At 49.3% G+C, this 70,414-nt stretch overlaps 2 protein-coding genes and 1 long non-coding RNA gene across 4 annotated transcripts in view; all 3 read left to right on the top strand.

Annotated features, from left to right (window-relative positions):
* The window catches only part of OSTN (osteocrin), a 19,558-nt gene extending 16,647 nt beyond the window's left edge, over positions 1 to 2,911 (top strand). Inside the window, exon 5 of the mRNA XM_081911429.1 lies at positions 376 to 2,911. Within this exon, the coding sequence (XP_081767555.1) occupies positions 376 to 488 (113 nt within the window). The 3' untranslated portion in view covers positions 489 to 2,911. The remainder of the gene's footprint in view (positions 1 to 375) is intronic.
* Positions 2,912 to 12,888: 9,977 nt separating this feature from the next.
* CCDC50 (coiled-coil domain containing 50) lies at positions 12,889 to 59,651 on the top strand. 2 transcript variants are annotated; one of them, XM_081911087.1, is made up of 12 exons: positions 12,889 to 13,406; positions 38,752 to 38,814; positions 39,096 to 39,225; positions 39,628 to 39,718; positions 41,555 to 41,672; positions 46,159 to 46,941; positions 50,929 to 51,047; positions 52,202 to 52,246; positions 54,668 to 54,772; positions 56,006 to 56,085; positions 57,980 to 58,080; positions 59,078 to 59,651. In XM_081911087.1, the coding sequence occupies exons 1-12, from the start codon at positions 13,358 to 13,360 to the stop codon at positions 59,095 to 59,097; spliced, it is 1,704 nt and encodes a 567-aa protein (XP_081767213.1). In that variant the 5' UTR covers positions 12,889 to 13,357; the 3' UTR covers positions 59,098 to 59,651. The 2 variants fall into 2 exon arrangements, with proteins under 2 accessions (XP_081767213.1, XP_081767214.1); XM_081911088.1 differs by lacking the exon at positions 46,159 to 46,941 and having other exon boundaries at positions 12,907 to 13,406.
* Positions 59,652 to 59,808: 157 nt separating this feature from the next.
* LOC309369987 lies at positions 59,809 to 66,219 on the top strand. The gene is made up of 2 exons (XR_014168314.1): positions 59,809 to 60,102; positions 60,206 to 66,219. It is a non-coding gene; the product is annotated as an uncharacterized lncRNA (long non-coding RNA).
* The last annotated feature ends 4,195 nt before the right edge of the window (positions 66,220 to 70,414 follow it).

The raw sequence follows: 70,414 nt of genomic DNA, 5'->3' as shown, positions 1-70,414 counted from the left end.
AAACATCCTTAATCCAGCTTGAAAAGCTCTAACTGGGAGGAGGCTCTGCTAATGTCCAGTTGGGGGCTTTACAATGGGGACATCTTGGTTGACCCCCATGAGAACAGAATGGTGGATCAGATGTGCCTTGGGCCTGATGAGAGCATCCAAAGAGCCTGGCTGGATCAGGCCCAAGGTCCATGCAGTCCAGCATCCTGTTCTCAGCAGTGGCCGACCAGGTACCTCTTTGGGGAAACCTTGAAAGAGGACCTAGGCACAAAAGCCCTCTTCTCGCCTCCTGTGGCTTCCAGCAAGAGCTGTTCAAGCTGTTCAGGAGCTCATTGATCCAGCTACAAGGCTCCCCTTATGGGTTTCTTTTCTCCCCCCCCCCCACAGGTTTGCCCGCCCTGGTGGACGCCCTCCGCAGAACCTCTCCCACTGCCAAAGGCACTTCCGCCAGTCCCACCGCCACTCCCAGGGACTTTGCAGTTCAGAAACAGGCCTCCTAAAACAAAAACAGAAGAAACATGCCTCCAGTTCTCGTTATAGCAGGATCTGCCCACTAGACCAGACTTCCTTCCAGCTGACGCTCTGCTCTCCTGAATAAGGGAACAGAAAGTGGTTTTTTTGTCTGTCTGTCTGCTTGTTTGTTTATATGTATATAACAATTTCATTTGCATGCCACTTTTTTTTATAAAAAAAAGACTTTTGGGAGTCTGTCAACCTAAGAAGGGCTATTAGAATGCAGTGCAGCAAAATAGCAAGGTGGTGTTGTTGACTCTGGAGCCGCATTAATAAGCAAAGCTTCTTATTTCCACACACAAACACACACACACACAACCCCTTGTCACCTGGTTACTGGTCCTCCATCTCAGGTCAGCTCAGGACCTCTGCTAAAGTTAGCATCCTTCCCATAGCTGTCAACTTTTCCCTTTTCTTGCGAGGAATCCTATTCGGAATAAGGGAATTTCCCTTTAAAAAAGGGAAACGTTGACAGCTATGATCCTTCCCAATCATTACGATCCAAGCGCAACCTCCTGGCTGGCATTTCCTTCCTAAAGTTCTCCCTGTCTGGGTCCTGGTGGTGGGGATTTTCTCATGTGGAGCCACCCAAAAATGCTTCTGAGCAGCAATTGCAGGTAAGAGGACCCTGCTGGGTCAGGCCAATAGCTCCTTGAGTCCAGCATTGCCTTCTCCCAGGGGCCAACCAGATGTGAACCCAAGAGCCCTTTCTCCTGCGTTTGCAGGAACTGGTACCCAGAAGCATCCCTGCCTCCAACTGTGGAAGCCCAGCCATCAAGACCAGTAAATAAATAATTAAAAAAAAATTATTTATACCCCGCCTTTCCCGGTTCAGAAAACCAGACTCAGGGCAGCTAACAGCAAATTTAAAACACTTAATTGATCCAACAAAAAACAGCATAAAATACAGTATAAAATGTGAATAACGATAAATTCAGAATTCAAAAATCAATTTAGGGGAGGAAATCCATCCAATAAACATTAGATGACCACCAGGGCTAGTTGGCTAAAGTCCTATTTGGGCCAGCGAGGAGACCAGGGGAGAATTAGCTGTGGGATCCCAGAGCAGGGAATCTTCATAAAAAGGGGAGAAGGAGGGAAGGAAGGGGAATAAAAGATCAGGCTAAGTTGAAGTTGAAAGCCAGGCAGAATAGCTCTGTCTTACAGGCCCTGCGGCAGGAGGTTAAATCCTGCAGGGCCCTGGTCTCATGGGACAGAACATTCCACCAGGTCGGAGCCACCACCGAGAAGGCCCTGGCCCTGGTGGAGAATAATCTGACTTCCTATGGGCCTGGGACCTCTAAACTATGGTTATTCATGGAACTTAAGGTCCTCTGCAGGGCAGACCAGGAGAGGCGGTCCCGTAAATACGAGGGCCCTAAGCCACAAAGGGCTTTAAAGGTTAAAACCAGCACCTTGAACCTGACCTTGTACTCCACCGGGAGCCAGTGCAACTGGTAAAGCACTGGGTGAATATGCTCCCATGGCAGAGACCCCGTGAGGAGCCTTGCTGCAGCATTCTGCACCCGCTGGAGTTTCTGGGTCAGCTTCAAGGGCAGCCCTGCATAGAGCGAATTACAGTAGTCAAGCCTGGAGATGACCATCGCATGGATCACTGTGGCCAGGGCGGGGCGGGAAAGGTAAGGAGCTCTCTCCTCCCCCACGAATTTGTCTCATCCTCTTTTAAAGTGATCCAAGTTGGTGACCATATCACTGCTTCATGTGGGGAAGAGAGAGAGAAACTGCCCCCACAGCAAGTCCTGTCTATCTGGTAAGCAGCTTACGACCATGACAGACACCATGTGGAATCTTAGGAATCTGCCTTGCCTTCTTTCGACAGCCTCTCTCTCTCTGGCTCACAGCCCTGTTCTCATTCTCCGCTTCCCCTCTCCTCTCCTTAGAATCATAGAATTGTAGCATTGGGAGGGGGAACCCACCCGGTCATCTAGTCCAACCCCCTGCAGTGCAGGAATTGCACCTCACTCCCTCCTTAAAGCTGCTTTGCGTGGACACAAAGACCACCACTGATTCTTCCAACTCTGAACTGTCTCTTTTGGTTCGATGCTGGAGACTGAAGCTTGGGGCCTTCTGCATGCAGAGCAGGTGTCCTGTGACTCTTCTTTCCAGATGGTGCCAGTTTCCTCAGCTTTGAAGTTTTGCTTCCTGCAACGTCGTATTTTCTCTTGAACTGCCTTCATTATTTTAACCACTGAAATCTTACATGTTACAAATGGGAAAAGAAACTGGGTGTTTGGGGGAACGACCATGCTTTGTCCTTGTTGATTGAGTCTCTCTCTCTCTCTCCAAGAATAGCTCTGTATTTTCCTGACTTTCCAGATGCTCCTTATTCTAGAGCGATGGAAGAGCTGAATAAACTCCATCATGTTGAAATAAAGCATAATGTGTCATATCTGGCTGCCTATCCTTCTTCCTTCTCCATATTAGCTGTGTTTATAACACAACGTCACTTAGGACAGGGGTGCCCATACTTTTTCCAAAGAGGGCCAGATTTGATGAAGTGAACATGCGTGAGGGCCGACCATTTTGCCTGACGTTTGATTGTTCCCCCAGAGTTGTTGACCTTTTTCCTTTTTTTAGGATTGAAGTTCTTGACCATGTTTTAGGCATAGCTGTCAACCGTCCCTTATCCCAGAGCTGTGTCCCGCTGCTGTCCCTTATTGATGATGTCCCTTAAATTTCCCGGGTTTCAAAGGAAGCAGCTCCTCTCCCTCCCTCCCTGCCGGCCAGGGAGGAGGGAGGCTCCAATTGTGTTGCTTGGCTGCGTTGCTCACCCAATAAGGAGTCTAAGAACGACTGGGGGGTGGAGCTTGCATGCCTTGCGCCGATCAAATCAGCTGCGTTGCCTGGGGACTCGCCTTTGCTCAGCGCTTCCCAGCGGAGAGGTGACGCTGGTTTTCCTTGCTGCATCCCCTTTGCCGGGTTCCTGCGCTGTGGGAACCACCGCTTGAGGCTTCGTTTGGCTGCTGGCTGGGCTTTCTGCCTTTGGCTCGGAGGGGCTCAGAAGCTGAACATACCTGTGCTGGGAAAATCCCTTATTTTGGCTGCTGATCCCTTATTTTTGAGGCTGCTGGTCCCTTATTTTCAAATCTGTAAGTTGACAGCTATGGTTTTAGGATTGTTCCCCCAAAGTTGTTGAGGACAATGCAGGGTCTCACAATCCTTAAGAAATGCCTTTTGGAATAGCGGAAACAATGGGTGGGAGTGAGAGGTGAACAACGGGTGGCTCCCGAGGACCAATCACGCAGTGCGACCACCAGAGACGCACCAATCGCAGCCTGCCCTGCCTGCCTCTAACCTTCCTTGGCAGAGTGTTGGCTCCAGGGGAGAGCCAGCAGAACAGCAGGCAGGTGCTCAGGAGCCGCAACAGATTGATTTTTTCCAAATTGCCTGTGAGGCCTGTTTAAACCGGGCGCCGGGCCACAAATGGCCCCAGGGCCGGACTTTGGACATGCCTGACTTAGGACAACAGTCCTGGGAGGGAAGGCAACAATTCAGCCAAGCAAAGGGTCCCACTGTTAGGATTCCTGCTCCGTGTTTGCAGTCATGGGATTGTTGTCTATCACATGACAGTGTATGTTTTCATTCCACAGAGCGGGAAGTGACGGAGAGAGGATGTTTATGTTCCTGTGTTCCGTGAAGTGGGACTATTGTCCTTTATTCTTTCTCTCTTTGCTGTCTGATGAAAAAGAGGAAGGAGCTAAGTCAGAATGCTCCGAGTGTATTATATGTAAATAAAGTAGATTAGCCAAAATGCTGTGCTAATGAGTTCTGTTACGCAAACTGTGAATCCTCTGCAGGGTCCTAAGTGTGCCGGTGTCTGTTGGCATCGGTCGCTGTGATGTTCGGGCTGAAAAACGCTTTTGAAACTCCCGAACAATTGACCAGGAGGGAGAGAATATGCCAGTCGGGCATGCGTCTCTGCCAGGGTCCTACACGAGAGTAGGACGATCCTAACAGCAGCAACCAAGCCTTATGAGGAAGGGTTGAGGGAGTTGGGTATTCACCTGGTGTGCTGCGCAGGCTGCCCCCAGCTCCCTAAGCCACCTGGCTGGCCTCAGGTACGGTGCAGGATGCTGTCCCATCACTTGTGCTGAAGTCAGGTTCAGCTGCCAGCCCGGTCGGCTTTGGCACACAGAATGTTGTTCTGTCTTTTGCTTGCAGAGCAGAATTAATTGATGGGATTTGCTGCCTCAAGGTGAGGCGACGCTTTCGGAGGTTTTAAAACGCAACTCGGCAAATTCACCAAAGAGAAATCCATCCGTGGGCTTTCGCCCCAACCTCTGAATCAAACATATAAATGCCGCGTGCAGGGGAGAAAAAGAAAGGCAGGGGTTTGTTGCCTGCCAAGGAGCCTCCTGGAAGCATCTCACGGGCCCCGTTGGACAGAAGATGCTGAGGCAGATGGATAGGACCCTGCAGGTGTCTTCTTAGTTCTCACATGCTCTTGTAAAGAACATGCTTTGTGTATGTGGAATGTCTGCCAATAAAATGAGAACAGGCATCAGAAGATAAGAAAAGCCCTGATAAATCAGGGTACTTGAGAGTTAAGATTCCTCCATTGCAGGAGCTTGGGGGTCCCTTCCAACTCCATAATAACAATAACAACAACAACAACAACAATAATAAGGAGAGGCTTTTTCTACCTAACTGTTTAGCTTTGGCAGTATTGGTGGAATGGAGAGAGATTTAGGCTTTAATAATAATAATAATAATAATAATAATAATAATAATAATAATAATAAATTAATACCCCGCCCATCTGGCTGTGTTTCCCCAGCCACTCTGGGCGGCTCCCAAACAGATTAAAAACAGAATAAAACATCAAACCTTAAAAACTTCCCTAAACAGGGCTGCCTTCAGATGTCTTTTAAAAGTCAGATAATTGCTTATTTCCTTGACATCTGCTGGAAGGGCGTTCCACAGGGCAGGCGCCACCACCGAGAAGGCCCTCTGCCTGGTTCCCTGTAACCTCACATCTCACAGTGAGGGAACCGCCAGAAGGCCCCCGGAGCTGGACCTCAGTGTCCGGGCTCTATGATTTTGTGGTTCTATCTTGTCGCCATATGCCTGTAGGAAACCAGCAAGCATCTTCTCCCCTCTTGTGGTTTCCAGCCACTGGTACCCAGAAGCATTGCTGCCTCCAAATGTTGAGGCTGAGTGAGCCATTGCGGCCAGGATCCCCTGGTCGCCTTCTTTTCTGTGAATTTGTCCAGTCGTCTTTCACAGCCATACGTTTGCGTGGCTGTCGCTGCCTTTTGCAGAAGCAACTTCCGTAGCTGAACAGTGCTCTGCATCTTGAGAACAGATGTTCCAAGCTCCTTGCGTGTGGAGTGTTTTGCAGGACACCCGCCACTCGCATCATAATATGGCTCCAGGAGTTGTGGTGCAACACAAAAATTTGAAAAAGAAGAATGGGGGGGGGGGGGAGAGAGACACCTGGCATTGCAATCTTTGTTTGGGTTTTATTCTGTCTTCAAGGTGCACCAAGGAAGCAAGTCTCACGGGCTGTCCTGAGAGATTAAAGAAAATGCTCATGGTTCGCCACAAAACCTATGGAGAATATTTGATCTTGGGAACCATCGAGAGGGGATGGGGAGTCTCAGCTGGTTGTCTTCCACAACCACACACATAAAACACAACAAAGGGAGGAGATGGAGCCTTCGCCTCCCGCAGGATCTGTGTCTCTTTCCTCCTGGGTGGCAGCTGGAGGAGGCCTTTGATGGTTCAGCAGAGCCAGGAGCTGCACTCCAAGAGTTATTGCCTAAATAAAACTCAAAGTTCTCTAGGACCAGAGTGGTGCATGCTCTGGTTATCTCCCGCTTGGACTACTGCTATGCACTCTACGTGGGGCTACCTTTGAAGGTGACCTGGAAACTACAACTAATCCATAAAGTGGCAGCTAGACTGGGGACTGGGAGCGGCTACCAAGACCACATAAAGACCTACACTGGCTCCCAGTACGTTTCCGAGCACAATTCCAAGGGTTGGTGTTGACCTTTAAAGCCCTAAACGGCCTCAGTCCAATATATCTAAAGGAGCATCTCCACCCACATTATTATGACCGGACACTGAGGTCCAGCTCTGAGGGCCTTCTGGTGGTTCCCTCATTATGAGAAGCAAAGCTACAGGGAACCAGGCAGAGGGCCTTCTCGGTGATGGCGCCTGCCCTGCGGAACACCCTCCCACCAGATGTCAAAGAGAACAACAACTACCAGGCTTTTAGAAGACATCTGAAGGCAGCCCTGTTTAGGGAAGCTTTTAATGTTTGATGCATTACTGTATTTTAATATTTTATTGGAAGCCGCCCAGAGTGGCTGGGGAAGCCCAGCCAGATGGGCAGAGTATAAATAATAAGTTGTTGTTGTTAGACTCTCTGGAACATGAGAATACCCCTGCTGGATTTGGCCAAAGAGGGCCCATCTGGTCCAGCTTCTTGTTCCTACAGCGGCCAACCAGATGGCCATGATGGGAAACCCGCAAGCAGGATTCAAACACAGGATCAACTCTTCCCTCCTGCGGTTTCCAACAACTGAGATTCAGAAGAGAAGAGACCTCAGATGTTTTGGACGCCAACTTTCTTCCGCCCCAGCTGGGACAGTTCTCATCCAAACCATCTGGGGAGGGGCACAAGGTTGGCAAAGGTTGGCACTAGTCAGATGACAAAGCACTTGATGGATAGGACCGACTGACTGATCTTGTGACAATGTTGCTTAAGTTGATTCTCAATTAAAATAGACCCTGAAGTGTATTTTTAAATATCCTTTATTTGGATGTCTGCGGCCAAAGCAACAACCCTTCAAAATCTCCTTCAAAAACTGATTTAGCTTTTATTCACTCCCCCGTCTCTGGTGGCGCCCAGTTCCACAGGATGCTGGTTTCTCAGTCTCTCAACTTCATTTATTTCGCTTTGCCAGGGGGTGTTCTGCAAGGAAAGGGAGGTATTCCTCTCTTTAGATCTGGCATCGCGGTGCGCAGCTGCTGTACAAACATGCAATCTGAATTGCAGGGCACTTGTGGGCAGCCAATATCTCCCTAACCCTGGTGCCATCCTTGCTAATTTGCTATAGTGATTTTCCCCCAACTTAAAAAAGGAGATGACAATAATCTGCCAAAGGGAATAAAGCAGGCATCTGTCTGAAGCCAGCCAAGAGCCCATTGATTGCTTTTGAAACGTATCACAGCGAAACAAAATACTCTTTATCATTAGAAAGGCTGGAGAGCAACTCTCAAATTACAAAGGCTTGACTGTTCGGAGTGAAAAACGAAAGAAAACAGACAACACTTTGGCCGATGGTAATCTGATTGAGGTGCATTTCAGACATGGTGAACACTGATTAACACCCCTCTTGATGTTACGAGGGGATATTCCCATCATGCTCTTCTGTGTGAACTTCCTGGAATACCTGGCAGAAGCCTTGGCCCCAACCAAGAATGCAAAACTCAGGCATCCCCTCTGAAATTCAGATTCCGATATATTTTGGAAGCTGTGACGTCTCACATCCATAAACTGTCATTTGCACCTTTGATAGCTAGGCTGTTTCTGAGAAATTTCAGGGCCCTCTGTATTGTTCCAGGCCATTCCAACCTCTGTGAGGAGAGAGACCCAGGGGTTCCCGGCATTTACTTGGGGTTCAGTTTTCTAGGAATGAAGGTCCGTGGAGACTGCAGTGTCTTTAGGATATATGGTTTCATTTGCACAGATACACACACAGATTATTGTATTCTTTCGGTATATTCATTCATATTAAAAATGCTTCTGGTTTTTTAACAAAGGTTATTTTTAACATTTTTTTCAATTCATTGTAAATCATTTCCCAGAAACCTTTTATAACCTTACATTGCCGCCACATATGATAAAACGTACCCTCTACTTCTTTACATTTCCAGCACTTGCTTTCTTTTCTTTTATACATTTTTTGCTAATTTAACCGGTGTTAAATACCACCTGTACATCATTTTCATATAATTCTCTTTAAATGCAGTACAGGCCGTAAATTTTATATCTTTCCCCCATAATCTTCCCCAATCTGTCATCTGAATGCTATGTTCCACATCTCCAGCACTTATCTAATTCAGTATTATACATCTTAGCATCCTACTCAGAGTTAAATACCAACTGTGAATCATTTTCAGACAGTTCTCCTTCAAAGAATAACATGCTGTAAATTTCAAGTCACTTTTCCAGAATTTCCTCCAATAGTTAGCTGATTTCTGACTTTGTATAGTTTTGGTTGTATGATTTTATGCACAACTGATTTTTATTTTTTTTAATGAACGGAGGTATATAAATAGATTTGAGTTCTGGACCTTCCTCCCCCACCTTCCTTCAATTCATCAAATTGAATTAAATTAAATTGTGAGATTCCTGCGCTGCAAGGGGTTGGACTAGATGATCCTTGGGGTTGCTCGCAACTCTACAATTCTATCATTCTATGAAATTAGTAAACCTATCCCCTCCCCTGCCTGCAAAAAAAGGCAACTCACGAGTTCATGTGAAATGCAACAGGCAAGGCGTCAACCAAACCTCCCTAGATCTCTTAGTAAGCAAACAGGCAACATGCACGACAATTAATATTATCACTTTGTATGCAGAAAACGGCAAAGATGGATCTATTTTGAGTAAGACGGAGATGTTGAGCCGCAGAAGGCATTCCTGTAAGAGGCAGCAAGTTATAATTAAGATGCATTGGAATTTAGAGACTCAATTTTGCAGTCTTGAGGACGATTAATAAAAATACGGCCAGCATGAGGAATAAACATTGTCCGTCCTTTAATTAAAAAATGATGTTGATGAACTTGACAAGGCATCCTGACTGATAATTAAAGTTCTGTTGTGATAAAAAATTTAGGAAAAATTTAGTGTGGCCCCCAAATTAACTTTTATTACACTTCTGTCAGACCCGACGCTGACGCCTTGTTTATGAAAGAAGGGAGGGAAAAGAAACAAATTTCTTTATTTGCTCATTTCTTTACAATACACTTGTACTTAAGTATGCAACACCACCACACTTAAACTTATAAGTATTGTTTAGGCACCTCCTTAGGAGAAACATCAGTCGTCTCAAAGGTGCCGCTGACTCACCGCGCTGCCGCATAGCAGCTCAATACGATACGGACATAATATTTTGATGTAAGAGTTAATTTCGCATACATGGCGCCGTTGTTGAGTCTGACAATCATCGCCATCATGAATGACAAGCGCCGCCACTAGTGCAGTGCATCTTTGGTAAACGTCCTTTAGTGAAACGGGTGGCGCTGTGGGTTAAACCACAGAGCCCAGGACTTGCTGATCAGAAGGTCGGCGATTCGAATCCCTGCGACGGGGTGAGCTCCCGTTGCACAGTCCCTGCTCCTGCCCACCTAGCAGTTCGAAAGCACGTCAAAGTGCAAGTAGATAAATAGGTACCACTCCGGCGGGAAGGTAAATGGCGTTTCCGTGCGCTGCTCTGGTTCGCCAGAAGCGACTTAGTCATGCTGGCCACATGACCCGGAAGCTGTAGGCCGGCTCCCTCGGCCAGTAAAGCGAGATGAGCGCCGCAACCCCAGAGTCGGTCACGACTGGACCTAATGGTCACGGGTCCCTTTACCTTTACCTAGGTATACATTTCGGTATTGCCTAGATATATATGTATTTTGTTTTTTAGCTTAATCAAAATTATTTATTACTTCATAACAGGTAGATAGTTACAGTGGGGGGGGGGGGGGAGTATTTCCTCCCTTGCTAAATTTGCCCATTTGCCCTCTGATGAAGAAATGACCGGTCCATAATTTTAATGGTAGGTTTATTGTAGCTGTCATAGGACTTAGAAAGGGTGGACAGCAATCCAGCCAAACGTTGGAAGATTCAGGGCCGATCAAAGAAAGGGCGTTTTCCCGAGGGGACACTTATACATATTTGGTGGACCTGTGAAAAAATCAAAAGCTTCTAGAACATAGTATATGACGAGCTTAAAAAAATGTTTAAGTATCACTTTATGAAAATTACAGAAGCTTTTCTGCTAGGGATGACAGACACAGGTATAGCAAGAGAAGATCAGAAGATATTCCTCTATGCCACAGGAGCGGCAAGGATCCTAACTGCTAAAAACTGGAAAAAAGAAACTGTGCCAACAAAATGGGAATGGCAAGACAAACTGTTAGAGTATATTGAACTGGCTAGATTAACAGAGGCAATGAGAGATCACACTAGACAAGAGTTTCGAAAAGCACGGGGAAGATGCAGAGAATACTTTAGTGCCCTAAAATACATACCTGGACTTGTTTCAATTAATGTCTGCAGGAGACTTTGTGGATATCTAAGTCATAATTAGAAAAATCTTAATTATTCATAAAGGAAGCAGCTTATAAGAAGTAAATAAGGAGGCCAGATACAGGATAAAGGAAGTCTTTTATTTGGTTGTTTGTATTGTTGTATTTTATGCTTATTGTATGCTATGTTCATGTTTAATGAGGGTGGAGTTCTGTTTGGAGGGTGGGGGGTTTATTTTATGTTATAAATAAAATTTCCAACAAAAATTAAAAAAAGAAGGAAAAAGACAGAAAGGACATTTTCATAGAGCGCAGAGTTAAACTATGGAACTCCCTCCCACAAGGTGAAATGAAGGCCACCAACCAGGATGGCTTTAAAGGAGGAATAGACAAATTCAGGGAGGAGGAGGCGAGGGCTGTGAGTCAGCCTGGCTCTGCCTCCATAGCTGGAGGCAGCAGCAGTGCTTATGAATCACAGGCACTGGAAACTATGGGAGGGGAGAGTGGTCTTGTGTTCAAATCCTGCTTGCAGGTATCTTTTGGGGGCATCTGGTTGGCCCCTGTGAGAACAGGATGCTGGACTAGGCAGGCCATGGGCCTGATCCGACAGGCTCTTCTCATGTTCTTCACTCCTCTCTTTTGCTGTTTCCTCCTCAGGGGCTGTTCCTCCGGGTTCTCAACCTGTGGTTCCCCAGATGTTGTTGGACTACAACTTCCATCATCCCTGAGCCTGGCCTTCCTAGCTAGGGGTGATGGGAGTTGTAGTCCAACAACATCTGGGGACCCACAGGTGGAGAAAGGCTGCGAGTCGAAGGGCTCCAGGACAGGCAGAAGATGCCTTTCAGCAGGAAGGTGTCAGGTTGTGTGAAACAGCCTCGCATTTTTAGTTCCGTCACAGCCCAGGGCTATTATAAGGCTAGCAAGTTGTGGCCAACGCAGGCCGGCCAACCTGCCATCCCAGCTCCTTAAGAGCAGCCCCAGAAGCCACAAAAATCCTCCTCCTGTCATTTGGCAAACCACCTAATCATGCCCTTGGCTTGGCTTATTACGGGGTTACCAGGAAGGCAGAGGCTGCGATGAAGAAGACTCCTGGACGCAGGGAGATGAGCTCTGTTTCCCAATGCTCTCTTCACATACGGCTCCAAATCTCTTCCCAGGTGGGATTTTGAAGTTGGGGGGGGGACACCTCTGGGAAGGAGGGCATTTCCCCGACTGTGAAACTGTGGAACTCCCTGCCACAGGAGGCAGTGAGGATCGCCAACTTGGAGGGCCTTAATTAAGAGGACAGTCAGAGACAGTGATGCTTTTGAGTCCCAGCTGCTGGAAATCACAGGACCCTTCCTGCGTTCCTCTCTCTCTTTGATAAATGTATTTGCTTTTTCAAATAATTTTTTGCAATCACATATTCAACATACATCATAAAAGCAAGATTCCAAATAAGGATCTCCTGGACTTCACTTTCTGGGCCCTATTGTTGTTAATCATTTCCTCCTGCATTTTTTATAAAAAATATTTTACATTTCCATTATGTCCAAAATTCACCATTAAACTGCGAAGCGTTATTCCAATCATACTAATGATTTTAACTGTTTACAATGATTTTTAAAATAAAATAAATTTTGTGTCACACGACCCCGGACCCTGCAGTGGGGGGGGGGGCTGTGCGCCCACAACAAAAAATTTATGGGTGCTCAGGCACCCAGAGCCCCCTATAGTTGGCGCCCCGACACTGGGGCATCTAGTTGGCCATTGTGGGAATAGGATGCTGGGCTTGGGCATAATGTTGGGGGGGGGGGCAGAACCTCAGTGAGTTATTTTTAATGATTTATTGGATAGCACCCCCCCCCCATAAAAGGATCTCAGGTGATTGTTGCGGGGCAGACCTTCAGAGCTGAAGGAGGTGGGTCACTTTTGATGGGAGATGCAATGGAAAGTCCCTCGTCCCGGGATCAGGTTGCAAATCTTGCGGCGCGCACTGAAGCGGCTGAGAAAGCGCACGGGCGGTTTTTGTGCCAAACCCCCCCCCCCCACAATAATGGAAGCTCTCAAAACTACACTTCCCAGCATTCCGCGGGGGAGGGCTGAGCAGGAGGAGGCGGAGAAAGGGAAAGTGGCGCTGCCCACTTTCGGGTTCAAGCGCTGCTATTTTCTTTCTTTTTTGGCAAGCTTTGCAGCGGAGCCGAGGAAACCCAAAGGCCCGCGGAGGTTGCGCTTTTGCGCTTTTACGCGCGGGCGCACGGGCTGCTCGCTCCCCCGAAGCTCCTGGGTGGAGAGAGGAGGAGGAGAAGGAGGAGGCCACGATCCCCGCCGCTGGGCTTCCTCCGGGCTTACTCGGGAGTAAGCCGCCCCTTCCCGAAGGCGGGCAGGGCGCGAGCGGCGGCGCGCAGGACACCTCCCCGCCCCAGGGAAGGAAAAACAAGCTCCGGCGTCTTGCAGCCGCCGCTGCTCCCGGGGGATCGGGCCCTCCGGCTTGCGCAGCGAGGCGGCGGGGGGCTCGGCCCCTTCCCCGGCGGGGGCGGCGGCCAGAGCAGCTGGCGGGGGGGGGGCGCGCCGGGAAAAGGATCCGCCGCCGCCGCCCGAAGCCAACATGGCTGAGATCAGCATCGACCAGTCCAAGCTGCCGGGAGTCAAGGAAGGTAGGCGGGGAAGAAGGGGCGGGGGGTCGTGGGGGGGGGGAGGGAGACCTCTTTGCAAGACTGGGGGGGGGCGTTGGGGAGAAAGAAGACCCTTTTGCGAGACACCGGGAATTGGGGGGGGGGGTCCGAGAGAAGGAAGGAAACCCCCTTGGAAGACTTGGGGAGGGGGCGGTGGGAGAAGGGAGACCCTTTTACGAGACGGGGGGGGGGGGTGGGAGGGAGACTCTTTTGCAAGCGGACCAGGAGGGGGGCGTCGAGGAAAGGAAGGAGACCCCTTTGAAGACTTGGGGAGGGGGCGGTGGGAGGGAAGGGAGACCCTTTTGCAAGCCTGGGGAAGGAGGCGGCGTTGGGGAGAAGGGAGACCCTTTTGCGACCCTCGAAGATGGGGAGGGAGACCCCTTGGCAAGACTCTGTGGGGTGGGGGCGATGGGGAGGGAGACCCCTTTGCGAGGCTGGGGCGAGGGAAGGGAGACCCCCATGCAGGACCCTGGGCGGGGCGGGAGGGAGGAGACCCCTTTGCGAGACTCTTGGGGGGCGTTTCCTTTTGTGGGGGGGGCATCCGAGAATACCTCTCTCCCCACCCCCGCCGTCGCCTGCGTCGCGAAGGTGCCTTTGGGTGGCCTCCTCTGCGCCCCCTTTTTGGAGTCTGGGGGGGGGGAGTCTAATCCTTTCTCCCTTCTGCGGGGGAGGGACTGGAGGGGGTTTCTACCGCCGGTGGGTCTCTATGCCGGATGCCCCCCCCCGTGGCACTCGTTGATCAGAAGGCCTGGAGGGCCGGATCGGGGGTCTGCCTGGCGCCGCGCCCCGTTGCGATGGGGAACACGGGGAGCCCCTTTCAGACGTGCCACGGATCTCCCGGGCAGTTGGAGACCCGGGAAGCTGTCACCGATTCGGACCCCTCTAGTCCTGCTCTGGCTGGCAGCAGCTGCTCTCTCCGGAGCTTCCCCCACCCCAGCTCTGGCTCCCCAAATAAACCAGATTCTAGTCCTCATGAATCTGGGCGAAGGGTTGATCCATGTAGGAAGCTGTTTTCCCCTGGCTGTCTTGGCTGCCCTTGGGGCGTTGAACCCGGCACCTCCTTCTGCATGCCAAGCAGCTGCTGTAACCGCTGAGCTGCAGTCCAGGGTGTGTCTGGGGCAAAGGGCAAAAGGCCCCCGCTGACCCCTTGCCGCCCCAAGCTGCTACCTTTCTCCGTGCAGGGATTTTTCTGCATTCGTTTCTGCCCATAAGGTCCACTTCCTTTGTGCATCTTGGCAGAAGGGAAGAGACCTTCCCCTCCACTCCAGACAAAAGAATTTTAGAATTAGAAGGGATCTAAAAGGTCCTCTAGTCCACCCCCCTGCAGAGGATGCGTCTTTTAAAACTGGGCTTGGCCTCAGACTCCCCCCCCCCTTGTTTATTGCATTTATATCACAGTCTCTTTCCTCCAAGGAGTTCAGGCTGACATCATAATAATAATAATAATAATAATAATAATAATAATAATAATAATAATAATAATAACAATAATAATAATAATTCTCTCCCGCCTCTTTTAATTGCTCCACAACAACCCTGCAAGGGAGGTCTGGCTGAGAGATGGTGACTGGCCTGAGCTTCATGGCCAAATGGGGATTTGAACCCTGGTCCTGGTCCAACACTCTAACTACTACACCACACCACACTCTGGCTTTTTAAGTACTTGAATTTTTTAGAAAATAAATTTGTGGGAGGGGTGGATCGCCCAAATTAATTGTAGCACATTTTTATTGATAAAAACATAGCTGCCTAACCTTCCAGACCTTGCAGATGTGCTTTTAGCTCCTTTTTGCCTTTTATATTTTATCATTTTATTCTCTTATCCTCTTTTTATTGCGAGCTGCCTCTTCGCTTTGGGTTGGGAAATAGGGTTTAAATGCAGGGTGTGTATTTTGTTTTTTTTAAGGTGTGTGGCTTTTTTCTATCATGGAATCATAAAATAGTAGAGCTGGCAGGGACCCCCAGGGGACATCCATCCCACCCCCTGCAAAACAGGAAATGTTGGAGCCTATCTCCTGGCCCAGTCCTACTTCCGGCATGGGAGCAAAGAAAGGCTTTTCTACTCTTCCAAATACTCTGGGATGGGATGTGTGTTATTCTTTATTTTTATCGTTTATTGAATTCATATACCGCCCTGTACCTGGAGGCAGGGGTCGCTAACACGGTGCTCGTGGGCGCAATGCCTCGGCCCAGTAGACCCGAAGGAGTGTCTCCACCCCCATCGTTCAGCCTGGACACTGAGGTCCAGCTCCGAGAGCCTTTGGCAGTTCCCTCACTGGATCTTAAACAAGGGAGGAAGACCTTTCATTGTCTACAGACGATGTTTGGAGGCGCAGGTCAATTCTGTGTCCAGGGCAGCTGTTTACCAGCTCCATCTGGTATGCAGGATGAGACCCTACCTGCCCACGGACTGTCTCGACAGAGTGGTGCATGCTCTAGTTATCTCTCGCTTGGACTACTGCAATGCGCTCTACGTGGGGCTCCCTTTGAAGGTGACCCGGAAACTACAACTAATCCAGAATGTGGCAGCTAGACTGGGGACTGGGAGCGGCCGCCGAGACCATATAACACCGGTCTTGAAAGACCTACGTTGGCTCCCAGTACGTTTCCGAGCACAATTCAAAGTGTTGGTGCTGACCTTTAAAGCCCTAAACGGCCTCAGTCCAGTAGACCTGAAGGAGTGTCTCCTCCCCCATCATTCTGCCCGGACGCTGAGGTCCAGCGCCGAGGGCCTTCTGGCGGTTCCCTCTCTGCAAGAAGCAAAGCTACAGGGAACCAGGCAGAGGGCCTTCTCGGTGGTGGCACCCGCCCTGTGAAACACCCTCCCATCAAATGTCAAAGAAAATAAACAACTAGCTGACATTTAGAAGACATCTGAAGGCAGCCCTGTTTAGGGAAGCTTTTAATGTGTGACATTTTAATGTATTTTTAATCTTTGTTGGAAGCCGCCCAGAGTGGCTGGGAAAACCCAGCCAGATGGGCGGGGTACAAATGATAAATTATTATTAGTATGCCCCCCTCCCAAGGCCCACAGATCCTTTGACCCACAACTCCCTTTTATACCCTGCTTGGTCAAAAAAGAAGGGTTGTTATTTTTTCTCCCTTGAACAGGAACATAGGACTAAAGGAGGAAGCTGGAAAAACGGCCCCCTTTTCAGGTCCATGTACTTTCCAAGGCGCAGGTTCTGCCTGGATCTCTTGGGAAAGCGAAGCGTTTTTGTTCTCTCTGCGCCTCTTTCTCTGGGTGGGGGAGCTGATCCCGTGAAGGAATTGGGGAAGGATCCAGGGGGGTGGCGCCCGCAGCTGGTGCTCCAAAACCCAGAGGTGCCCACAGCCCACCAAAGTTGGCCATTCCTGTTGCAAAGAAACATATACCCAGGACCCCGTGATGTAAGTTGGCTGCTCTGCTGGGCCGGAGCTTACTGTTAGAAATTAGACTGGCGCCAGGCGTGTTTTGCTACTGGCACGGGTCCACCTGTGACTACGGCGAGATACCTGGGCACCAGGTTGGCGACCACAGTTTAAAAAACCTCTGCCTTCGATCATAGTTAATACCATTTCCATTTCCACTGTGTGTGTCTCCTTCTTGCACGCTGGGACAAGTGAATCGTTGCAAGAGCAAGCTGCAGTTAGGCAATGAGATGGTAGGATCGTGGAATTGCAGAATTTTAGCGTTGGAAAAAGGGTCCCTCCAGGGTCATCTAGTTCAACCCCCTAGCGAACAGATGTTCCGTTGTGGTGACTGTGACTTAGATTTAAGGCTCCATTTGGTACCCAGCTTATATATCTGTGAGTTTCTAACACGGCTCAGAAATGAGCTCTACTGAGTTGCCTTGGCTTTACTCCCAGGTAAACGTGGGAAGGATTGCAGCCTTTACCAAATCAGGCTCAAATCATGATCCGAGAGGTACATTTTCTCTCGCTCTTGCACGCGGCACTATTATTTCAGTTTGTGCGAATCGGTGAAATCAACTGCTTTCTTGGTGATCACTATAGAAATGAATGTGCATTGATGAGTTCCGGCTAATTGCTTTGGAGTTCAAGGCTGGGGCAGAGTGTCTGGCATAAATCATGTTGGGACAGGACAAATGGACTCGACCCTTTTGTGGGTGACGGGGGCCGAATTTGTGGCGGACGTTGCGGAGAGTTTTCAAATGTGAAATGTTCATTTCCTGCCACACAAAGGGGTAGGTCTGAGTTTTCCGTCCGGCAGACACTGCTGACGGCTCAATCCTTGATGCGACTCACTTTCATGTGGCGTGTTTTTCAAATGAGAACATTGCAGGTCCCTGCCGGTTCAGGCCAGTGGCCCAAACATCTGGTCCAGCTCTTGCAGTGGCTGACCAGATGCCCGTAAGGGAAATCCGCAAGCAGGATTCGAACACAACTCTCCAGCACCTGGCATTCAGAAACATAGCTGCCTGCAACCCTGGAGGCAGAGCAGTCCTCTTATAAAGCCTCCCAAGTTAGTGGCTATCACTGCCTCCTGTGGGAGGGAGTTCCACAGATCAACGAAATTTGCCATGTGCATTTTGCACCTGCCTGTGGGCCACTTGCGGCCAAGTGAAGCTGCCCACCTGCCTGGGTGGATGCACCTGATGTTTCCATGGATCTGGACTCTTTGCACACACTAGCAACACATCCCGCTTTACCTTTCGAGTGGCAATTTGGTGGGGATGGTAAGTTAAATTCTTCAGGGGAGCTCATTTTCAGTTGACAACATGCCTAGTTTTAATAACAATTGGCCTGGCAATGTGTTTTGCTTTCATGCACCTTCCTTTGTAACGACTTTGGCCAAATAAATAAAAATAACGGTGTTCATAGAATTGTGACGTTACTTGGAAGGGACCCCCAGAGTCATCTAGTCCAACCCGCTGCAATGCAGGAATCTCAGCTAAAGCATCCCTGACAGGAGGCCACCCAAGCTCTGCCTAAAAGCCTCCAAGGAGGGAGAGTTCACCACCTCCGGAAAGAGACGGTTGGCTAGGTTCCCCCGCAGCTGGTGTCGCTGGGGAGCAGGGACCAAAACAGTGAGCAGCGACTTAAGATGTTCCTGGTTGAAATACCACGTCCCCCTGAGCACATCTGGTGGCCATAAAGGCAGGTCAGTCTCAGGTCTCCACCCCTCCCGCCACGGCCACAATATGGCGACAACCCTGCTGGCCTGCATTGCAGGGCTGTTGCGGATGAATGGGAAGGTGGCCTTTAAATGCTTTGAGCCCTCTGTAGGTTTCCGTACAGTGGTACCTTGGGATGTGAGCAGGATCCGTTCCGGAGCACCGTTCGCATTCTGAATACAACGTAAGATGCGTCTGCGCATGCGCGCGATGTCATTTTGGCCATCTGCGCATGCGCGAGAGACGAAACCTGGAAATAACACGCTCCGTTACTTCTGGGCCGCCGCAGAGTGCAACCCGAAAATACTTATCCTGAAGCATATTTATCCCGAGGTATGACTGTATTATTATGTTCACCTGTTTGTAATACAGTGGACACTCGGGTTGTGAACGTGATCCGTGTGGGATGCATGTTCGCAACCCGCAGTGGCGCGGGTTGCGATTCAGCGCTTCTGCGCATGCGCAAAGTGCGATTTAGCCCATTCTTTGGTGACTGGGAGTGGCCGCCAAGACCACATAACACTGGTCTTGAAAAACCTACATTGGCTCCCAGGACGTTTCCGAGCACAATTCAAAGTGTTGGTGCTGACCTTTCAAGCCCTAAATGGCCTCAGCCCAGTATAGCTGAAGGAGCGTCTCCACCCCCATCGTTCTGCCCGGACACTGAGGTCCAGCGCCAAGGGCCTTCTGCCATTTCCCTCCCTGCGAGAAGTGAGGTTACAGGGAACCAGGCAGAGGGTCTTCTCAGTGGTGGCGCCTGCCCTGTGGAACACCCTCCCATCAGATGTCAAAGCGATAAACAACTACCTGACATTCAGAAGACATCTGAAGGCAGCCCTGTTCAGGGAAGTTTTTAATGTTTGATGTTTTGTTTTTAATCTTTTTTGGAATCCACCCAGAGTGGCTGGGGAAACCCAGCTAGAAGGGCAGGGTCCAAATGATAACTTATTATTATTATTATTATTATTAAGTTAGAGGCAGCAATGCTTCTCAAAACCAGTTGCAGGGAAGGAGAGGGCTCTTGTGTTCAAATCCTGCAAGAGCAGAATGCTGGACTAGGTGGGCCATTGGCCTGATCCAACAGGCTTTCCTTGCTCCCCGGGAACAGAATTGCAACCTTCATTTTGCTTGTGGACCAAGAGAGGATTAGGCCTTTTGTTTGCCATTTTCCTTTCCCCAGCCAGCCTTGAAGCCTCCGGATTTTCTTTTCAGGAGGGGAGGGCCCTTGCCTATTATCCCTGGGGCTTCTCTTTCAAAGCCCGGCTGTTGTCTGCCCTGAAAGCGGGGAGGGGGCTTGCGCAGAGGGACCCCTGGGACTCCCACACAGAGCTCAGGCTGCTCCTTGATCTTAACCTCCTGCGCATCGCAAGCCTGCCTTGCTACAAAGAACCACGCACTCCCTTTCATGCTGCAAGAGAGATCTCTTCTGCCTGTTTCTGAGCTGTGGGAAAAGCGCCAAGGGGTGGGGGTCAGGGTCGGGTTGCTTTTGAAAGTGGGGAGGGGGGAGACGGAGGCAGACTAGATTTCTCCACTGCTGGGGGGGGGGGCTTGGATTTTCACCTGCACAGAAATGGCATTTGAGGTGCCCATATGTGAAAGCCGATGTGTGTAAAGGAAAGCATCTTAGCAGAAATCTTTTTCTAAACAGGAGAAGGGATAGGGTTAGGCACGCTTGGGAATACAGTCATACCTCGGGTTGCTGCCGCTTCAGGTTGCATATTTTTCGGGTTGCAGAAGTACCGGAATGGGTTACTTCTGGGTTTCGGCGGCCGCGCATGTGCAGAAGCGCTAAATCACGCTTTGTGCATGTGCAGAAGCACTGAATCGCAACCCGCACGTGCGCAAACGCAGCTTGCGAACACTGCGGGTTCCGAATGTGCATCCAGCATGGATCATGTTCGCAACCCAAACGTCCACTGTATCTGTGTGCAAATCGTAGGTTGACATTCGATGGTTGCGCCCATTGCGCATGGAGAAATCTTTTTGGTGGGTTTGGAGAAAAAAAGGGCAAGTGAGTGGCAGCCCATCATAGAAGCTTATAAAACATGGGTAGGCGGCCTGGGGTCCGGATCCGGCCCAGTTGCCTTCTAAATCCAGCCCGCGGACGGTCCAGGAATCAGCATGTTTTTACATGAGTAGAATGTGTGCTTTTATTTAAAATGCATCTGTGAGTTACTTGTGGGTTATAGCAATTCGTTCATTTCCCCCCAAAAAATATAGTCTGGCCCCCCCACAAGGTCTGAGGGACAGTGGACCGGCCCCCAGCTGAAAAAGTTTGCTGACCCCTTTTATAAAATAACTTGTGGCATGCAATAAGTGGACAGACAGAGAAAAGTTTTTCCTCCCTCTGACCTGACACTAGCACTTGTGGATATTCAATTGACGCTGAATATTGGCATATTCAGGACAAGCCAAAGAAAGCCCTTCGTTAAGCAGCACATTGTTAAACTGTGGAACTCCCTGCTGCAGGAGGCAGCCATGGGCGCCAAGCTAGAGGGTTTTTGAAGGAGGCTTAGACAGATCCACGGAGCAGGGGGCTTTCGATGGCTACTGTGGCTGTTGCTCTGCCTCCACAGTCAAGAGGTTTCAATGCTTCTGAAGTCCAGCTGCTGGAAACTAAGGAGTCTTGTGTTCGAATCCTGTTGGCAGTTTTACCCCTGGCATCTGCTTGATTGCTGCAAGAACAGGATGCTGGACCAGAGGGGCCATTGGACTGATCCAGCAGGCTCTTTTTTATAATAATTCTTATTGCATTTTCAGTTTTATCATAATCACAATTTCCATACATAAATCAATAAACTCAAACATTGCTCTACCCGAGAGTCGACCTTCTCCCACCCCTCTTTCTGACTTCCATACGTATTTTCTTTATTCTTTGCAATTCTATAACCACTTTTTTACCTTCTCTCTTATTTTTGTATTTCCCCTTATTAAATGTAACTCAGTTCCTTATATTCTCATTACAAAACATTTCAACTCAAAGCTGCAAACTTTTCAGATGTTTACAATGTTCTTTCATATGTAATGTGAATTTGCTCCAGTTCTTTTGAAATGCTGATTCCGGATCTTCCCCGTCAGCTTTGCAAATTCTACGTATCCCAGATCCAGAGGGCTCTTAGGTAAAGGTAAAGGTACCCCTGCCCGTAGGGGCCAGTCTTGCCAGACTCTAGGGTTGTGCGCTCATCTCACTCTATAGGCCGGGAGCCAGCACTGTCCGCAGACACTTCCGGGTCACGTGGCCAGCGTGAAAAGCTGCATCTGGCGAGCCAGAGTTGCACACGGAAACGCCGTTTACCTTCCCGCTGGTAAGCGGTCCCTATTTATCTACTTGCACCCGGGGGTGCTTTCGAACTGCTAGGTTGGCAGGCGCTGGGACCAAACGATGGGAGCGCACCCCGCCGTGGGGATTCGAACCGCCGACCATGCGATTGGCAAGTCCTAGGCATTGAGGTTTTACCCACAGTGCCACCCGCATCCCAGAGAGCTCTTAATATGTTCTTATTTTAAGGTTGAATGCTCCCAATGGGGGGAAATGCAAGAGCAATTCAGAATTCCCTGTATTTCATATTTCAGCATTCAGCTCAGAAAGAGAGTAGATCTCTCTCTCTCTCTCTCTCTCTCTCAACACACACACGAGTGTGGAGCTCTAGAACCTCCCTTTCTCCTCCCGCCAGAACACTTTCCCATATCTCCCTTAGTTATTTACCCAGCCACTCCCAGCAGCAGATGTGCCGTATTGGCGAAACTGCCCTTGCAATTGCGAGAGGGAGAGAGAGCAAACCGGGAAAGGGCACTTTCACTAGACAGAGGTTTGCATGCAGGTGGTGCTTCTGCAATTTTCAGCAGCTGTGCGAATGGGTGCATGGGCTGCCTGGCCAGCTGGCCTGCCACTGACTCCCTTCTTTGCTTCCTCTCGAACCCGCTTCCTGCTCAAAAGCACCTGCGGTAAAACTCAGACAGGCCAACAGCTCACCCAGCGCCCAGAAGCTGGCTAGGGCTGCTTTGAAAAGTGGTGGTTCGGGGGGAGGCTCCCACAAAGCAGCTGCTTTTTGCAATTTAGTGATGGTCAGCCATCTCAGGATCAACATGGTGCCCTCCAGGGGCTTCCCATTCGGCGCTGATGGGAATTGTAGTCTGAAGTATTTAGAGGGCACCAGATTGACAGCGTCTGCCCTTGCATTTTTCAGGTCAGGCAAAGGAGGAGGACAGGTGAACCTCAGCTGGAATTGTGACCAAAGTTTCGCCTCATTTGAAGCAAGTTTGGGGGTTCTCTGCAGCGAGGTGGCTCTCAAAGTTTTGTTCATTCCTGAATTCTTTGCCCGGGTTTGAACCGGGGTCTTTGCATTTCTGATGGTCCAGCCTTGCTTTTACCAGTGGTTCCCAGAGTGTGCCATGAATTGTTACTGTTCTGAATTATATTGCGTTATTGCTTTCCTTAGGGACGAGGGTGGCGCTGTGGATTAAACCACAGCCTCTTGGACTTGCCGATCAGAAGGTCGGTGGTTCAAATCCCTGTGACGGGGGAGCTCCCATTGCTCGGTCCCTGCTCCTGCCCACCTAGCAGTTCGAAAGCACGTCAAAGTGCAAGTAGATAAATAGGTACCACTCCGGTGGGAAAGTAAATGGCGTTTCCATGCGCTGCTCTGGTTTCGCCAGAAGCGGCTTAGTCATGCTGGCCACATGACCCGAAAGCTGTACACCGGCTCCCTCGGCCAGTAAAGCGAGATGAGCACCGTAACCCCAGAGTCGGTCACGACTGGACCTAATGGTCAGGGGTCCCTTTACCTTTTATTACTTTCCTTAGTGGGTTGTGCAAACCGCTATTTTGAATTGTGCTTTTTATAGGATCAAGGGGGCTGATTTTTTGAATTTACGGAAAACTCTTTTCCAGATTAACAACTGCCTTGCGCCATTTTTATGGGGCTTGGGGGGAAGTGACTGGCTCAGGTGTTTTCATGGATCGAAATTATGTATTTCACAAAATTTATGCACTAGTTGATTGTGGCGGGGTGTGTGTGAAGCAGTTTACAGAAAGATAAAAGGAAGAAAAATATATCGAGAGAGATTTTCAGCAGCGGTTTGAAACATAAATGCTAAATCCACACCAACTTTCTAAGCACCTGGTTTTTAGCAGGCGCCAAGAGAGTACCGTGAATGCAGGTATCAAGGGGCAGGGAGTTCCAAAGTGCACAAAAAACAGCCGAGTTCCTACAAGTCGAGATAGTGCATGAAAGCTCTGCAAATCTGCAAGGGGAAAAGGCAGCACAACCTGGGCTGTGGGTCTGGCCTTCTTGGGGACGGAGGGGGCCGCATCTGTTGACACACCAAGAGCCATTGAATCGGAGCGTGGAGAGCGGGGCACCGTCGCCAGGGCAACCTCCACGCGCCAGCCACGGCCAATCCTGGCTGATTCTCCCTGCCTTTGGGTAAAGGTCACTTGAGTCATTCCTAATGGGGCTGCTTTTGCCTTCGGTTGGGTTATTGTTGTGTTTGCTCGTTCTTCTTTGCCGTCCTTTGGCTGGGAGGTCCGTGACGTGTGCCAGGGGACGAAGACCTCCTTTGTCCAGGCTCTGGAAGATGGCATGGGGTGGGATCGCCGGGGAGGGGGGCAGGGAAAGCCAGTGGCCCACCCCCCAACCGTTTGCAAGCTTGCATTCCCGTTCCCTCTTTGCTTCGCGCTTCCCCACCCGCAAAGGATTGCAAAACCTTGGAAGACCTTTAATCTCCATTATCTGGACGGCTGGTATTTGAGGCTTTGGCAAACCTCCCTTCTTGGAAAGGGATCTTGTGTCCTGAAAGTGTCTATACAGGGCTGGATTGAGGTTTGATGAGGCCCTCAGCTCCTGATGGTAACTGGGCCCTTTCTATGTCCAGCTGTCCTTTGTCAACAACAAATTGTCCCCGTTTTTGTGTTGCATATACAGTGGTACCTCGGGTTAAGTACTTAATTCGTTCCGGAGGTCCATTCTTAACCTGAAACTGTTCTTAACCTGAAGCACCACTTTACCTAATTGGGCCTCCTGCTGCCGCCGTGCCGCTGGAGCACAATTTCTGTTCTTATCCTGAAGCAAAGTTCTTATCCTGAAGCGCTATTTCTGGGTTAGCAGAGTCTGTAATCTGAAGGGTATGTAACCCGAGGTACCACTGTATGCTATATATATGTAGGGGTGCGGGTGGCGCTGTGGGTTAAACCACAGAGCCTAGGACTTGCTGATCAGAAGGTTGGTGGTTCGAATCCGCTTGACAGGGTGAGCTCCCATTGCTCGGTCCCTGCTCCTGCCAACCTAGCAGTTTGAAAGCACGTCAAAGTGCAAGTAGATAAATAGGTACCGCTCCGGTGGGAAGGTAAACGGCGTTTCCGTGCGCTGCTCTGTTTTGCCAGAAGCGGCTTAGTCACGCTGGCCACATGACCCGGAAGCTGTATGCCGGCTCCCTTGGCCAGTAAAGCGAGATGAGCACCGCAACCCCGGAGTCGGCCACGACTGGACCTAATGGTAAGGGGTTCCTTTACCTTTATATGCTATATGGTCACTTATGGAACTAATAAGTACCTAAAGATATCTAAAGCCATTTGCACATAACAAAATATATATTTTATCAAAGTAACTGTTGAACTGAAATACAACTAAGAAGTATATACCAGTCCATGCAGAATGTAGGCACTCTATATATAGAAAGGAGCAAACGTGAAATTTGAGGGAGCAGGTTAGCAGGTGGGGCCCATGACTTATATCATAGGAGCCGACACAACACAAAACACTGTTGCTGGATGTAGGTTTTATTTTATTAGTTTTTTATCTTATATTTTGGAAATGTACATCCAGGTGTGTTTTTTTCCTTTAAATTTTTTTGGGGGCCCCCAAGAGAGTGGGGCCCTAAGCTACAGCTTGTTTAGCTTATACGTAAATCCGGCACTGTATCTATATGGCGTGGTTTCTTGTACAAATATTGCGGCACATGGGAGCTCCGCTTCCTGCATGGCAGAGGGTTGGACTAGATGGCCCCTGGGGAACCCCTTCCCACTCTGCCATTCTTTGGCAGAGCAGTACTGAACCTGGGACTTTTCCACAAACAGAGCCCACCTTGAAATTCTTTTTTCCATTCCATTCTCTTTGCTTTTGATGCTCCCGATTGTTCTCGGCCAACTGAGGATTTAACGGCTGGCTCTCTTTCGAAGCCCGAAAAGGGGCCCCAAAACAACTCAAGGAGGTTCCCGACCACTCCTTTAAATAAATGCTATTGATTTTTCAACAGGCACAAGAAAAAGAGGCCAGAAAAGGCCAATTTCTAGGCAGACTGTCCCTGGATCAAGTGACTCAGTTTCTCAATAGTTCTTCTTTTAAGTTCTCAAAGCTCTTAACCCGGCTCAAGGTTGTCATCTGAACTGGCCAGATGTTTACCTGAGAATCGATCGCAGTCAGCCCATCCTTTGAAAAACAAGTCTTGCCCCAAAATGGCAACTAGATGTTGCGTTTTGGCAACTGCAACCTAGGTTTAAGGAGCCATTTGGCCCCTGACTTGAATACCTGAGTTTCTATCTCTGGCCACAGCTAGCTGGGTTTCATGGAAGATAATAAAAATAAAAATAAATTTTTATTTATACCCCTCCCTCCCCTGCCAGAGCCAGGCTCAGGGTGGCTAACACCAGTAAAATTACAGTAAAAACATAAGGGGGGGATTAAAATACAGTTTAAAATGCAGCCTCATTTTAAAGGTAGCCCATAGACACTCAATGGCTGCTGCCCTTCCTCCACAGCTGGGAACTGCAGGAGGGGAGAGGGGTCTTGGGTTCAAATCCTACTTGAGGATTTCCCACTGAGTCATCTCTTTGGGAGAACAGGATGCTGGACTGGAAGGGCCATGGGCCTTATCCAGCAGACTCTCCTTATGGCCTTAGGCTATGGCAGCTTTCCGCAACCTGTTTTGGAGCACAGCTGGGATGGCCAGGAACACCTGGAACGCACCAAGCTGGAGTGTGTGATTTGGGATAAGGACGTTTCAGGGGCTCCTCCACCACGTCCTGTGGTCTGTTGCTGGAATGTCGGTGCCTGTTTCTAAGCGCTCCTCTGTTTTGAAGAACTGGAGCTTAAAATTAACAGGCATTTCCTGCGGGAACATTTTTTTTTCCTTTTGGTAAATATCCAGACCGGAGGAGAGCCTTGAGCCGCACATTCCCTTCACCCAGTGAAGCCACAAATCTATGACTATTGTTCCCAGAAAGCGCCCCAGGTCCCTGTAGTCTCTGCATTTCATCTCCCACAAGGTTTCTCCTTTTCTGGGCTTGCCAATATTAGGCAAGTCCACCCGGATTTGGCAAGGTTACCTGCCTTTCACCTCTTTTTTAGCTACTGTTGATTTTAATGATCTTTGGATCGCCCCTCTTTTTGTCATGATTATTTAGATATTTTGCTTTATGTTTTTGTCAGTGGCTGGGAGGTTTTCTCACATTCAAGCCTGTGTTTCAGGGGGTTGGGCTGGATGTCCCTCGGGGTCCCTTCCAACTGTTCTTCTTCAGTCACACCAAAGGGGAAAAGGAGCCACCTGCAGCCCGCTCCCCTCCACAGACTTTTAAGCCAGCCAAGTCCAGTTCCCAAATATGCTGGCTCTGGGAAGTGGCTGAGAAGCACTGTGTGGCTCTTGGGAAACACATTTGGCCGACCCGACTTTCTAGACGGCTTCCAAGGGTGCATCTGGAAATGAAATCAATGCATATCTGATACCCTAGTTTTCAAGTTGCAAAGGTGGCTTAAAAATGGACGAAGGAGTAAAGAGCAAGTTTTGCTGAATCTGCAGTATAGAAGGATGGTTTCTGTATCGCTGTTAAAACTTAAGACCCCGACAACTGAAAGGCAACATGATAGAAGTAGATAGAGGTGCCTCAGGGCTCTGTCCTCTCCCCCATGCTTTTTAACATCTATATGAAGCTGCTGGCAGAGATCATCGGGGGGGGGGGGTTGGGCTGGGTGTCCATCAATATTCGGATGATACCCAGCTCTACCTCTCTTTCAAATCAGAACCAGTGAAGGCAGTGAATGTCCTGTGTGAGTGTCTGGAGGCAGTTGGAGGAAGGATGGCGGCTAATGGATTAAGGTTGAATCCTGAGAAGACAGAAGTACCGTATTTTTCGCTCTATAACATGCACCCAACCATAACACACACATAGTTTTAGAGGAGGAAAACAAGAAAAAAAATATTCTAAACAGTGGATGTATGATATTTGTGGTTCATGCTGTGGCCACAGACATGTGATCTGACGGTGAGTTTGGGGTAGCCCAATGCAAAAATCCTGAGGATCCATGTGGATCCATGCTTTGTAACCACGTTTTTGCACCACTGCGGCCCCAGGCAACAGTGGGTGCGTGATTTTTTTGGTGCAGGCTGTAACCATGGACATGCTATGTGATCTGATGGTGAATTTGGGGTGACCCAGTGCAAAAGTCCTGAGGATCCATGTGGATCCGTGCTTTGTAACCAGGCTCTCTGTCCTTCTCTTCTCCCCACTCAGTGGCTCTCCCGCTTTGCTGTTTCAAAGTGAGCAAAGCGAGCCACCGAGGAGGGAAGGAAGGGGAACCATGGATCCTCTGCTCGCGACTGCAGCAGATCCCCCCGCCATCCGTAGACACATGCTCCATAACACGCACAGATATTTCCCCTTACTTTCTAGGAGGAAAAAAGTGAGTGTTATGGAGCAAAAAATACTGTTTTGGGGGGGACAGGTGTGGCGGACTCCCTGGTCCTGAATGGGGCAACTGTGCCCCTGAAGGACCAGGTGCGCAGCCTGGGAGTCATTCTGGACTCACAGCTGTCCATGGAGGTGCAAGTCAATTCTGTGTCCAGGGCAGCTGCCTACCAGCTCCATCTAGTATGCAGGATGTGACCCTCCCTGCCCACAGACTGTCTCTCCAGAGTGATGCATGCTCTAGTTATCTCCCGCTTGGACTACTGCCATGCGCTCTACGTGGGGCTATCTTTGAAGGTGACCCGGAAACTACAATCAATCCAGAATGCTAGACTGGTGACTGGGGGCGGCCGCCAAGACCACATAACACCAGTCCTGAAAGACCTACATTGGCTCCCAGTACGTTTCCGAGCACAATTCAAAGTGTTGGTGATGACCTTTAAAGCCATGTAAACGGCCTCAGCCCAGTAGACCTGAAGGAGCGTGTCAGGGAACTGACATCTAAAGCGCCGGAGGCGCAAAGGCTCACTGAGGGTGAGAGAGCAGTAGCAGCGGAAGAGGGAACCAGTAGAGGGCGAGCAAGAACTCCAAGGGAAAGTGAGTCGGAGGGATGGCTCAGAGACGCTTCAAGCGAAACCAGTGGGGAGGTCTCAGGACCTCCTATAGGGACACCCACACCTCGACGGAAACTGTCACGCCGAGAGGCCAGACGACGTGTTTCCGTTAAGGAGCTTTTATGTTGGAAACGTTTCCGAAAGCAGCCACTTTCGGATACTACTAGTGATTGACGCAGCCATGCTGGAGGGGCTCCGTCACAGGCAGAGGTTTGAAAGCCTGATCAAACTCTGAGGGACTTGCATTTTACGCACAAGCAGCTCATCGTCCCATCACAGCAATCCGAAAGTCACCGAAAGCCAGCTTGTGCAGGGAGAGGCATCATGAGCAACCCAGCCGAAACCGGGGGAGCAGGAGCAGCTGGAGGAGGTCCAAGCCTGGAAGACAGGTACAGGGCGTTGGAGATCCAGTTGGCGCTGCAAACGGCGAGGCTTGAGGAGAGGAGGGCGCAGGATGCAGAAAAGGGAAAGGAGAAAACCACCCCGCTAGCCAGAAAGGTGCCAGGATTGGTGCAGAAATTCGGGGGGGATCCCAGGAACTATCATGCCTTTAGAACAGAGATGCAATACGCTCTAAACTTGCAGTTTGATGACTTCCCCGACGAGGAATCGCGAGTGGCGTATGTGATTGGCCATCTCGAATCCGGGGCGAAAGATTGGGTTAGACCCCTGATGGCAGCGAATAATGAGATCTTAAAGGACACGAGGAAGTTTTTTCGTGCCATGGACCTGATGTTTTCCAGCGATATTGAGCAGGGGGTGGTGCGAAGGCAGTTAATGGCTTGCCAGCAAGGAAGCAGATCTGTCCGTGAGTACTGGACTGAATTTACCATGTTGATTCACAAATTGGGGTGGGATCTATCGGCGGAGCCCATCCAAATGCTTTTCGAAGAGGGGCTTTCTTCAACCGTCAAAGATGAGCTTTCCCGGGGCCCCAGGGCGGAGTCTATGGACCAGTTAACCAAATCTGCGCTGGCCATAGGAGCGCGCCAGGAGGCGAGGGCTATGGAAAAGCGGGAAGGGAAAGGAGACCGTTGGAGGGAGTTCCGCATTCCAGACATTCCAGAGCCACCTTTCCCGCCGGCAGAGCCGATGGAAGTTGGAACAGCGCGGGCGCGCGCAGTTTCAAATCCCAGTGAAGGGCGGAAGAAGGAGGGAAAGAGCGCCAAGAGATGTTATCTCTGCCAACAGCCAGGGCACTTTGCCAGAGTTTGCCCACAAAGAAAGGAATGGCAAGGGATGGCAGGGGCTGTTGGGAAAGAGGAAGAGGAAGGCAAGGAGCAAGTAAAAGCCAACGCCTGGCTGCAACCGTTGGGGCACAGCAGCCAGGCCAAAGAGCAATGAAAGTGCCCATGCCAGAACCCCCCAGACCCGCTTTAGTGATAGAGGTGTTACTAGAACTGCCAAACGGACACCCACTAAAGGTCAAGGCGCTTTTGGATTCAGGCAGCTCCTGTAATTTCATGAGTAAGGAGTTTGCAGCTGAGCACCAGATACAGACTATCCCTTTAAGTAACCCCTTGCAGGTGACTACGATTGACGGCAGAGAGCTGTTGGGGGGAGAAGTTAGCCAACAGACTGTCCCGATGATAATGAGAGTGGCAAGGCACACCGAACAGATAGCGTTTAATGTGGCCATCCTGGGAGGAGCGCCCATCATTTTGGGGATGAGCTGGCTGGCGCTACACGATCCGCTAGTGGGCTGGCATCAGAGGGTGGTCTCCTTTGGGTCAGCGCATTGCCTAGAACACTGCAAGGAGGGGAAGATTTCGGGAGGAGACAGAGTCACCCTAGCGGGGATGGAAGTGATGGACAAAGGGAAGGTGCCCCCGCAATACGCAGATCTGAGCAACGTATTCAGCGAAAGGGAAGCAGACAAACTGCCACCGCATAGACCCTTTGACTGTCAAATCAACCTACTCCCAGGGGCCCAACTCCCAGTAGGCAAGCTGTACGCCATGTCAGACAGGGAGATGCAGGAGCTGAGGGAGTTCATTGACAAAAACTTGAAGCGAGGTTTCATCAGAGAGTCCCGAGCGGTGGGGGGCAGCCCAGTGTTTTTTGTGGACAAAAAGAACACAGACAAACCGAGACTGGTGTGTGACTTCAGGGCCCTCAATGCAGTGTCGGAGCCCCTGGCTTTCCCTATGCCCCGGATTGATGACATTTTGACCAGAGTAAGGAAGGGAAAGATTTTTACAAAACTGGACCTGCGGGGGGCGTACAACCTGATACGCATAAGGAAGGGAGATGAATGGAAGACCACCATGTTTACCCCTTTGGGAGCCTTTGAATACCTCGTTATGCCCTTCGGTCTCCAAGGGGGCTCCGCGTGTTTTCAAGCTTTTATAAACCACGTTCTGGGACCTTTGCTCTACAAGAATTGTGTGGCCTTTTTAGACGACGTGTTGGTGTATTCGGAAAATGAGGAACAGCATGTGAGGGACGTTCGAGAAGTGTTGGGCAGGCTGCAAGCCAACCAGCTGTGGGTGAAACTGGAGAAGTGCCAGTTTCATACCAAGGAGGTGGAATTCCTGGGGTACCGCTTGTCAGACAAGGGATTGGCCATGGATCCAGGCAAGGTCCAAGCGGTACTGGAATGGAAGACACCGAAGACCAAGAAGGACGTGCAAAGATTCTTGGGATTTGGGAACTTTTATCGGAAGTTCATCAAGAACTTTGCCCACTTGACGGCGCCCATCACCGACTGTCTCAGCAGCAAGAAGAAATTTGTTTGGACGGCAGAGGCGGATCTAGCCTTTGAAGAACTGAAAAGGGCTTTCGCCTCGGAAGAACAACTTCTGCATGTGGATTTACGAAAACCCATGAGAGTGGAAACAGATGCATCAGACCGGGCGGTAGGGGCGGTCCTTCTTCAACCGGGGAGGAGTGCGTCGGAGTGGAGACCGTGTGCATTCTTCTCGCGGAAGCTGAATAAATCCGAGAGAAATTACACGGTGTATGACAGGGAACTTCTTGCCATTCACGAAGCATTCCGGAGGTGGAGACATTTATTAATTGGGGCACAACACAAGGTGCAAGTGTGCACCGACCACAAAAATTTAGAGTATTGGAGAACAGCTCGAGTGCTCAACCAACGACAAGTGAGATGGGCACAGGAATTCTCCAAATTTAACTTTGAGATTTGTTATGTGCCAGGCCCAGAAAACGTCAGGGCGGACGCGCTCTCACGCAAACCAGAATATTGGGAAGGGGAGGAGGTGATCGAAGAGAGACATGTCATCCCTGAGGACCGCTGGGTGTGTGGGGCGGCGATGGTGGGGCAACGAGAACTGGTGGAGGAAACGGAAAATGATGAATATGCCCAGGATAAGCTCAGAGGTCTCAGGGGGGAAGGCGAGAGCCCCGGAGGTTTTGAGGAAAGAAATGGGGCATTGTATTACAAAGGGGCACTGTATATACCCGAAGGTGAATTGAGGGGGAGAGTACTCAAGCAGTTGCATGATAGCCCCACAGCGGGACATTTTGGGCAACACAAGACCATGTGGTTGGTTACCAGGGAATTTTGGTGGCCTAAGGTGAGGGAGGATGTAAGGGAGTATGTAAGAGGGTGTGACCAATGTCAGCGAGCCAAAGGGGAAAGAAGGGCGCCGGCAGGGTTATTAGAACCTTTACCCACACCAGAACGGCCTTGGGAAGCGATATCAATAGATTTTATGACGGATCTGCCAAGGTCCAAGGGAAAGACAGCCATCATGGTAGTAGTAGACCTGTTAACTAAGATGTGCCACTTTGTAGCATGCTCACATGCAGTCACAGCGGAAGAAACGGCGAAGTTGTTTGTGGAACATATCTTTAGGCTGCACGGGGCTCCCTCGAGGGTGATCTCAGATAGAGGCAAACAATTTACTTCCAGGTTCTGGAGGAAGCTCATGAGCTTGCTACACGTGGAAGTCAATTTTTCAACTGCCCGGCACCCTGAAACCAACGGGCAGGCGGAAAGGGCAAATGGCATTCTTCAACAATATCTTAGGTGTTATGTCAATGACAGAGAGAACGATTGGGTCGAAAAGTTGGCGTTGGCAGAATTTGCCTACAATAATGCGGAGAATGTGTCCACAGGGATGAGTCCCTTTTTGGCTAATTACGGGTGTCACCCCAGGGCATTTCCAGGGGAAGGAGGGGAGAGATGGAGCGTCCCAGCGGCCGAACATTTTGTAGAAGAGATGGAAGCCATCCATCAGCAGCTCCAGCTCAACTTAGAAAGGGCTAAGGCACAATATAAGAAGCAGGCAGACAAGAACAGAAGGGAAGGTGAAACCATAAGGGTGGGGGATCAAGTGTGGTTGTCAACCCAAGGGTTGCCGTTCAAAGGGGGGTGTAAGAAACTGAGACCCAGAAGATTGGGACCCTTTGAGGTGATTCAGCAGGTCAACCCGGTAGCTTTCAAACTCCGATTACCCAATCACATGAAATTGCACCCAGTGTTCCACAGGTCGTTACTGTCACCATACAGGGGAGGAGGTGAAGGGGAGCACGTCAGGGGACCAGCCTTGGAAGAGAGGGAACGCCGCAACCATGTAGCGGAAATCCTCGATTCCAGGTGGAAGGGAAATCAGGTGGAGTATTTAGTGGCGTGGGAAGGGGAACCGGAGTCAGAAAACACCTGGGTAAGTGCGCAGGAAGTCAATGACGAGGTTTTAACAGAAACGTTCCATCAAAGGTTCCCGAGGAAACCTCAGCCGATAGCAAGGTTTAGGAGGGAGTATTTCGGCACCACAGATGAGGAAGAGGAAATGGAAGGGTTCGCGGAGTCAGAGTTGGAAGAGGGAGTGGACTCTGATGACGAAGAGTACCTAGAGAGTAGGAACAGCAACAAGTGGAAGGAAGTGTTCGTGACGTCGGAAGATGAGGGAGGTTCTTTCAAGGGTTTTACCTCCTCACCGCCAGTAGGAGAGGAGACGGGAGGGGGTGAAGGGGGCCCTGGAGGGGAGGTGGATGTCAGGGAACTGACATCTAAAGCGCCGGAGGCGCAAAGGCTCACTGAGGGTGAGAGAGCAGTAGCAGCGGAAGAGGGAACCAGTAGAGGGCGAGCAAGAACTCCAAGGGAAAGTGAGTCGGAGGGATGGCTCAGAGACGCTTCAAGCGAAACCAGTGGGGAGGTCTCAGGACCTCCTATAGGGACACCCACACCTCGACGGAAACTGTCACGCCGAGAGGCCAGACGACGTGTTTCCGTTAAGGAGCTTTTATGTTGGAAACGTTTCCGAAAGCAGCCACTTTCGGATACTACTAGTGATTGACGCAGCCATGCTGGAGGGGCTCCGTCACAGGCAGAGGTTTGAAAGCCTGATCAAACTCTGAGGGACTTGCATTTTACGCACAAGCAGCTCATCGTCCCATCACAGAGCGTCTCCACCCCCATCGTTCTGCTCGGACACTGAGGTCCAGCTCTAAGGGTCTTTTGGTGGTTCCCTCATTGCGAGAAGCCAAGTTACAGGGAACCAGGCAGAGGACCTTCTCGGTGGTGGCGCCTGCCCTGTGGAACGCCCTCCCATCAGACGTCAAGGAGATAAAGAACTACCTGACATTCAGAAGACATCTTAAGGCAGCCCTGTTCAGGGAATTTTTAAATGTATGACATATTAGTGTATTTTTGGTATTTGTGGAAGCCTCCCAGAGTGGCTGGGGAAACCCAGCCAGATGGGCGGGGTACAAATAATAAATTATTATTATCATTATTATTATTGAGAAAAGATTTCCTTGTGCTCTCCCAACACCATAACTTGTAGGCATCTAATGAAGCTGAATGTTGGGACATATTTTCAAAAAAGGACTTCTTCACGCAGCGCAGTTGACCTATGGAACTCCCTCCCACAGGAGGCAGGGATGGCCACCAACTTGGATGGCTTGAAAAGAGGAGGAGACAGACAGACCTGTAAAGAAATCAGAAGCTTCTAGAACATAGTATATGACGAGCTTAAAAGAATCTTTAAGTATCACTTTATGAAAAATACAGAAGGAATAACAGACGCAGGTATAGCAAGAGGAGATCAGAAGATATTCCTCTATGCCACAGGAGCGGGAAGGATCCTAAGTGCTAAAAACTGGAAAAAATAAACTGTGCCAACAAAAAGGGAATGTCAAGACAAATTGTTAGAGTATATTGAACTGGCTAGATTAACAGAGGCAATTAGAGATCACACTAGACAAGAGTTTCGAAAAGCCTGGGGAAAATGCAGAGAATACTTCACAAAACAGTGCCCTAAAATTCAAAGCTGGACTTGTTTGATTAATGTCTGCAGGAGACTTTGTGGATATCTAAGTTATAATTAGAAAAATCTTAATAATTATTCATAAAGGAAGCAGCTTATAAGAAGTAAATAAGGAGGCCAGATACAGGATAAAGGAAGTATTTTATTTGCTTGTTTGTATTGTATGTTATGCTTATTGTATGGTATGTTATGTTCATGTTTACTGAGGGTGGATTTCTGTATTGGGAGATGGGGAGTTTATGTTATGTTGTAAATAAAATTTCCAATGGAAAAAGGGGGGGGGGAGAGGATGAGACAAATTGGTGGGGAAGGAGAGGGCTACCGATGGCTACCACGAAAGATGACTTTGCCCTGCCCTCCAAAAGCTGGAGGCAGCGATGATTCTGAATCCCAGTTCCTGGGAACTGCAGGACAGGATTGTGTTGGTCTTGTGCTCGAATCCTGATTGCTGCTTTCCCAGGGGCGTCTGGTTGTGGGAACAGGATGCTGGCCTGGAGGGGTCTCTCCACCCCCTTCCCCAAAAGCAACAAACAGTCCCTGGTGCCTCCTTGCACATCCTTCTGCGCCGCTTCTCCCCGGGGAGCGTCAGCAGCCAAGGAAGGGGCGTGTGTGGGGAAGAGGAGAACAAAAGGCCTGGGAGGGCATGAGAGAAGGCGAAGGGCAGGGGGAGAAACAAAAAGCCGAAGCGCGCTCTCTCCTTCCTGCCTCTTGCCTGCGTGTCGCCCCACAGGCCTTTTTCTACTTAAGGATGGGCAAGGGGGCTTCTCGGAGACCCGCACTTTGCAAAGTTCATGCCAGCTCTTGATAGCAGCAGTCAAGGAGGGGGGTGGGATACAATACGATACGATAATTTTTATTGTCATTGTCCCATACAGAACAACGTTTGTTACGTTCGGTTCAGGTTATGTTCTTTCAGGATACGTCCCGCAGCGACCTGGAAGTAACAGAACGGGTTACTTCCGGGTTTCGCCGCTTGCGCATGCGCAGACGCTCAAAATGATGTCATGCGCAGAAGCAGCGAATCGCAACCCACGCAGATTGTGTTCTGCTCATGTTGCGAACGGGGCTCCGGAATGGATCCTGTTCACAACCAGAAGTACCACTGTATTAAGATTATAAGTTTATAAGGACGTGCGTGAACAAGTATTAAACAATGAAACCAAGAGGGAGAGGGGAGGGAAGGGAAGGGAAAAAAGAAAGAAAAAAAACACCAAAGCAAAATAAACATATTTGACTTCCGATTAGACTCATTGTATTATTATTTCTACAGTTTTTTCACACACAGTTCCAAATTATTGTATTTCTTTCTTTGTTTTCATCATATGTCCAGAAAAACATTATGTTTGTTGTTTTACAAGGATCATTCTATTTCTGCCAGGAGATGTTTGTTATTGTAATACTTTTCCAAATATTCTTTAAAGATTTTCCTTTCTTTCCGTACTTTCTGTTTTGGATACCTTCTAATTCTCCCTGTCATCGTAGCCATCTGTAGAGATTCTATCAATTGGACCTGCCACTCATTTATCGTAGGTGTTTTGTCACTTTTCCAGTTTTTTGTGATTAAGATCCTGGCTGCTACTGTTGTATACATAAAAAATGGTGTATATTCTTTTTTGATTTCTAGTGACATTATTCCCAGGAGAAAGGTTTCGGGTTTTTTCTTCAATGAAAACTTAAATAGTTTTTTTTAAATTCATTGTAGATGTTATTCCAAAATTCTTTCATGGCTGTGCATTCCCACCACATGTGCATTTATGACCCTATGCCATCCTTACACCTCCAGCATAGAATCTCCTTTCTTATAACTTATGGGTTCATAGAATCGTAAATTTGGGAGGGACCCCTGGGTCATCTAGTCCAACCCCCTGCAATCCCAATCAACCAACTTGAACCCATTGGTTCAGGTCCTACCCCCCGGAGCAGGAGAAGACAAGCATGTTCCCTCTTCCATGTGACAGCCCTTGAGATATTTGAAGATTGTTCACTCATCTCCTCTCAGCCTCCTCTTTTCCAGGCTAAATGTACCCAGCTCCTTCGACCGTTCCTCATCAGGCCTCCTCTGCACACCTTCCAGCTTGCTGGCACCCTTCTTAAACTGTGGCACTTTTGGGTGGTTGTTCCGTTTTGAAGAGATGAGCCTTGCTCCAAATGTGTGCCAAGGGCAAATCAGTGCTCCTTTTCTTAAAGTCACTAAAATAAATAACTTTTGCCCCTGGTTCCTCGAAATTGCTCTACATGTTCCGCTTTGCGACTCCCTTGCGGTGTTTGTGTGAAGTGGAGATTTGTGCATTGCAAGGGAACTCTGCCTGTTCCCTCTTTCTGCAGTTCCTTCTTCCTTGTGTCTTTGTTTTTTTATTTTTATAAATTTTTATAAGGTTTTACAATTTAATATTCAACATATTTGACACATAAAAGAAGAAAAATAAAAAAGGGAATTTCCCCCCACCCTGTGACTTCCCTCAACTTCCCCTTCTGGTTCTTTAAATATATTCTACTTCTGCTTAATTTTATCTTACTTTCTATGATTTTTTTTTGCTAAACGCTCTTATATTCTTAGCATTTTGATACCAAATTTCCTTTCAAATTACATCTTGCACTTAATTAACTTCCATACTGTTGTTTCTTAACCATGCACTTACTTTCTTAATTGTAAGCGTTTACTCAAACCCTACTAGTAAGTCCCATTGCTTACACTGTTTCTGTAGATACAGCATAAATGCTTCCCAATCTTTTTTAAAGTCTCTACAGTGGTACCTCTGGTTGCGAACGGGATCCGTTCCAGAGGCCCGTTTGTAACATGAAAAGAACGCAACCCGCAGCGGCGCATCTGCACGGGTTGCGATTCGCCACTTCTGCGCATGCGCTTGAAGTCATTTTGTGCATCTGCTCATGCGCGAGCGGCGAAACCCAGAGTTAACTCTTTCTGCTACTTCCGGGTCGCCGCGGGATGTAACCTGAAAGAATGTAACATGAAGTGGACGGAACATGAGGTATGACTGTATTGTCATTGTCTCTAAGTTTTCCTGTAAGTTTCGCCATTTCTGCATATTCCATAAGTTTAACTTTCCATTCTTCCTTCGTTGGTATCTTACCGTCCTTCTATTTTTGGGCTAGTAATATCCTAGCTGCTGTTGTGGCATACATAAAGGACTTCTTCCGCTCTTTTGCCAATTCCTGTGCTACAATACCTATCAAGAAAGTTTCTGGCTTTGTCACAAAAGTTATCTTAAAGTTCTTCTTCAGTTCATTATAGATCATTTCCCAATAGTTTTTGATTACAGTCATACCTCGAGTTGAAGTAGCTTCGGGATAAGCATTTTCAGGTTGTGCTCTGCGGCGACCCGGAAGTAACGGAGTGTGTTACTTCCGGGTGTTGCCTCATGCGCAGACGCTCAAAATGATGTCACGCGCATGCGCGGAAGCGGTGAATCGCGACTTGCGCAGACACGAGTTGTGTTCACTTCAAGATGCGAATGGGGCTCCAGAACCTTCTAACTCTTTAGAAGTTACCTTCTAACTCTTTACATTTCCAGCACTTATAAGAGTTTGTTCTGTACATTTTTGTAAGTTTAACAGGAGTCATGTACCATCAACTTCCTTGTGTCTTGGGAAGAAGTTCTGAGTTCTGGGATGATAAGTTGCACTCCTCCCTCACTTTCTCCGTTCTCTCTTTTCTTTCAGTGTGCCGAGATTTTGCCGTCCTCGAGGATCACACTCTGGCCCACAGCCTGCAAGAACAGGAAAGTATGTCGCGCCTGGCGGGTGAAACTGGGTTCTGCGATGTGCATTTAACCGTTACTGTTCTGAACATTCTTGTGTTTTGGTCTCACGCAGACGGCTTTTCTGAATAATGTTTTTTATAGGATGCAAAACCAAAAGGGGTGGAAACCCCAATTCTTTCCTCCACCCTGCGGAAGGGGCCAGCGAGAGAGCGGGGTCCCCCTTGGGCTGCAGCCAAGAGGGTGTTTTGGTCCTCCCAGACCCGTGGCTGAATTAAATGTGCCCGTTCTTGTGCCCTCTTGCAGTTGAGCATCATTTGGCGACCAATGTGCAGCGCAACCGGCTGGTGCAGTATGACTTGCAGATGGCCAAACAGCTGCAGGAAGAGGAGGACCGCAAGGCACGGGCCCGGATCCAGGAGCGGCACAAAGACCTGTGAGTGTGTGGGATGCGGGGGCCGTTTTGCTTCTGGGCTGCCCCCTCCCTGGTTTAGCTGGGCAGAACTGTATCATTTGTATATAAATTATATTATTTCACCTGTGCCCCTTTTAGAATATTCCGGGGGGCCCAGGAGTCCATATGGCCCCTGGTTGAGAAACACTGCGCTGAGGGTTCAAAAGTTGCGCCGGAAGAAAAAGTTGCATGAGTTGTTTTTTCCGTTTCTGTTATGAGAGTGTTTCCCGTCTTGGTCGCTCATCTCTCAATGTGAAGCCGGGGTCCTGGGCTGCATTTTCTCCTTTCTCTCCCCCCCCCCCAATTCTCTCTCTCTCTTTTCCCACGGACTCCCACCCCTCACCTTTCTCCCTCTGCCACCCCCTCCCCTTTGTCTCTTCCCAGGGAGAGGCAGGACTGCGAGATAGCTCAGGAAATTCAAGTCAAGCTGGTCATTGAGGCAGAACAGCGGCGTCGCCAAGAAGAGGACGATGAGGTCAGCGCTTTGGTGTTGTGGGCAGGGAGGAAAGTGACTGATCTGGGGCCAAATCTCACGTCTTTAAAGGAAAGCGGGGGGCGGGGGAGAGAGAGAGAACTATCGCCAGAACACAGACGTTGATTTTTGACTTGCAGCCGTGCATGTCGAAAACAAGGCTGCCAGGAACTTGCCCCCAATAATGAATATTTCTAGGTGCAGGGAGAGTTAGGGGTCTGTTAAGCTGTGTTTGCTGCTGCGGAGGAACCAGCAGGAACCAGCAAATCGAAAGGAAATTTCATTGCATTGCAGAGGGGATGGAAAGGGTCTTCAAGCCCAACGCTCCCTCTCAAGGTTTCAGGTGCCCCTGGGAAGCCCGATCAACAACTCCTTGTCTCTTGTTACGTTGCGTTCGTGTTTCTGTATAGGCTGCCTTCCAGCTAAAAAATCCCCCAAGAATCAACAGATGCAATAATGCAAATGCAAACAATAGAAATTTGAAGCATGTCAATGGTAACATGTGTGTAGGGACCTAATAGCATCTAGCTTATTTTTAGTTGCTGTTTTGTCAGTACTGTTTTATCACTTAAAGGTAAAGTAAAGGGACCCCTGACAGTTAAGTCCAGTCGCGGATGACTCTGGGGTTGTGGTGCTCATCTCGCTTTACTGGCTGAGGGAGCTGGCGTTTGTCCGCTTCCGCAGACAGTTTTTCCGGGTCATGTGGCCAGCAGGACTAAGCCGCTTCTGGTGAAACCAGAGCAGCGCACGGAAACGCCGTTTATCTTCCCACCAGAGCGGTACCTATTTATCTACTTGCACTTTGACGTGCTTTCAAACTGTTAGGTTGGCAGGAGCAGGGACCGAGCAACGGGAGCTCACCCCGTCGCAGGGATTCAGACCGCCGACCTTCCGACCAGCAAGCCCTAGGCTCAGTGGTTTAACCCACAGCGCCACCCGTGTCCCTGTTTTATCACTTATAAAGGCCTTATTGATTTGTTAATCATATGATAAGTCCCACACTGCAGTTGTGTTTAGCTTATTGTTTTAATTGTCAGTTTGTTAATAGTGGTTTAAAGATTGCAGTTGTTTTGCTGGTGATTTTTAAAATATATATATAATATGATTTTACGCTGCACTCGCCACGTTCTGCTGTGTTACTGTTATCTGTAGGGTATAATCCGCTTTGGGGTTTGTTTGAATGAAAAGCGGCGTTAGAAATACAATCCATCCACCCCTTAAAAGCCAAACACACCCATGCTCCTGTCCAAAAAGGCAAAATAATAATGATGATGATAATAATAATAATAATAATTATTATTATTATTATTATTATTATTATTATTATTAATAATAATAATAAAATAAAAATAAAAATTATGCCCCACCCATCTGGGTGACTCCCAACAGAATATTAAAAATACGATAAAAGATCAGACATTAAAAACTTCCCTAAACAGGGTTGCCTTCAGATGTCAGGTGGTTGTTTATCTTTTTGACATCTGGTGGGAGGGAGTTCTGCAGGGCAGGTGCCACCACCAAGAAGGCCCTCTGCCTGGTTCCATGTAACCTCACTTCTCGCAGGGAGGGAACCACCAGAAGGACCTCGGAGCTGGACCTCAGTGTCTGGGCAGAACGATGGGGGTGGAGACGCTCCTTCAGGTATACTGGACCGAGGCCGTTTAGGGCTTTAAAGGTCAGCACCAACACTTTGAATTGAGCTCAGAAACGTCCTGGGAGCCAATGCAGGTCTTTCAGGACCGGTGTTATGTGGTCTTGGCGGCCGCTCCCAGTCACCAAAGAACTGGCAAGAACGTTATTTGCGAAATTGCCAGGGTTTGACCTCCTTCCTTCCTTTAGGACATTGCTCGGATCCTGCAGCAGAAGGAGCTCCAGGAGGAGAAGCGTCGGAAGAAGCCCCACCCGGAGCCCTTGCAGAAGAGCACTTACGATGAGGGATACTACCCAGAAAGCAGAGGTAAGCGGGACGTCCTCTAGATCCAGGTGGTTTTGGGGTCCTCACCGCAGACCCAGAAGGCTCTGCATTGCATCTTCGCCTTCTGGCCTTCCTGCCCAGGAGGTTTGGTGTCTGCTTGTGGGTCGCAGCAGACGCCAGAGCTGCCTCCGCCAGGTCTGAACGATTCTTTGAACTCTGCTGAGTTTCCAAAACCTCCGGTGTGCCTGTGGACCTGTTGCTGCTACTGCCGGGGCTGCAGGATGTTCCCCTCTTCTTTCTGAGCTGAGCTTTGCTTTGAGAAGCGCAGGTGGTCATCTTGGGGGCTGAGGGGTGTGCTTCAGGTGGGATGTGGGGCTCTCACGTGGCTCCCGACCCCGCCGCAGCGGGGGTTGAAACCGTAAGGGGGAGCCCCTCATATTGTGGACCCCCAGGGCTCCTCTAGCCCAAGCCCCCCCTCACAACGCAGACCTCTCCACTGATGTCGCCCTGTGCCTCATCCTGGCAAGGTGTGTTCTCCCGCTCTAATTCTGGGAAATCGCTGGAGGTTTCTGGCATGACGAGAAATGAATTCTTGTTGGAGGAGGACGGATGCAATGAGAGCTGGACGGATCCTGAATCGGGGACGCTTGCAGGACTGCCTTTCTGATCACCGCCAAATGTGGAAAGATGATTGCTTCGGACAAGAAATTGCAGAGGCTTCTCTTCTCTGAAATGCTTTTGCGATCAAACACGGTGTGATCCTGAGGTTTTCCGTGGGCACCAAATTGCTGATTCGCTTTCTGGTTGCGGTGCCTCTGCCTCGCCCTCTTTCGCACATCTGCACAAACCTCTTTTCCTTCAGCTTGCGTCTGTCGGGAAAGCAGAAAGTTCTTGTAGAGGCCTCTTCCTGCTTGTTGCTGCTCAGAAACCTAAGAGGAAATTGCTGGATCAGGCCAGAGGGAGCTCCTCTAGTCTAGCATCCTGTTCTCACTGTGGCTACTCAGATACAACAATGCCATGCCAGCACAAGAGTGAACTCTCCTCCTCCGTGAGTTTCTCTCATCCTCTTTTAAAGCCATCAAGGATGCTGGCCATCTCTGCCTCTGCGAGAGGGAATCCTAGAATTGCAGGTGTAGAGCCGGGCGATATCTGGTTTTCAACATCGCGATAGATCACCAGCTAAACATCGCGATATATTGATATGTCACAACGACTGAAGGATGGAGCTATGCACAGGCATTGTCGGGCTTCGTGGTTTTTCCTGTATTGTGAATTTTGACGACGCCCGCTCTTGTGATTTGCTGCCCGCCTCACGAGACAGGGGAGAGTTGAGGTGGCAGAGTTAATGGGCTGCAGGAATCGAGAGAAGCCTTAGCAGGCTTCACGGTTTTCCCCACAATGTGATTTTTGCAGCGCACAAAATTAGGAAACTGATATCACAATACAGTGGTACCTTGGTTCTCAAACTTGTTCTGTTCCGGAAGTCCGTTCCAAAACCAAAGCATTCCAAAACCAAGGCACTCTTTCCCATAGAAAGTAATTCAAAATGGATTAATCCGTTCCAGACTTTTAAAAACAACCCCTAAAACAGCAATTGAACATGAGTTTTACTATCTAAAAAGACCACTTGAAAGCAATAATCACACAATCAATCAATCAATCAATCAATCAGTAGCTGAATTGGGTTCTACACAGTCACAAAAGCAAAACAAAAAAGCCACAAAAACAAAAACACAAAATAAATAGCAAAACCAGGCAGACCTCAGTGTAACACTCAAAATGGAAGTCTGGCGCTCAAACTGGAACACTGGCTTCCAGGTTTGCAGTGCTTGGGTTCCAAGTTGTTTGAGTACCAAGGCGTTTGAGAACCAAGGTACCACTGTATGGGCTTCAAACCAGTTTTGGATGATATATCAATATATCACCCAGCCCAATAGGTCATCTAGTCCAACCCCTTGCAAAGCAGGGAGTTCCATAGTTCGTGGTGGGTTTTCCCACCCAAGTGGAGGAAGAAGGGCAAACCCCACCCCCCATTCCCCTCTAGATCTGTGCTTCATCTTAACAAGGCAGCCTCAACCTGCCAAATATTCCTCCAGCGCAAGCATCTTTTGCATGCGAACTAATAATGCTTCCTTAGACTAGAGTGGACTCAAAATATCACATTAGCCTGCTAACCCAATACAGGCACCTTCCGCTTTCGTCGCCATCATCACCCACCTCTCCTGCCACCGGGGATGGAGATCCCTTTAGCAGGAGTCGCTGGGGACTGAGCCCGGGAGCAGGGCTTGAATGATGGCCCCTCTCTCCAGTGAAGGGGGCCTGGGGTGCCCTTTGAGCTGCCATGGAGGTCCAGACGTGAGCCAGAAAGGGCAGCGGGGAACCTGGTTTTCACCTGCTGCTTTCCAGCACGCTTGGCAGCCCCTGAACACCACCCCTCTGGGACACCCCTCTCAGAAATAAAATAATTAACATTAAAAACTTCCTTGAACAGGGCTGCCTTCAGATGTCTTTTAAAAGTCTGGTAGTTGTTGTTCTCTTTGACATCTGGTGGGAGGGCGTTCCACAGGGCGGGTGCCACCACCAAGAAGGCCCTCTGCCTGGTTCCCTGTAACCTCACTTCTCGCAGGGAGGGAACAGCCAGAAGGCCCTCGGAGCTGGACCTCAGTTTCCGGGCAGAACGATGGAGGTGGAGATGCTCCTTCAGGTAAACTGAAATCCAGAGCCCCAACTCATGGGGAGAGACCGCAGCTCAGGGTTAGAGCACCTGTGTCTCCACCTGAAAGCAAATACCACCCAAAGATCATCTAGCCCAACTTGCACCCCGCAAAGCAAGAGGCAGTGGGTGACTTGGAAGACGCCCCTCTCTGCTTGAGACCTTGCCAGTCAGAGTAAACAGTCAGAGGATCGGACTCTGTATTCCCCCCCTCCCCAATTTTTTAAAATTAATTTTCCAAAATTTTGAGCAAACAAACAAACATAGATCTGAACTATACTTAATCCAATCTTAGTAACATTGTTAAATGACGTCCTCAAACCCCCCTGGCTGAATTTCAGTGTATATCATTGTAACAGTTTTCCAAAACCAATTTTCTCATATAATTAACTTAATCACTTCACATCTTACTTTGTTTTCATTTTGACTTTAAACATATTGTTCTCCAACATCACATATTTAAGTCCTAAGACTATCTATTATTTGCAAGTTTTTCCAATTAAGTTATCTTAACATACAGTGGTGCCCCGCAAGACGAACGCCTCGTAAGACGAAAAACCCGCAAGACGAAAGGGTTTTCCGTTTTGGAGGCGCTTCGTAAGACGAATTTCCCTATGGGCTTGCTTCGCAAGAAGAAAGCCCATAGGGAAATCTCCGGGGACCTCTTTTAAATGCTAGCGGTGGGGAGCAAAGCCTTCCCCCCCTCCGGCCTTCAGAAGAGGTCCAGGAAGGCCGGCGGGGGCCAAAAGGCTTTGCTCCCCACCGCCAGCATTTTAAAAGCAGTCCGGGATAGCAGGGAAGCGCTTCCCGCTATCCCCGATGGCTTTTGAAGGCAGGCGGGGGGAGCAAAGACTTTTGCCCCCCGCCCGCCTTCAGAAGAGGTCCAGGACATCTTCTGAAGGCAGGCGGGGGGCAAAAGTCTTTGTCCCCCCTGCCTGCCTTCCCGGGGGCTTTTAAATCGCCCCGGGACAGCGGAGAATTCCTCCGCTGTCCCGGGGCGAATTCCTCCGCTGTCCCGGGGCGAATTCCTCCGCTGTCCCGGGGAGATTTTAAAATGCTGGCAGGCGGCAGCGAAGCCTTCGCTGCCGCCCGCCAGCATTTTAAGATTGCCCCGGGACAGCGGAAAAGTCTCCGCTGTCCCGGGGGCTTTTAAAATGCTGGGGGACGGCAGCGAAGCCTTCGCTGCCGCCTGCCAGCATTTTAAGATCGCCCCGGGACAGCGGAAAAGTCTCCGCTGTCCCGGGAAGGGAGGCGGGGGGGGAGCAAAGACTTTCACCCCCCGCCGGCCTTCAGAAGAGGTCGGGGGACAGACTGTCCCCGGACCTGGTCTGAAGGCGGTTTCCATAGGAACGCATTAATTGATTTTTAATGCATTCCTATGGGAAACCGTGCTTCGCAAGACGAAAAACTCGCAAGACGAAAAGACTTGCCGAGCGAATTAATTTCGTCTTGCGAGGCACCACTGTATTTAACTAAATAGTCTTTGAATTTCATTCATTCCTCCTGGTACTCCTCCTCCTTCTGGTCACAGACTCTTCCAGTCAGGTTGGCTAGCTCCGAAAAGTCCATCACCTTCATCTGCCATTCCTAACGATCGGACTCTAATTAAGGCAGCTTGCAATCTGCAGCATTAGCTTTGCATCTTTTGCATGCTTTTCCTCATCCGCCTCTGAGCCTCCCGGCCTTTCCTCTGTTGCTGCTGCTGCTGCTCCTTCTGCCACCCCCCTCCCCGTTTGCATGCCATTACGTGGGCCATTAACCTGTGTGTCACTAACCCATCTCGCTTGTTTGTCTCGCCCCCCACCCCTTGCTCAGACCGCCTGTGCGGGAGCCCCCGGGAACAGGCTAGACCTCGCCGAGCCCGGAGCGGCGAGAGGGAGCCCCAGAGGCCCAGGGAACCCCGACGGGGACCCCCTCTATTGTCCGAGGGGCTGGACTTGGAAGTTTTGGGGAGCTCCTCGGAAGCGAGGCAGGCCGGAGGCGGCCAGAGGGAGAGGCAGGACAGGAACCAGAGCGGCCGGGAGAGGCCTCGGAGGCCTCCTTCGGACATGGAGGAGGAAAGCCGCCGGGATGGAGACCGCCGGGGCAGGAAGCCATCCAGCCAGGAAGGACATTGGCGGCCCTCTTCTCTCGCGCTGGACGGGGAGGTCGAGCCCCACGCAGGTAGTGGCATGGGGCCGAGAGAAAGGCGGCCAGGGAGCCGAGAGGGTTGCCGCCGGACGCCCCCTTTTCCGCTGGACTGGGAAGACGAGAGGGTGCGTCTAGAGAGCGATGGCCGGCCCCGTAAGCCCCGGGAGAGGCAGTCCCCTAGCTCAGAGAGGTCCCTGCGGCCGACACACCTGAGCACCGACTGGGAGGAAAGGCCCCGGCTGGGCCGCAGCTGTTCCCCAGACCCGGATCGCCAGAGGCGACCACCCCGCCAGGACCGGGAGTCACCCAGGCCCCCCTCCCGCGACCCCAGGTTGCAGGACCTGGAAGCACCCCGGAGAGGCGGCAGGAGGGACGGAGAAAGGGAACGTCGCAACGGGGCAAGCACCTCACCCGCCTCGCACTGCGGGGAAGACCTGGGAGCCGTTGCCCAGCGCCGTAAGGATTCAGGTAACAAGGCGCCCGCGGTGGGCACTGATTTCTGGTGAAGGCATCCCTGCAAAATCTCTCCTCCTCTGGTTCTGTCAGAATTCAATTTAATTTACGCAAGCTTGGTTCTAATTTTAGCCTGTTGCTGTTTTAACTTTTCCGAAGCTTATTGTTGGCTTTTCTCGGCGGTGATGTTATGGCTTTTATCTTTTTTTTTTCTGTAAACTTCTCTGAGATGGTGTTTGCTTGTTTTATTGACAATCGAGCAGTGTGTACATTTTACAAAATAAATAAAACGGTTCCTGCATAGGCAATCCACTAAACACACACCGGGTAGAAAATTCCAACTTCATTTGCGTGAAAGTCTCTGGCTTCAGGTAGGAACACGTTAAATGCAAATTTGTGCGGCTTTTGTTTCTGTGGGTTGCTTTTTAAAAAAGCAAACCATCAGAGTCTAATTCTGGCCCTGTTAGTAATGTTCTGCATATTTCATATGTGCTGGAGAGCTGTCAGATTCCAGCTGAAGGAAACTTCCGTCATTCTGAGATATATATATATATATATTATTTAATCTGTCTCTGTTTGGCTTTCCTGGTTCATTTTCCCTCCAAGCTGAGACGGAGGACAGTCTTGAGCCTGAAAACAAAGGCCGTTCTGTCAGACTGGGGCGGAAGGTGCAACAGGCCTTATTTTTCCAAACAGGAGGAAAAAATTAGGCGTTCTTGTGCTCCCATGCCTACGCCAGATTTGCTGCAGGCCAAGCGCTACGCCAGATTTGCTGCCGGCCAAGCGCTAACAGATTGCAAACCAACTTAGAACGGTCTACTTAGGAAAATCGTATTCCTGCCGCGATGCTTTTCCTGGTTGCGCAGTGACATTTTAATCGGCCGCTATATCTTGAAAACGGCTCTGCTTTGGACGGTTTTGCAACATTAGCGCCAGGGAGTTTTCTGCTGCTTAATGCCCTCCTCTGTTGCTCCTCCATCATTTGTATTGTGCTGAAACTCAGGCAGCTGTTTCCCAGATGATAAAAACACACAGGCCCTCCCCCAGAGCAGCTGGCGGTCGTGAAACGGCACCGATTCAAAGACTCAGAGGCTCACCCCGCAGCAAAATAAAGCCAGTTTTTCCAAGTAATACTTTGGAGCAGGCATGGAAAGAGTATTGTCCTCTTGGTGGCTGTTGTGCTGGGATCCTGTTCAGCATTGAGAGGGATCCCAGAGCCAGTAAGGTAGACGTTTGTAAAAGGATTCATTGCATGGAGAATCTGGGTGGAGAAAGCTTCTTCTTCCTCCTTGCAATGGCAGTGCAAGTTGGCCGTTAAAAATATTTTTAAAATCCTCATAATAGGCTTAGTGACAGTGCTTAGCCTCCTTCTCTGGCCTTCCAGCTGTGTTGAAAGGATCTGATGGGAGTTGTAGTCTGAACATCTGGAGGGCACCAGGTTGGGGGAGGCAGGGTTTTCCTGAGTGCCCAGCAAGTGCTTCTCTCTGTTTTTGCTGGAACAACGACCTTGCAAGGTAGGTTGGTCAAAAGAACAACTCTGGGCGAGTCCCAACAAAATCTCGAAAGCACAACGAAACATCAGACATTTAACACTTCCTATGCAGGGCTGCCTTCAGATGTCTTCTAAACGTCAAACAGTTGCTTATTTCCTTGACATCTGACGGGAGGGAGTTCCACAGGGCAGGCAGTCATTCGACAGGGTGGGTACCCTTCTCGCCCCCATGTTGCAGGTGCGTAGCGGATGGACTGATCTTTGCAATTTTCCACACAAACAACACGCACACTGTTTTCGGTGATGCTTCCCCTTTCAGTTTTTGCGATGTTTGCCGTGGCTGAAAATAGCTCCCGTCTATCTGTGAGCAGATGCTTGCATCCTCTTCCTCCTGCTGCTAATCATAGCTGGCTCCCTGTTGCAACCCGAGTCTTCGCCATGGCTGTGCGGGAGGTGCGCCGAAGCCCCCTTCATCGGCCTCTTTGCACACTTACGGAATTACCGTATTTTTCGCTCCATAAGTCGCACCTGACCATAAGACGCACCTAACTTTTAGAGGGGGAAAGCAAGGGAAAAAATATTCTGCGCAGAGCATGTAAGCGGCTCTCGCTTTTCTTGCTTCAAACCCTTCCGTCCCTCCTCCCGCTTCGCTGAGAAGCCAGCAGAGCAAGAGTCATAGCTGCACAACGCCTCTTCTTCTGGCTTCCCAGCAAAGAGGGACGAAAGGGAGCCCTTACAAGGGAGCGCTGAGCAGAGCCTGGCAGCGGCTCTTGCTGGCTTTTCCGGGAGGTGTGGGAAGGGACAGAGGGCAGCCTGTCAGTCCCTTCTCCCTCCTCGGGGAAAAGCCCCCAAGAGCTGCGCACGTGCTCCACGCGGCTCTTTAAAGGGAGCGCTGAGCAGAGTCTCCCGCCTGCATTCACTCCATAAGATGCACACACATTTCCCCTTACTTTTTAGGAGGGAAAAAGTGTGTCTTATGGAGCACAAAATACGGTACTTTCCGGGCAGACTTATTTAAGTCTGTGCGGTCCTTCTGCACCCCGGGTGCTCCTGGAGGTTGGAGCGAACCCCTCCAGCCTGCTTGGACCAGTTTTAAAATTATCTTCCACCCTAGACATCTGCAGCCTGAGAGCATGAGAGCATCTGTGCCTGGGCCAGCATCCTGTTTTCACAGTAGCTGACCAGATGCCCCAAAGGGAAACCCAAAAACAGGATCTGAGCACGAGAGCCCTCTCTCTCCCTTCCTGCCTTTCCCGGCAGCTGAGATTCAGGAGCACAGCTGCCTCCGATTGTGGAAGCGGAGCAGGGCAGAGCCATCGTAGCTGGGAGCTGTTCATAGCCCTCCTCCATGAATTTGTCTAAAGGGGTGGGGAGAGACCCCAGAGTGCACAGAAGACCCCTGGCTGCCCCACATGTTTCGAGTACTATAATTCTTTGTGATGGGTGACTTGCAATTGTGTGCATGCAATCCTAGAATTGGGACCACCAGGGTCATCTAGTCTGACCCTGGCAATGAAGGACTCTTTGTGTCTTGTGTCAGGAGTCTTGTGTTCCACCAATTGAGCTATCTGGAAGCCTCTCAACTGGGCAGAAAGTCACCCAGGTAGTTGCCTCCTCCTGAGTCAGGCTGGCCAATGCAGTTCAGTATTGTTAACACAGGCAGGCAACCATGTCCCTCCTGGGTTAAATAATAACAACAACAACCACCACCACAATAACAATAAAAAAATTATTATTTATACCCTGCCCATCTGGCTGGGTTTCCCCAGCCACTCTGGGCGGTTCCCAATGAAAGATTAAAAATACATTAAAATGTCAGACATTAAAAGCTTCCCTAAACAGGGCTGCCTTCAGATGTCTTTTAAAGATAGGATAGCTGCTTCTTTCCTTAACATCTGATGGGAGGATGTTCCACAGGGCGGGTGCCACCACCGAGAAGGCCCTCTGCCTGGTTCCCTGTAATGTCACTTCTCGCAGGGAGGGAACTGCCAGAAGGCCCTCGGAACTGGACATTAGTGTCCGGGCAGAACGATGTGGGTGGAGACGCCAGGAGATGCCCAGGTATACTGGGCCTTTGAGGCCGGTTTAGGCCAGAGGCGTTTCCAGCCTTGCCTGGAGGTGCTATTGGAGATTGAGCCTTCTGCATGCAAGGCAGGGGCTCTGCCGCTGAGATTACGGCCCTTCCCTGACTTCTGGATCGAGGTGGGATGGCGTAGGTCAGTTAAGGAGGAGGTGTGTTCCATGGAGAAAGTTGGAGGTGGGCAAAACCTCTGCCTGCATCCCTGGTGGGATGCTCTGAATTGGAATAGATGGACCAACATCAAGCAGTCAAGGTGTCTGTCTTCTAGGAAGAAACACAGAACATAAGCAGATCCACGCAGTCTTCGTAATTTGTGTTACCTTGGTGCAGAACAATTTTTTTTTTATCTGTGTGGGTAGCTCTGAATTTAGCTGGCACATTAATTATTTCCCCTTCTGTGAATGAGGAATGTGGCTTCTCGTCTCTTAAGGAACGAAAACGCGGGGGGCGAAGGATGCCAGTTACCACAAAGGCCGCCCGGCAGCCCCCCAGGACCAGGAGCTCTACGATGCAGAGATCGCCCGGAAGCTGCAGGAGGAGGAGCTGTTGGTGAGTGGGACGGATTTGGGCTTCATCCCAGAGACACAGAGAGAGGGTTTTGGGGGTGGATGTGACTGAGTTTGGAGCACTGAGCAGCATTCAGTAGCAACAAGCAGCGCTGGGTACCATTAAGTGTTTCAGCAGCACATGTTTCACTGTGATGTCGCAGCAAAAAAAGGTAATGCGATTCTAGGCTGCATCAACAGAAATCTAGTGTCCAGATCAAGGGAGATCATAGCACCACTCTATTCTACCCTGGTCAGACCACATCTGGAATACTGGGCCCAGTTCTGGGTGCCACAATTTAAGAAGGATGTTGACAAGCTGGAAGGTGTGCAGAGGAGGGTGACCAAGGTGATCAAGGGTCATGAAACCAAGCCTGATGAAGATTGGTTGAAGGATCTGGAGGTGTTTTAGCCTGGAAAGGAGAAGGCTCCAGAAATGATATGATTGTTGTTGTTTAGTCGTTTAGTCGTGCCCGACCCTTCGTGACCCCCTGGACTAGAGCACGCCAGGCACTCCTGTCTTCCACTGCCTCCCACAGTTTGGTCAAACTCATGCTGGTAGCTTCCAGAACACTGTCCCACCATCTCGTCCTCTGTCGTCCCCTTCTCCTTGTGCCCTCCATCTTTCCCAACATCAGGGTCTTTTCCAGGGAGTCTTCTCTTCTCCTGAGGTGGCCAAAGTCTTGGAGCCTCAGCTTCAGGACCTGTCCTTCCAGTGAGCACTCAGGGATGATTTCCTTCAGAATGGATAGGCTGGATCTTCTTGCAGTCCATGGGACTCTCCAGAGTCTCCTCCAGCACCATGTTGTTGTTTAGTCATATCTGACTCTTCGTGACCCCCTGGACCAGAGCACGCCAGACACTTCTGTCTTCCACTGCCTCCTCCTGCACCATAACCTCCTTCAAATATCCAAACAGCTATCCCATGGAGGGTGGAGCAAGCTTGTTTTCTGCCATAGGGTAGCCAGAGTGTGGGTCACCTAGTCCAACCCCTCAATGCCGGACTCACAGCTAAACCATCCCTGACTGGCCAACTTCTGTTTAGAAACCTCCAATAAGTTCTAAAAGGCTTCAGCTGGAAAGAATCACTTCTGACCAACCATGCCTGTGTTGCTTGTTTCACGAAAGCTCTTGTTTTTCCTCTTGTCTCCTCTTCAGGCCAGCCACGTGGACAAGAGAGCAGCGCAGGTCGCCCAGGACGAGGTAGGTATTTGCATATGCAAATAAGGGAATGGGGCGTGTCTGCCTTTGGAGCTGAGGAGGCAACTGGCTTTCTGAGATCTTTGCTTCTTAGTGGAGCTCCGACTCCAAACTCTTTCCACTGATCCCCCTCCTTTCCCCCCTTTGTGTTCAAGCACAGGCTTGCAAATATCTCTGCGCAGGGAGCCTGCCAACAAAAAAGGGAGCCTTCCAAAAAAAAAGCCGGCCTCACTCAGAGCCAGACCCAAACCCTCCTTGCCTCATGCAGGGAAGGGTTGCTGGCAGACCCCCCTGTGTTGTCATGGTGCTAGAATACTGTTTGTTGGCCTTTCAGCCAAAAAGGCTCTCTGGAGTAAATATGCATGCAGATACAAAACGATGCGAATGATGAGAATTGAACAGGGGTGTGAAAGCGAGCAGTGGAAGAGATGAAAGCATTTCAAGGGTATAAAAAAACAAAACCCAAATGCGTCCATGCTACTGCCCAACATTCCCCGCAAAAATGTGAAGATGAGAGTCTTTGCCTTACGAGGGTCTCTGGCGGGGGGCAGAGGAGCTAGGCAGGTGGAAAAGTTGGCAGCCTTCGATGGGGAGCCTGCAGCCTTCCATGTGGCTTCGCCGCTGCCCAAGAAACTTGTTTTTGGTGGCGCAGGGAAGACAGACCAGTTTCCTGCATGCTGGAGAGGCGCCCAGGAGAGTTTTCTTGCCAGGGGAAAGTGCGTGGAGGGGATAGCGGTGGGGCGAATGCAAGTCTAGGGCCAGGAGGGGGAGCACAGCCCTAACAACGTACCTGGCTGCAATCAACACATTGGATGAATGTGGGTCTTTTCTGCGCTCCAGTTGCCAGGGTGGTGAATCCCGGCTTACCCCTTTTGTTATCCTTTGGGACCCATTTTCTTGCTCCCCCAAGCAGTTCAGATCCTAGACCCCTTTGGGCCCAAATGTGTCGCTTTCAGCCAGCCAGTCAGGGGACCTATGGGCGTGGTTGGAGTCCCGCTCTTGCATCACCCTCAAACCCCGAGGCCAACGCTGCAACTTGTCCCCCGGTGTGGGAGGCTGTGGCCGAAGGACCTGCCTCTGTTTTGTTCAGAGGCTGCAGCACTTGCCCGGTTGGATCGTGCCCTGTAGCCACACGTAGTTAAACTGTGGAACTCACTGCCGCAGGAGGCGGCGACGGCCCCTCAGATGTCTTTGAAAGACAAATTCACGGCGGGTAAAGCGGTCAACTTGTTCTGCCCCCATGACCAGAGGCAGCGATGCTTCTGAATGCCAGTTGCTTCAAACGGTCGAATCATATGGTTCGAAGGGACTCCGAGGGTCATCTAGCCCAACCGCCTCCAATGCAGGATTCTAAATTGAAGCATCTTTGACAAAAGCTTTTCTGCAGGAGGGGAGAGCGCAGTGGGGCTCAGGTCCCGCTTGTGGGATTTCCTTGTGGGAGTCTGGCCGGCCACTGTGAGGAGGAGCCCAGCTGCCTGGCCTCTTCTTAGCTCCTTGGGATTCCTAAATGGAGCCTCCATGGGCAAAGGCAGCCTACCTTAATCACGGTAGAGAACTCTTCCATTCGCATCCTGCTGGAGGGTTTCGGCCCCTGTGAAGGATCCTGGTCTAGGTGGGTCCCTCGTGGGCCTAATCCAGCTGCCAAGCTCCTTGTAACATTCTATATATATATAAGTTTTTTTAACATATCATTTTCAACAGTAATTAAACATACTTTGGCATCTTATTCAAATTTTTGACTTCCATCAATCCTGTCTGAAAATTTTCCAATCTAATCTCTCAGTATGCATTTCTTATTTCCCCTATTTCATACTCATAACCAATATCTTTTTCTTTTTCTACTTTGTAACACTTCGTATATTTCCCCTTACAAAACTTCTTGTAGTCCTACTAGCGTAATTTGTTGATTACAGTTGCTCTTCAAATAATTCATATACTTCTTCCAATCTTCTGTAAATCTCTGGTCCCGCAGGTTTCGAATCCTTCCTGTCATTTTGTCCAATTCTGCATAGTCCATTAATTTCGTCTGCCATTCTTCTTTTGTCGGAATTTCTTCTTGTTTCCATTTCTGGGCTAACAATACTCTTGCCGCAGTTGTTGCATATAAAAACAATTTAACATCTTGCCTATTAATGTCCTGACCTATAATACCAAGTAAAACTGCTTCTGGTATTTGAAAAAAAGGAATATTTCAACATCTTTTTCATCTCATTATATATCATTTCCCAGGAGTTCTTTACTTTTTTTACATTCCCACCACATATGATAAAATGTTCCTTCTTTTTCTTTACATTTCCAACATTTATTATTTGTCTTATACATTTTAGCTAATTTCACTGGTGTAATATACCATCTATACATCATTTTCATCATATTCTCTTTCAAAGCATCCTTGTAACCTTCTTATCCTGCTGTTTCTGCTAGGAAATAGCTCGCCTGTTGCTGGCGGAGGAGAAGAAGGCTTACAAGAAAGCCAAGGAACGGGGAAAGTCTTCTCTGGAGAAGAAGAAGCAGGACCCAGACTGGAAGGTGGGTGATGCGTCTGGAGTGGACTTTGTCTCTCTTTCCCGGGCGAGGAGATGCCCGGGCGGAGCTCTGCTACGATGATTGATTTAATCTGCCCAGGGCAGAATCCAAAGGGTGTACAATTATATTTTGTCTCTTTTTACTCTGTTTTGTTATCAGTATAAAAATTGGGAAATTCGTGGAAGGGAACTTGGGTCGATTTTAGAAAAGGGTTTAAAGAATAAGCATTGATGTACAAATTGAGGTTTATAAATTAAAATTGGTTATTTAAAATGAATTAAATATAATAAGGCAAAATTTGGGGACAAGAACTTGCTGAGCTAATAATTGGAATTGGAATACAAGAAGGGGAGGTGTGGGGAAGTCAGGGAAAGATGTTATTGAAAATAAGGAATGTAAATGCTATGTATTTTTAATTTTTCTTTTGTTTTTCTTTTTGTTTTCCTTTTTCTTTTTTGAAAATCTCAATAAATATCTTTTAAAAAAAAAATCTGCCCAGGGCAACCCAAAGCAACTTACAACTAAACCGATAGACAGCAAACCTGCACAGGTACATTAAAACAAAGAGGAAAGAGAAATCCATTAAAAGCAACCTGAAGGCCAAGGAATTACAGTCGTCCCTTGGTTCTCAAACTTAATCCGTTCCGGAAGTCCGTTCCAAAACCAAAGCGTTCCAAAACCAAGGTGCGCTGCTTCCCCATAGAAAGTAATGCAAAATGGATTAATCTGTTCCAGACTTTTAAAAACAACCCCTAAAACAGCAATTGAACATGAGTTTTGCTGTCTAACGAGACCACTGATCCATAAAATGAAAGCATTAAACAGTGTACTGCAGTCACACAATCAATCAATCAGTAGCTGAACTGGGTTCCACACAATTGCAAAAACAAAACAAAAAGAGCCGCAAAAACGCAAAATAAATGGCAAAAACAGATAGACCTCAGCGTAACACACAAATCGGAAGCGTTACACTTAAAACGGAGCACGTTCAGCTTCCGAGAAAAGCTCGCAAACTGGAACACTGACTTCTGGGGTTGCGGTGTTTGAGTTCCAAGGTGTTTGATAACCAAGGTGCCACTGCAGTCTGATCCTCTTTTAAAGGCTTCCCAGTTGATGGCCCTTGCTGGCTTCTGGGGCAGGGAGTTCCACAGGTTAACTCTGGGCCGTGTGAAGGAGGACTTTATTTTGTCGTCTTCCAGTCTGAGCTGACCGCCCTCCTCTCCCTCCTCTCCCCAGCACGAGTCACACGAATCGGTGCGCCCGAGGTCAAGAGAAGGTCACGAAGGTCACCGGTCCAGAAGCGACAAGCCAACGAGGTGAGAGGGATCCCAGAAACCATGATCCAGGAGTGCAAGTGGGGAAGCCTCATCTGGTCAAATGTCCGCGGTTGTAAGCAGGGCACAATGGCGGTGTGATGCCAGGGTGCATTTTTGGGTTTGTGTCTCCTTCATCTCCATCTATTTAAGGCAGGCTTCCTCAACCTCGGCCCTCCAGATGTTTGGGACTACAACTCCCATCATCCCTAGCTAACAGGATCAGTGGTCAGGGATGATGGGAATTGTAGTCCCCAAACACCTGGAGGGCCAAGTTTGGCCATGCCTCCTTTAAGAGGTTGGACTTTGCAGTTTTGTGATTCAATTCTCTATCTCCCTGCACATAGAAAACTAGTAATAATAATAATAATAATAATAATAATAATAATAATAATAATAATTTATTATTTATACCCCGCCCATCTGGCTGAGTTTCCCCAGCCACTCTGGGCGGCTTCCAATCAAGTGTTAAAAACAATACAGCATTAAATGTTAAAAACTTCCCTGAATAAGGCTGTCTTCAGATGTCTTTTAAAGATAGGATAGCTGCTTATTTCCTTCACATCTGAAGGGAGGGTGTTCCACAGGGTGGGCGCCACCACTGAGAAGGCCCTCTGCCTCGTTCCCTGTAGCCTCACTTCTCGCAATGAGGGAACCGCCAGAAGGCCCTCGGTGCTGGACCTCAGTGTCCGGGCAGAACGATGGAGGTGGAGACACTTCTTCAGGTATACAGGACCGAGAACGTTTAGGGCTTTAAAGGTCAGCAGCAACACTTTGAATTGTACTTGGAAATGTACTGGGAGCCAATGCAGATCTCTCAGGACCGGTGTTATGTGGTCTCGGCGGCCGCTCCCAGTCCCCAGTCTAGCTGCCACATTCTGGATTAATTGCAGTTTCCGGGTCACCTTCCAAGGTAGCCCCACGTAGAGTGCATTGCAGTAGTCCAAGCGGGAGATAACCAGAGCATGTACCACTCTGGCGAGACAGTCTGCAGGCAGGTAGGGTCTCAGCCTACGTACCAGATGAAGCTGGTAAACAGCTGCCCTTGACACAGATTTGACCTGTGCCTCCATGGACAGCTGTGAGTCCAAAATGACTCCCAGGTTGTGCACCTGGTCCTTCAGGGGCACAGTTGCCCCATTCAGGACCAGGGAATCCCCCGCACTTGCCCGCCCCCTGTCCCCTGTCCCCCCAAAACAGTACTTCTGTCTTGTCAGGATTCAACCTCAATCTGTTAGCCGCCATCCATCCTCCAACCGCCTCCAGACACAGGACCTTCACCGCCTTCACTGGTTCTGATTTAAAAGTATGTTGGGTAGAAGGGAGTCACCTTCTCCCTGGTACCTAGCTTTCTAAGTGCAGGGAGGAAGGTTGAGCCAGAGGAGATTCTACCTGCAGCACACGTCACGTGGTGGGGAGCTCACCTCACCAAAAACGTGCCCCGCTTCCCTCTCAAGCTATGCAACCAGATCGCCAGCCAGATCGGCTCACAATATTGTATCGTGCGCATACCGCTGGCGCTTCGTCGGCATCGTGTGAATGTTTTGCAGAATGCTTTCTGTGTGCGGGGTTAGGTCCCATTTTACAGATGGAGGGACTGAGGCTGAAATTGATGTTTAACAGACGGTGGCTCAGTCCTGTTTGTTTCATAAAATTTACACGCTGCTCGATTGTAAAGGGCGGGGGAGCAGAGACCCTCCAAGCAGTTGACAAAGAGAATAAATCAGTAAGATGACCGGCAAAAAACAAGTATTTAAAACACTAAAAAAGTGGTTGGGAGGGGGAGAACTAGCTGTAAGCGGACCCTTTAGGGGAAAGGCTTTGCAGCATCAACCTTTGGGGAGCAGGCCGGCCAGCGGATCCTTTTTCCAAACCGTTTCCCTGCTCTCTTTGCCAGGCCTCCTCCTCCTCCCTCCGAGGATCTGGACCACCTTTGTAACCTTACAAGCCAGCAGAACTTGGCACATCAAACACCCAGACCAGAGCCTTCTCATAAAGGTGAGGCGGGCAGCGTGCCCACCTACTCGGGGAAATAGCAGCACTCCTTTTCGGTCTCCAACTTGCTTATTTTTGGGGTGCTGTTGGCCCATCTAGATTTAACATCTGATACTCTTTCAAAGGTGTTGTGGGGAGGGGAGGCTTACTATAATATAATTTTCAACATGTATACAAAAATTATATACAAATTGTATATACCTAGAAAGAAAATGAAACAAATCCCCCCCCCCACAATCATATACATACCAACACACTAGACTTCCTGCCTTTCCCGTTGTATATTCCTTTTTTACAAATGAATGTACACTTATTATTGTATATTTCTTTACATATAATCTAATACATTCCTATATCAATATGTGCTCTTAGTTTTATTTCTCAACTCAGTCTCACTCCAACGTCAATCAAATGCTAGCATAGATAGTGAACCTTTACTGTATTTTTGAACATATGTTTTATATCTATCCCACTTTTCCATAAATTTTTGTTTTGAATTGCCTCTCAGGGTATTTGTTAACTGCGCCCTTTCAGCAAATTCTTGTAGCTGCAAGCTGCAAAATTTAAATTTGAAGTGTCGGCCTCTCGAGAAAGCCTCTGCCACGGGCCATCTCACCCGCAAGCAGGAAAGGGAAATGAGATTCGAGAGCTCTGTGGTCTTTTAAACAGGAAGGACTGATTTAAACTTGCCAATACGCTTACCTAATTTATTTATAGAAATATTTTTATACTGCTATTTCATACAGATATCAAAGCAGTTTTAATACAAAGGTACGGAAGGGAAGCCACTCAAAAAGTTAAAAATGGACCCCAGTTAATTTAGATGTAAGACGTTTTAAGAACTGCAACATGTTCCTGCGTTCTTTTTTAAAACATGTTGATATACGGCACTAAAATAATAGCATCTTTGTTTTCCACAAGAGCTGAAAGGTTTGTTGCTCTTCTCAAGACAGCGAGGGGACTGAAAGCAAGTTAATATTTCTCTTTCTTTCATTTGCAGGTTACCACTATAAGCAGTAGGACGAACGAAGCAATTTTTTCTTGCTGATACTGACTCTCTTCTGTAGCAAACTTTGCTGGAATCCTTCCTGGAGATCTCCTGGGTTCCTTCCAGCCTCCAAGGATCTCCCGGTGGAACGGCCTCCTTCCTGAGCATCGCGACGTCCACAAACAGTGCCTCTTCTCCAGTCCGTTGAGTTTCTCCCTTGGCGATCTCCCTCCGGTCTCCTGGGCAGGGCAGTTAAATCTGGCTTTTGTGGGGCAGCTTTTTCACAGCCCACCTCTCCCGTCGCGCATTTTGGTTTTGGGATCACGTAGCGCCATCTTCCGGCCGCCACTGCCCAGCGAGGATCTAGTGGGGCTGGGAAGAGGGCAGCCGAAACAAGCCCAGGGTCGTAGGGTTGAGAGGTATCCCCAAAGGTCATCAGCCCAACCTGCTGCAATGCAGGAACCACAGCTTTAAAAAATCCCTGACAGTGGGCCGTCCAACCTCTGCTTAGAAACCTCCCGTGAAGAAAAGCCCACTGCCTTCATGATAAAGGGGACAGGGGAGACTCCCCAGCGAGGAAAAGCGATGGTGTTTGGGACTCTTTTAATGGGGGGAAAGTGTGATGGAGATTTCCCCTCCTTTGCGGAGACCGTGGGGACAAAGAGGTTTCCCCCTCCTCTCTCGTAATTCTAGAACCCAAACGCCTCTGACTGAAATTTGGGAGATTTCAGGGCAGACAAAAAAAAATGTTCGCTAACTGGAACACTTACTTCTGGGTTTGCGGGGTTCGGGAGCCGATTTGTCCGTCAGCTAAGCCGTTCGGGAACCAAGGTAGCGCTGTATTCACGCAGCACGTATTTAAAACAGAGCATCGGCTCTCCCAGTATCTAGCAGTGGCCACGAACTGAGATGGCTTTCAAAGAGGGGTCGACTTAACGCAGGAGATGCTCTGAGTACCGTATTTTTCGCTCCATAAGACACACTTTTTTCCTCCTAAAAGGTAAGGGGAAATGTGAGTGCGTCTTATGGAGCGAATGGTGCTGCGCAGAGAGGGAGAGCTGCGCAACGCCCGTTCAGCGAAGCAGGAGGAGGAACAGAAGGGTCTCCCCCTTCTGTTTCTTCTGCAGCTTTGCAGGAGAGGCGCTGCGCACAGAGGGAGAACTGCACAGTCCTTCAGCGACGCGTCTGTTCTGGCTTCTGCCTTAGCTGTGCGCAGCCTCTTTGGGCAGGGGGAGCCTTCATCCCGCTGCCCTGAAGAGGCTCGGCACAGTTATCCCAGAAGCCAAAACAGCCACACGGTATCCCAGAAGCCAGATCCCTCTTGCTGTTCTGGCTTCTGGGGTTCAGAATAATTTTATCTTGTTTTCCTCCTCCCAAAACTAGGTGCACCTTATGGTCCGGTGCGCCTTATGGAGCGAAAAATACGGTACCATTTGCTGGGAATTGCAGAATGAAGAGGGCCACAGCACTCCTGGCTGGCTTGCAGGCTACGCATAGATGTGTATCTGGCTGGCCAGTGTGAGAAGACGATGCTGGATGGGGGGGGGACCCCATAGGCCTGATCCAGGGGAGATGCTCTTGCATCCTTGTTGCCTCCTGCAATTCACAAGGCCGCCATTTGCCAACAAGATGTTCTTGGGCTCTTTTTCTCTCTCCTTCCCTCTTTGGCGTGAATGCAAACAGGAGACAAAATGGTTCATTCCACCTTCTAGGTGGAAGCGTCACATGGATTTGAGAAGACAAGAAGGTGGTGTCGATGGTCTTTTTAAAAGCCGCACCATTGTGATATTGAAGGCAACTTTACTCAGGCATAGCAAAAGGGCAGTCTCCTGGTGTATAAACTTCACCGGCTTCTAGAGACACATTGCCTCACCGTAACTTCACACATGCCTAGAAATTGAGTCATCTCAGGCTAGCTCCAGGCTGAGTTTTTCCTCCACAAACGTTCTCGACATATTCTGAATGAGATACATCTGCTGAACATACTTCCGGCATTGCCCCATTTCTTCTGAAACGCCTAACAGGTTAGCTACCGGCCTTAGACTTACTTTCCTCTTAATTTACAGAAGTTTCAGCCTTTGTGGTTTCATTCGTATTTCTGAAACAATGAGGCCTAGGAACTTTAAAAAAGCACACTATAGTAGGCTGTTCTGAAGTGCCTTGGGCGGGGGGGGGGGGTGGAATCCAGGTTGCCCACTTTGCCCTAAGATGCACCACCTAGAAATAAATTTAAAAAATCAAAAAATTGTCCAGTAGCACCTTAGAGACCAACTAAGTTTGTTCTGGGTATAAGCTTTCGTATGCATGCACAGGAAAGCTTATACGCAGAACAAACTTAGTCTTGGTCTCTAAGGTGCTACTGGACAATTTTTTGATTTTTTAAATTTATTTTGACTGTGTCAGACCAACACGGCTACCTACCTGAACCATCTACACCCTGGAAAAAACCCTCTAAAGGAATGGCTCTCGTCTCCTTCCCAAACTTGCGTCCTGGCCTAGATTTCACTGCCCTGCCCTGCCCTCCTGATCTTTTAGGTTTGTTTCCCCTTTTTGGTCAGAAAGTGTTAACTCTCTCTTGCAGCAAATCTACCGACACACACACTGGGACTTTCCGTTCTGTTCTCCATCTCGCACCGTGCCATGTCCAGTGGTCTGGTTGTTGTTTTTTTTAATATATGGTTTATTTTTATATGACATAGAATAGCCAATGGTTGTTGGTTGGTTGATTTTTTTTTTAAACTGATGAAGCTGCCATTTCCCACTTCTCCTGTGTTGCTGCAGCCCATCCAAACCTTGTATTTATTATTGCTCGGCGTTGAACGATGCTGTTTCAGGTGCCAAAAGCTTGCCTGTCTACACACACAACTGGGGTCTCTTCCTCCGTTGCCAAGTCTTGTCCGCCTCTCCCATGAAGCATCTTTGGGGGGACGTCTCTCGGATGGGGGTCTTTTCTCCATTTCCCTTGCGGGGTGCGCAGAGGCCATGAGTCTGCTGACACTCAGCAAAGGGAAAGGAATTGGAGAGATGCTTAAACCTCTGGATGTTTCCCCCCCGGGTTGGACATTGGGATCATGGCAGGGAGAAAGGGTCTTCCTCTTGCCCTCTGTCCCCAGATTACTTGCTGGTGCCTCCACCCCCCAAACATGCCGGGAAACTTTGGGGAGGTCCTGTCAAAGACTAGGTTTAGGGGCCAAGACTTTCTTCTTAAGGGCACAGAGACACACTAAACACATTTGGGTTCTTGCAAGGGTGAGTGCAGACAATGGGGTCCTTTGTGCAGGGAATTTTTTTCCTGAGCAAGCCTCCTTGAATTTGGCACTGTTCCCTATCCTCTGGTCCTTTCCGTGCAGGAGTTCTTCCCAGTCAGTTGCTACAGAATGGTTTCCCCTGGCATGCAGGTGAAACTGGTTTGTCCAAAGGGGTGCTCATCATCCAGCACAGGGGTTCCTCAGCCTTTGGGGCCACAGCCTCCTTTGTTCCATAAACTCATCCCCGGTGCCCTCAAACCCTATTCAAAAGCCTTATTCAGAACAATACTTTGCACCACCCACTAAAGAAGGTAATTCAAGTTCAAAACAGTAACAATTGCACATTTATTAAGACGCGGGTGGCACTGTGGGTTAAACCACAGAGCCTAGGGCCTGCTGATCAGAAGGTCGGCGGTTCAAATCCCCGCGACGGGGTGAGCTCCCATTGCTCGGTCCCTGCTCCTGTCAACCTAGCAGTTCAAAAGCACACCAGCGCAAGTAGATAAATAGGTACCACTCTGGCGGGAAGGTAAACGGCGTTTCCGTGCGCTGCTCTGGTTCGCCAGAAGCGGCTTAGACATGCTGGCCACATGACCCGGAAGCTGTACGCCGGCTCCCTTGGCCAATAAAGCGAGATGAGCGCCACAACCCCAGAGTCGGCCACGACAGGACCTAATGGTCAGGGGTCCTTTTACCTTTACCTTTTAACTCATATCTCCTCTCAAGTCTCCTCTTTTCCAGGCTAAACATACCCAGCTCCTTCAACCGCTCCTCATCAGGCTTAGTTTCCTTGATCATCTTGGTCTTCTGCCCACTTTCCAGCTTGTCAACATCCTCCTTAATTGGTGGTGCCCAGAATTGGACACAGCATTCCAGATGTTTGCCTGACCAAGGCAGAATAGAGTGGCACTCTGACTTCCCTTGATCTGTGGGCACTAGACTTCTGCAGATGCAGCCTAGAATCGCATTAGCTTTTTTTGCTGCTGGATCAGACGCCACGCTGGGCCGGAGTGTGTGCGCACGCACGCACGGAAGCGCAAATGCTATTTCCAGCACTCCTTCTGGCGCAGAGGAGGCGTGCGCACCTTCCCATTGGCTGCGGGCGGCAGGGGTCCCTGAGCAGGCAGTGGGGGTCCATGGGCCGCTTGTGGCCCATGGGCCTTAGGTTGCCGACCCCTGTCCTACCCACTCCTGGGAGGAAAGGCCTAGAAAGAAAAGTGCCCTTTGCAAAGGCTGCCCCCTTTGCCCCTTTGCAGATGCCATCCATGGGTCTCCCTGGACACATCCCAGGTCTCATTGCCAAGGTGAGCTTCCCTGCTTGCAACTGGAGCCGGCACCGCTAGGCCTGGGGTTCCCAGGGAGGCATCATTTGTGGCATTGGGGCGCTTAGCTGAGATTGCAGGACCTCTCCGCCCACCCCTCAGGGAACTTGGCACACAGCTGGGGAGCTGGACCCTTTCGTGTTGGGGTGCTGGTTCCTGGTCCCCCTTCAAGAAATGTGGAGCAGAGTGGGAGGCATTATGGACACCTGAACCTCAGGAGCAGCTCCTGCTGCAAAGTGCCTCCTGGCCCCACTTTGGTTGGAGGCGACCCCCACCTTGCACACTTAAAAGCACAAAGTTCCATGTCACACACACACACAAAAACCTGCCACTTACATTACTTCTGCCTGAAGACAAGAGTCCCCCCAGTTAGCAAGCAATACCGCTGTCCGTTCCCTCCCCAGCATTACATGTAGGGCGGCTGGCGGCTTGCCTCTTCTGCAGCTCCCGGGTGGAATCGACACACATTTAAAAAAACGCTGTGAAAATGCTTTGTTTTAAAAACACATTGAATTTTCCTCTCTCGCCACCTAGTGCCACTTTTGTATATTGCACTTTACAACACCTTTGAAGCATTTTATTTGTAGCTGAGTCCCCAGACAGGGAGTTCTTCCTCGGTGCCTCCTTCCGCGTTTCCGTACTGTAGTACCTGTCCCCAAACTACCTTCTTTGGCAGAGGAATAACCAGCAGCTACTTCTTTTCAGCCGCCATTCTCCAATGTAGCATGTGGAGGTTGGGCTTTGGAGATTCAGATCTTGAGCCCACCCTGTCCCATTCCTTTCCAGGAGCTATAAGGTTTCTCGCCCCTAAAGTTGCTTCCATGCTAGGACTTTTTGGCCCAGCTGAGGCTTCCCTTTCCCCTCAACCGTTTGCAGCCTTGCGCTAAAATAACAGCGCTTTACTCTGCAAAGCTCTGACTACTTCACACAACTATTTAATTTGTTGCTTCCTGCTCCTTCAGGCGGGGTTTGTTTTATTACTGGTTTCCCCTTTGCACACTCTTCCAATGTCGAATGCCAACCTTTTCAGGCTGCAGCTGAGCAATCCCACAAAAACTTGAGTGTGCAAAGTCTTGGGGGGGGGGCTTTATCGCTAGGGTAGAAGCAACCTCTCTAGCATGAGCAGTTAGGCTTTCCTTCTAAACACTTAACAAGACAACCCCACCTGCAATAATCTGGCTTGTTTTGTGGTTCAGCCTCTCGTACTTCCCAGGTTGTATTGCCTGCCTCTGGTACCCTGGATTCTGAATGTAAAGGGGGGGCCACCTCCTGCCCCCCTACATCTATTGCACCTGTCTCTCTTTCTTAATAGATTTGTAAATTTGCTGTTTTCTTTCGAAGCAGGGTTTGAGAAGTCAAATCGGAAATTTTCCTGGGACAGAGGAGGGCAAAATGAAATAATTTGGGAGGTTGTTTAGTACACACTCTGAAGGGATCTGGCGTTTTAGAAGGCTGTGCAAAGCTGGAGACTTCCTGTGCATCAGGCTTTGAAGTGCTGATTAAAAGATCTAGAGCTCTCCAACAGATTTTGTCAACGCAGTGAGCTGTCTTCCCGATTCCCCCACAATTGCTGTGTTTTGCTTGGCAATGTAATGTGCGACTGTACCTTTTGTTTTGAATTAAAATCTTGATACTACATAAATGTCCAAACCGATACTACACAGCGCCCGTAACCCAGAGGCGTGCGTGTGCAAGACACCTGGATGTACAATGAGCCATTTTGCCTTTAAAAATGTTATATATATTATATTTCCAGCTTGGGTGGGGGAGCCGCTGGAGAGAGAATGGCTTGGAGCGTCTCTCCTCTGACCCAATGCCCACTGCTACAATTATTGCTCTTAAATGTAAAATCCGTTTGCAAAGTTGTGGAAGGTGTGGTGAGTTTAGGCCAACGGGAGAAGCACACACTGAAGTTGATGGGGGGTTGTTGCATTGTGTACAGAAACACCCCACCCCCACCCCTAAGGCATTTGGGTGGCTTAAGGTCAAGCACAAGAACTTTCTCGAGATTCTGCATGGTCCAAAGTTCATATGCGTGACAAAGAAACCAGCATGTGCCTAAAGCAACGGAGCCCGATAAACGGTTTTATGTTTGCCGCTGTACTTCCGATGCAGATTTCCATGGGCTTCCAGGGTTGTCTGAATGAAGCCTTTCCAGTTCAGCCAAGCACTACAGACCTTTGCGTTCCTTCCCCATTTCCTTATGTTTTCTTTCTATTTTCAGTCGAAAACTGTTGTTCTCCCTGGTTTGCTTTCTGTGCAAGGCCCTCGCAGACTCCTTTGCCATTGCACAGACGATGCATCGACGTTCTTCCAATCTGTTAGAAGTAGCAAAAACCAGCCTTTCCCAGCCCGGCTGCCTTTCAGAAGTTTTGTGCTACAGTTCCCGTCCGCAGCCACGCTGGGAGTTGCCGTCCAAAACATCTGGGAGCTCGTCAGGTTGGCGGACGTTGTGCTGGACTTCATATCTTCACTGTTCTTTGCTGAGAGACTGGAAAGAGCGCTGTAATGCTGGGGCAGGATTCGAGGCTGTGTTTTCCTTTGGAGATGGCAATGTTGGAATAAATAAAAGAACTGGCATTTATCTACAGTGTGTGTGCATATGTTGCTGTGGCTCTGTCATTGGCAAGTGAGTCCGTTCACCACCGTGCATTTTCCACTCATGGGAACATGGGAAGGATCTGTGTGTGTGTACCATATTTTTCGCTCTATAGGAGGCACTTTTTCCCCTCCAAAAATGAAGGGTAAATGTTTGTGTGTCCTATGGAGCGAATGCAGGCTCCTTGGCTTCAGCGAAAGCAACGCGAAGCCTCCAAAGTGCAGAGAGAGCACTCCCTCCGTGCTCCAGAGGCTACGCATTGCTTTCGCTGAAGCCTGGAGAGCGAGAGGGGTAGGTGCGCACCAACCCCTCTGGCTCTCCAGGCGTCAGGGATAGCCGCCTCAAGCCTTTGGAGCGCAGCGGGACCTGCCTTGCGGAGGCTTGAAAGGCTGTCCCCAAATCCAGAACAGTAGTTTATACAACATTTGATTCGGAATATTTTTTTCCTTGTTTTCCTCCTCTAAAAACTAGGTGCGTCCTATGCTCGGGTGTGGGTGTGTGTGTGTACACACACACACACACACACATTTTTATTAATTTTTTTAACATCAGTTCCAACAGTCATACAACATATCTTCCCATCTTATATAATATTTTAGACTTCCGTCAACACCTCTGATGATTTTCCGTTCTTTATTACTTATTCTGCAGTTCTTAATTTCTATATTACATTTAATTGTCCTTAACTCCAGTTCTCTTCATAGTCTTTCTTGCAATGTTTCAAATAATCCACCTTGCAGAACTTCTTGCAGTCCTACTAGCGTAATCTGTTCGCCACAGTTACTTTCCAAATAGTTCATATATTTACTCCAGACTTCTAAGAATCTCTGATCCCACAGGTTTCGAATCCTTCCTGTTAATTTGTCTAATTATGCGTAGTCCATCAACTTCATCCTCCATTCTTCTTTCGCCAGTAATTTTTCTTGCTTCCATGAACATGGGAAGGATGTTAACAAATGTTGTGCAGCCAAAGGGGTCTTTCCTCCTTTAAGACCCCACCGAGGGCCTAGAAGCTGCTTTTGGCTCCTGTCCTAGGGTGCATTCAAACATGGGGAACAGAATGCTTGTTTTCCTTATTATAGAATCAGAGTTGGAGGGGACCCTAGGGGTCATCCAGTCCACCCCCTCCTATGCAGGAATCACAGCTGAAGAATCCCTGACATTTGACCATCCAACCTCTGCTTAAAAACCTCCAAGGAAGGAGAGTCCACCTCCTTCTGATGGAATCCATCCCACTGTCCAGTGGCTGTTGTCTTCAGAAGGTCCCTCCTGGTGTTTAGCCAGAATCTCCTTCCTTGCCATTTGAGTCCATTGGTTTGGAAGCAGCGGAAAACAAGCTGGCTCCATCTTCCATAGGAGAGGCTTTTAGATATCTGAAGTTGGCCATCCTATCACTTCTCAGTCTTCTTTTCTCCTGGCTAGATATGCCCTCGACCATTCCTCATCAGGCGTGGTTTCCAGACCCTCCTAAAATGGTGCTGCCCAGAACTGGTTACAGGACTCCAGGTGGGGTCTAGCCCAAAGAGACTAGAGCAATGCTATGACTTCCCTTGATTTGGACACCAAGACTTGAAGTCTTTCAGGGAAGGTGTGTTACAGTACACCAGATTCAGGTGGTCAGCTCCAGGAAAAGTGACCTTTGTGAGCTGTGCAAAAGCACTTATGGACTCTGCTCCAAAACCTGGCACCCAGGGATGAATGCAGAGTACACGCAACAGAATCTGAGCCGTCAAGGGGAACGCAACCCCAGACAAAATGGGCTGAATTCCCCCCTTCCGGCCCCCCTCTGAGAACTCGGGGGACATTCAGTGAACCTGAGTACTTGGAAGATTCAGGACAGAATTGTTTTAAATGACTTCACACAGTGCAGAGCTAAACTGTGGAACTCCCTGCCACAGGAGGCAGGGATGGCCACTAACTTGGATGGCTTGAAAAGAGGACTAGACTAATGAGGGAGAGGACTGTTGATGGCTACTGGCCAGGATAGCTCTGCTCTGCCTGCACATTCAGAGGAAGCAATGCTTCCAAATGTCAGTTGCTGGAGACCACAGGAGAAGTGAGGGCTCGTGTTCGAATCCTACTTGTGGGTTCCCCTTTGAGACATCTGGTTGGCCACTGTGAGAGCAGAACGCTGGACTAGGTGGACCATGGGCCTGTTCCTGCAGGAATCTTCTGATTTCTTATGTACTTTGTCTTTCTACTGAATAGGAGTCATCGTCTTCTTTGGCGATCCCTCATAGCCGAGTCAGATTGTCTTCCGTAAACATGGTTTTAACAATGAGTCCATAAGGGACTGTGGAGGCCAATTCTGGATCCACACGTCCTTCCACAGTGGGGACATTGGTTTCCGGACAGGAGTTGATCACAGTGTGGATTTGCCAAGCGTGCCTTCCTCTTAGCACGTTTCTCCCTTGCGTCCTGAGTTTGAGTGTTTTCAAAGCCCAGGACACAACATGACCAGTCTAAAGAAATGGATGTTGAAGAATCATTGCTTCAACACTGGTGATCTTTGCTTCTTCCCATACACTGGTATTAGTACGCCTGTCTTCCCAAATGATGTGTAAAAATTTCTGGAGACGCTGTTGATGGAGTCTTTTGGGTAGTTGGAGATGGCGTTTAGAAGTGGTCCGTGTTTCACAAGCATACAGCTTGTGAAATGGCGTTTAGAAGTGGTCCGTGTTTCACAAGGTTGGTAGTACAGCTTTGCCCCCAAAATCTGGCAACCTTGCTTCCAGGAATATGTGCTACCATTCCAAGGGGATCTAGGCCACAGTGACACCCTTGAGAGTGCAGGCCGGCCGGCCGTTTGGTGCGGGAGAAGCCAAGGACCCTGCTGGATCAAGCCCACTGCCCAGCGTGACATTCTCAAAAAGGCAAAGCAAAATAAGTATATACGAGCTGCCACTAGGAGGCAACCGAGGCATCTTAAATCTCTGGTTGTAGTGACTTATTTGCTCACTGCTATCAAGAGTGTTGATGGAAATTGGAAACAAATGCTCTGGGAAGGCTGTAATCCAGACAATACAGAGGGATCTTGAGTTTGGAAACTTGTTTGATGGAGGTCCCTCTTGGACTCCAGATGAGGTTCTGCTCTCAACTACTCCAGCAAAAGGCTGGCAACTCGGTACAGACTTGGTCTTCTTTGGCGATCCCTCATAGCAGAGTAAGATTGTCTTCCATAAACACGGTCTTAACAATGAGTCCATAAGTGACTGTGGAGGCCAGTTCTGGATCCACACGTCTTTCCACAGTGGGGACATGGGATTCTGGGTGGGAGTTGATCACCTTTGACTGGGCTTAACCATCCAGGGGTCCTTTACCTTTTACCTGCATGGGTCTAGCATCTCTCTGTCTGTCTTTGTCCCTTGCATTTTCACTTTCCATGCTTTGGCCACAGAGCCTAGGACTTGCCAATCAGAAGGTCAGCGGTTCGAATCCCCGCGACGGGGTGAGCTCCCGTTGCTCAGTCCCTGCTCCTGCCAACCTAGCAGTTCGAAAGTACGTCAACGTGCAAGTAGATCAATAGGTACCACTCCAGCGGGAAGGTAAACGGCGTTTCCGTGCGCTGCTCTGGTTCGCCAGAAGCAGCTTAGTCCTGCTGGCCACATGACCCGGAAGCTGTACGCCGGCTCCCTCGGCCAATAAAGCGAGACGAGCGCCGCAACCCCAGAGTCGGTCACAACTGACCCTTGCGTTTTCACTTTCCCTGCTTTGGCCTCTCGGAATTGCTATTCTGGGCTCCTGCACTCAAAACGCATGATTCTCTGCCGCCCACATTTAAATTTTCATTTGGGGGGGGGATATATTCCAAACTGGACCCTCCTCAGCTCCTGCGGGATTCCCACCCCCGCTGCAACCCGTTCAAAAGCTGCTCTGTCACCTTTTTCATTTGCAATAAAATATACCCTGAACCAGATTTCTCCCCCCCATCTCCCTAATGATTATGTGCATGCCATAAAATGAAGAGAAAAGTTGGATTAAAAACCAAGCAGGTGTTGACACCACGTCCTCAGGACACCTCTTGCCTTCCCCTCCTGTGACAGGAAGACACACAGGATTTGCAGGCTGTAAATCAATAGCAGTTTGTTCTCACCCGCTTGTAATAGTGCAGATTTATTCCTGGTGATTCATCGCTTCATTGTGGAATTTACTACAGGGGACAAATTATTCCATTCTCGGG

This window comes from Podarcis melisellensis (assembly GCF_964234715.1).
Source record: "Podarcis melisellensis genome assembly, chromosome: 5".
In the NCBI taxonomy this organism is placed as follows: domain Eukaryota; kingdom Metazoa; phylum Chordata; class Lepidosauria; order Squamata; family Lacertidae; genus Podarcis; species Podarcis melisellensis.
This window is presented reverse-complemented; position numbering and strand designations above follow the sequence as displayed.

Bases quoted from the DNA above. Each gene is read 5' to 3' on its own strand.
- CCDC50 (XM_081911087.1), top strand. From the start codon at position 13,358: ATGGCTGAGATCAGCATCGACCAGTCCAAGCTGCCGGGAGTCAAGGAA. The intron at 41,673-46,158 runs GTAAGCGGGACG...CCCCTTGCTCAG, and splicing joins ATACTACCCAGAAAGCAGAG to ACCGCCTGTGCGGGAGCCCC. The intron at 54,773-56,005 runs GTGGGTGATGCG...TCCTCTCCCCAG, and splicing joins AGCAGGACCCAGACTGGAAG to CACGAGTCACACGAATCGGT.